Source organism: Erythrolamprus reginae, chromosome 1 (genome assembly GCF_031021105.1).
Source record: "Erythrolamprus reginae isolate rEryReg1 chromosome 1, rEryReg1.hap1, whole genome shotgun sequence".
Lineage (NCBI taxonomy): Eukaryota > Metazoa > Chordata > Lepidosauria > Squamata > Dipsadidae > Erythrolamprus > Erythrolamprus reginae.
In genome coordinates, this window is record NC_091950.1 from 331101393 (window position 1) to 331173481 (window position 72089).

General features: G+C 37.8%; 2 protein-coding genes across 4 annotated transcripts in view; one reads left to right on the plus strand and one right to left on the minus strand.

Annotated features, from left to right (window-relative positions):
* Positions 1–13549: 13549 nt before the first annotated feature.
* On the minus strand, positions 13550–39742 carry RNASET2 (ribonuclease T2). Of its 2 annotated transcripts, XM_070733840.1 has the most exons (10): positions 39604–39742; positions 33021–33126; positions 28162–28222; positions 22993–23048; positions 22360–22417; positions 21722–21786; positions 17127–17240; positions 15815–15860; positions 15407–15481; positions 13550–14611 (listed from the first exon to the last, which is right to left on the minus strand). In XM_070733840.1, exons 2-10 carry the CDS (start codon positions 33107–33109, stop codon positions 14399–14401), a joined length of 777 nt encoding a protein of 258 aa, XP_070589941.1. In that variant the 5' UTR covers positions 33110–33126; positions 39604–39742; the 3' UTR covers positions 13550–14398. The 2 variants fall into 2 exon arrangements, with proteins under 2 accessions (XP_070589941.1, XP_070589942.1); XM_070733841.1 differs by lacking the exons at positions 33021–33126; positions 39604–39742 and adding an exon at positions 29026–29091.
* A 5491-nt stretch (positions 39743–45233) lies between these two features.
* CEP43 (centrosomal protein 43) overlaps positions 45234–72089 on the plus strand; it is a 31284-nt gene continuing 4428 nt past the window's right edge. Inside the window, exons 1-11 of one of the 2 annotated variants that reach the window (XM_070733853.1) lie at positions 45337–45534; positions 50830–50883; positions 51406–51460; positions 53305–53393; positions 56075–56212; positions 56637–56720; positions 63999–64055; positions 67525–67739; positions 69224–69333; positions 70384–70446; positions 71565–71598. In XM_070733853.1, coding sequence (XP_070589954.1) covers positions 45439–45534; positions 50830–50883; positions 51406–51460; positions 53305–53393; positions 56075–56212; positions 56637–56720; positions 63999–64055; positions 67525–67739; positions 69224–69333; positions 70384–70446; positions 71565–71598 — 995 coding nt within the window. In that variant the 5' untranslated portion in view covers positions 45337–45438. Of the gene's footprint in view, positions 45535–50829; positions 50884–51405; positions 51461–53304; positions 53394–56074; positions 56213–56636; positions 56721–63998; positions 64056–67524; positions 67740–69223; positions 69334–70383; positions 70447–71564; positions 71599–72089 lie in introns of both variants that reach the window. The other variant, XM_070733854.1, reaches the window with a different exon arrangement.

The window sequence follows — 72089 nt, forward strand, 5'->3', positions numbered from 1 at the left end:
GCATTTGCAGATGGTGTTTTTACTTCCGCAGCGCTAGCGAGGAGCCGAAGATTGGGGGCGGTGCGGGTGTTTTTAAAACGTCCCCGCCGACATGGGGGGGCTCGCTAGCACCCCCCCAAACCCAGGTTGGGGGTTCGGGGGGGTGCTAGCGAGCCCCCCATGTTCGGCGGGGACGTTTTAAAACACCCCGCGCGCCTTCCCAACTGAGCCCTCAAGCCAAGCACAGAAGTTCGCCCTGGCGCAGGCAACACGCGCTGCCATCTTCCGGGCCAGCCAGGCTCAGCGGATCAAGCCCGGCTCCTCTCGGCCCAGCATCCCGGGCCAAGCGGCTGCCTTCCGTCACTGAGCCTGGCTCGCCGGAAGATCGTAGCGCGCGTTGGCTGCAGCGGCGGCGACATTGCTGCCGGCTTGGCTTCCCTCGCCGCTGCAGCCAACGCGAGCTACAATCTTCCGGGCGAGCCAGGCTCAGTGACGGAAGGCAGCCGCTTGGCCCGGGATGCTGGGCCGAGAGGAGCCGGGCTTGATCCGCTGAGCCTGGCTGGCCCGGAAGATGGCAGCGCGTGTTGCCTGCGCCTGTGAGGGAAGCCAAGCCGGCCAGGCTCAGCGGATCAAGCCCGGCTCCTCTCGGCCCAGCATCCCGGGGCAAGCGGCTGCCTTCCGTCACTGAGCCTGGCTCGCCCGGAAGATCGTAGCGCACGTTGGCTGCAGCGGCGAGGGAAGCCAAGCCGGCAGCAATGTCGCCGCCGCTGCAGCCAACGCGCGCTACGATCTTCCGGGCGAGCCAGGCTCAGCGGATCAAGCCCGGCTCCTCTCGGCCCAGCATCCCGGGCCAAGCGGCTGCCTTCCGTCACTGAGCCTGGCTCGCCCGGAAGATCGTAGCGCGCGTTGGCTGCAGCGGCGAGGGAAGCCAAGCCGGCAGCAATGTCGCCGCCGCTGCAGCCAACACGCGCTACGATCTTCCAGGCGAGCCAGGCTCAGTGATGGAAGGCAGCCGCTTGGCCCGGGATGCTGGGCCGAGAGGAGCCGGGCTTGATCCTCTGAGCCTGGCTCGCCCGGAAGATCGTAGCGCGCGTTGGCTGCAGCGGCGGCGACATTGCTGCCGGCTTGGCTTCCCTCGCCGCTGCAGCCAACGCGCGCTACGATCTTCCGGGCGAGCCAGGCTCAGTCACGGAAGGCAGCTGCTTGGCCCGGGATGCTGGGCCGAAAGGAGCCAGGCTTGAAGATCGCAGCGCGCGTTGGCTGGGGTGGCGAGGGCTTGCGATGGAGGGTGGAGGAAGCGGCCATGGGAGGGCGAGCTGCCTCAGGGAGGAGGATCGGGCGGGACCAGGTGGGGGCTGGAATTTCTCCGCTGGGAAGAAGCAGCGATGGATCATCCGTCTACCTCTGTCGGCTGCTCCGGGCCAGGGCGAAGGGTGGGCGAGCGGCGAAGGGCGGGCGAGCGGGTGCTGGGGAGGGCTTCTCGCCCTCCCCGCCAGCAAGAGGGGGAGCGAACGGCGTGGGGCGGGCGAAGGGCGGGCGAGCGGCAGCGAGGAGTTTGCGTGGGCGGTGGGGAAACTCCTCGCTGATGCCAGCAAGAGGGGGAAGACCCAGGGAAGCCGCCCAGCAGCTGATCTGCCGGGCGCCATCTACGCATGCGTGCCCATAGAAAAAAGGGCACGCATGCGTAGATGGTGTTTTGACTTCCAGGTTGAAAAATCGCAAATTACCCTGTTCGCAATGGTCGGGGACGCAATAACCGGGGGATCACTGTACTGTACTATCTTGTGGCAATAGACTTCCCCCAGCTTTGCTGAAAAGGGCAATTTTGCCTTACAGTAATAACACAATGTAAACTGATAACGACCTGTCTAGCTTCTTTAAAAACAGCACAAATCAAATATCCAGGATTTCCTGAAGCCCACAACTTTTATAAAAATCTTTGCTGTCTCGTTCTTTTTGGTTCCTCTTTCTTGTGATTGCTTGAATAAATTGTTATTTCTCCTCAGTGCTGTGTAGTGTTCTTCTGAATTCCCGATGAGAATAATGTCTTTACATTTTGAATTTCACATTTTACAGAGAAATTGCTTAATTATTTCCCTTGTAGGATTTTATTCTGTCTCCTACCTAGGCTTTCTAATATGGTAGTTATCTGATGTGTCTCAACATATTTATTGCTTAATAAATAGGTTTATTACATTATCAGCACTTGATAAACATTTTTGTCATTCCTATAATAGTGCAAAATCAATTTACACTTTTCATCAAAAATTCTGATGGTTTCTAAATATACTATCCTGTGGGATAGGAAGGCTTGCATTGTTGCTGCATGTCATTTATTTACAGGATTAGGTTAAGATTTGGTAGGAAAATTAATTTTCTGGTTGCTCTGAATAAACCAGAAAATTAATTCCAGCCCAATTGCCACTTAGAACAGAGTCCTGTCTTTATAATAAGGAATATAATTAGATAAACCTAATTGTTTATAATAAGGAATATCACCCGCCCTAAGGAAAACTAATCTACTCTTTGAGGAAAGGTAATGAAGTTTATACTCCTTTGTCTCTTTCCTTCTAACAACTCAATGCAATTTGGAGGTATATTAACTGCACCATAAATGTTTCTGCAGATTGTTGTAGCTAGCACTTGCACTTGCTCTACAACCTTGTTTTTTCCCCCTTACAAAAGATGTCAACATAGATTGAAGTACAGTGGTACCTCTACTTATGGACTTAATTCATTCTGTGACCAGGTTCTTAAGTAGAAAGGTTTGTAAGAAGAAGCAATTTTTCCCATAGGAATCAATGTAAAAGCAAATAATGAGTGAGATTGGGGAAACCATAGGGTGGGTGGAGGCTCTGTTTCCTCCCAGGAGATTCCTAGAGAGGCCCCACGGAGGCTTCTCCCCATCTTTTCTGCCCTGTTTCCTCCCAAGAGATTCCTACAGAGGCCCCACAGAGGCTTCTCCCTGCCTTTTCCGGTTACAGTTTCGGAGACTCGGGTTTGTAAGCGGAAAATGGTTCTTGAGAAGAGGCAAAAATAATCTTGAACACCCCGTTCTTTTCTAAAAAAGTTCATAAGTAGAGGCATTCGTAGCTAGAGGTACCACTGTATGACTATATGATCTTTCACTTAATGAAATGTTCATTTGTTTTCTGTGATTTTTAATTGTGAGCAAAATTTAGATTAAAATATTAATAGTATTTTAAAAACTGAAGCTCTGATACAAACTTCCAGTACTAAATCTTGGGATTACAATTTCCAGCCACTAAGAACTTGATAGTCTTGAGGAAATCATTCCTGTAACGAGCAGGCCATTCATATACCATCTGAGGCATCTATGTTCTGAAAGATAAGTGAAGTCTCTTCTCTTAAATTAAAGCCACATACCCATACACAGGTGTTTTGGAAGCACTTCAGGTAGATTGTGCTAGGTAATAATTCAATTCCTATCTACTTGATTCCCTTTTTATGAATTAGGGATAGTGGCAAAAGGCTTTTCTCATAGGAGGTTGGAGCTAGCATTCAGATAGGGTTGTCCTTTGTCCAATCACATTGAGACTGAGTCTATCAATCAATTGATGGCTTATATATAACCCCTATCACCTGGGACATATCCCAGTTTCAGACTCAGTCCTCCATGAGGATTAAATGTGGATTCCTTGAATTTCCCCCCCCCTTTTTTCTAGTAGCTAAGGTAAGTTTAAGAAAAGGAGAAGAAAAGAGAAGGAAAAGAAAGAAGAAGAAGAATGGGGTACCTATGTATGAGCTCAACCTTTTATCATATAAGATTATTATTAAATGAATTGCTGTCATAGTTTCAATCAAATGATTTTGGCAAGTCATAAGCAGTTATAACTGCTGGGAGTCATCATTTACAATTTCTCCAAAACAAGGCAACAATTCTATTTACATTTCATTTGAAATAACTTTTACTGAGGTCAGTGAAATGTCATATAGGATGGCAAAAGTTGTCCTGCCCAGTGAATGTAATCAGGTTTACAGTATTTTTTTTTTAAAGTCAAGATGTATCCTTAATTTGGTCAGAACAAAGAAGCTAACCCGACATTCAGCTTTTCTGAGAGCAAATCTTGTTGCAGCTTTCCACTTGATGTACATACTAGTGGCCTGGCCATTAAGCAGTGCTCTCTGTCCGTATTTATTTGACTCTAAGAGGTCTCTGCTCAATCTGGAGAATTTATTAAATGCGTGGCTGGATCATTACTGCAGTTTCTAAGAAGTTTCAAATAAATAATGAAAAGCCACATGAAATATGCATACTAAATTAATGAACTGGGCAGGAATTAAAGCCGTCCTTCTTGCAGCTTCAACATAAAACTTTCAGCCAAATGCCCTTAGAAACAATTCTGCACAAACTGGTTGAAGCAATCCTGTAGCCAGCCCTAAAGGTAAGCAAGCATAGAGAGCAGAAGGCAGAGGGGGAGAAACAGAGATAAAAAGCAGGCAGAAAATGATCTGCGTTTACATGCAAGTTCAGAAAAACAGACCAACGAAAAGTAAGTGTAGGAGCTGACACCAGTCAACAAAGCTTTCAAGCTTCATGACAGAAGATCACAAAGAAAGGGAGAGAATGAGAGAAACATCCAGAGAGAGGCTTCATATTCCATTCCTTTTGCAGATTGTCACCCAATGTCACACTGTAAGTTTAAATGGTAACACTCCTTTGCAAGCCTACATGACACTTTCTTTTAAAGTGATGGCTTTATTTCAACTGATGATATGCAGTATGTTATACAAACCAAAACTATGCCCTTAGAAGTAAATGTAATTGGGTGGAATAGAAGTTACTATAGATTAGATTTACAGTGGAACCCCGACATAAGAGCTGCTCTACTTAAGAGCAACTCGAGATAAGAGCTGGGAGGGGAGAGATATTTTTGTTCTACTTACAAGCCCAAATTCGAGATACAAGCGCCAAGGAGCTGTCTCCTGAAGCCAAACGCTAACTTCCGCGTTCGGCTTCAGGAGACAGCTGCGAAGCGGCGCGCGTGTTTTAAAAGGTTGCAGCCGGCCTGGGGGGCTCGGGGTGGTGGTGCTTGCAGCTTTCTTTCTTGCTCTTTTTCTTTCTCTCTTTTACCTTCCCTTCTATTTCTTCTTTTCTTTCTCCTTCCCACCTTCTTCCCTCCCTCCCTCCCTTCACTCATTCCTCTCTTACTCTCCCCTTTCATAAGTTTCCTTGCTTCCTTCCTCTGTTCCTGTCCCTTCCCCCTTTCTTTCTTTCTTTCTTTCTTTCTTGCTCTTTTTCTTTCTCTCTTTTACCTTCCCTTCCTCTATTTCTTCTTTTCTTTCTCCTTCCCACCTTCTTCCCTCCCTCCCTTCACTCATTCCTCTCTTACTCTCCCCTTTCATAAGTTTCCTTGCTTCCTTCCTCTGTTCCTGTCCCTTCCCCCTTTCTTTCTTTCTTTCTTTCTTGCTTGCTTGCTTGCTTGCTTGCTTTCTTGCTCTTTTTCTTTCTCTCTTTTACCTTCCCTTCCTCTATTTCTTCTTTTCTTTCTCCTTCCCACCTTCTTCCCTCCCTCCCTCCCTTCACTCATTCCTCTCTTACTCTCCCCTTTCATAAGTTTCCTTGCTTCCTTCCTCTGTTCCTGTCCCTTCCCTCTTTCCTTCCTTCCCACCCTCCGTCCATTCATTCACCCATTCCTCTCTTGATCGCTTAAAGCCGGTCCCTGGTGCAAAAAGGGTTGGGGACCTCTGTCCTACAGGATTGGGTCGCAGAGAAGTTGAACATATGTAAATTTAAAAGTTTAAGAAAGTTTACAAGTTAAGTGAAATAAACTTCATTATTCATTTATATGTACATGTACATTTCTTCATTAAAAACATGTCTTTCTGCATAATTTAGACTAACTTTGTGAGTTTTTTGAGGGCTGGAACCAATTAAAATTATTTACATTAATTCCTATGGGGAAAAGTCGTTCGAGATAAGAGCTGCTCGACTTAAGAGCCCAGGTCCGGAACGAATTAAACTCGTATCTCGAGGTACCACTGTATTAGATTTATATGCCGCCCCTCTCCGCAAACTCGGGGCGGCTATCCAGGAAATAATGAGAGTATTGCCTTGTTTCTGTTCATGCCAATTAAATAACACGGTCTGTACTGCTGCCCTTAATTAAGATATAAGTAAGTCTCAATTTTAGTGAGTTTTGCCCCATTTTAGTACCTTTCTTGCCAAAGTTGTTAAGTGAATCACTGCAGTTTTTAAGTTAGTAACATGGTTGTTAAGTGAATCTGGCTTCCCCCATTGACTTTGCTTGGCAGAAAGTTGCAAAAGCTGATCATGTGACACCGGGACACTGCAACCGTCATAAATATGAGCCAGTTGCCAAGCATCTGAATTTTGATAATGTGACCATGAGGGTGCTGCACTGATCGTAAATGTGAAAATTGGTAATAAGTCACTTTTTTCAGCACTGTCACTAAACACACTGTTGTAAGTTGGGGATTACCTGTATGCCTATTTAAATAACCCCATTCCATAATCCAACTTTAGACACACTGAGTATGAAACTTATGAACCAAAAGGAAAGGGGCATTTTTCTCCATCTTTTTTATGTTGGTTCTGACCAACTATTTTATTTATTTTTATTTATTTGTTTTGTCAAGTACATATTGATGGTATACAAAGATATAATATATATATATAATATTTATATTTGTGTGTGTGTGTACAGTAATGGGCAGCCAATTTTTTTACTGCACACTGTGGGTGTGTCTTATTTTGTGGGTGTGGCTTGATGGTCATGTGCCTGGATAGGAGTGGCTTGAATGATTGCCATCGTTCAAATGAACTGTTAAATCCTCAATTTGCAACCTCACCAGTGTCGCTTGCTGGGGTGACAATTTGCTTTGCGTTTCCTGCTTTTTTTTTTTTTCCTCCTTCCTGGCCTCGTGAGGTGGCCATGTGAGGCTGGAGGGGAGCCAGGCAGGAGAGAGGGAAGCTCATCCGAAGCCAGGAAGGAGGAAAGAGAAAAAAAGCAAGGAGCGCGCAGCAGCAGGAAAAAAAGGAGAGCCAAGCCAAAATCAGTAATCCAGGAAGTAGCTGCCACCGGTCAGCTGGAGCTGTGCATGCAGCTTCATTTCTGCCGGTGGAACTATGTTCCACCCCGTCCTGCCTGCTGCCCACCCGCATGTGTGTGTGTGTGTGTGTAAAAAGGGATAATCAACTACTATGAGCCCTGGTGGCACAGTGGTTAGAATGCAGTATTGCAAGCTAACTCTGCCCATAGCCAGGAGTTCAAACCTGAAGGAATCAAAGTTGACTCCTCCTTCCAAAACCAGTAAAATAAGGACCCAGATTGTTGTGGGCAATAGACTGACTGTAAACTGCTCAGAAAGTGTTTTAAAGCATTATGGAGCTGTATATAAGTCTTAAGTGCTATTAGTATTGCTATAAAGATGGGATGTTGTTCAAGATCATTGTTGCCTAAAAACCAAGGTTCTCCTTAGTCTGCTGGGCCACTCAGAGTGCAGTCACTAATGAGTAGTATTGCACTGCCCAAGATCCTGCTAGCCTTGTTACATTCCTGTCACGAGACAGAATCACTTGTATCTACAGGTTTACACTGAGTCTCCAGCAATTCAAACAGAATGTTTCATTTAGCAACATAAATTTTGAGCTCTATTGAATTGAAGACTAGTTGTAGTGAGCTAATACAGTAGTCCCTCACTTATCGCTGGTGTTACGTTCCAGACCCGACCGCGATAGGTGAAATCCGCGATGGGGAATTTATCGACTGATAGTACTTATTTAAGTATTTATATTGTAATTGTTTGGTAAGTTTTCATTGTTTTAAGTGTTTATAAACCCTTCCCACACAGTATTTATTTTAGATACAGTATTTAAATACAGTATTTACAATTTTAGATATATTTTTTTTGAAAAACCTGCCGATCAAGTTCGGCGGGCTGTTTAAATCTGCCGATCGACTTCCTCAGAAACCCGCGAACCAGCCAAGATCCGCAAATGATTTTTCTCATTAATATTTCTTGAAAACCCGCGATGAAGTGAAGCCGCAGTAGGTGAAGCGCGGTATAGCGAGGGACTACTGTACAGCCAACATCTAAACCAGAGGTGGGTTCCTATTGGTGGGATCCAATGCGCTGCTCCGGTAGTGGCCTGATTGTGCAATTTGTATGCAATGGCTCCGGTGTTGTCTTTGCTCGTCCACACACAGTGCTCCCCCTAATTTTCAGTGACTTATTTTTTTCTTTCTGAGCATGCACAGAAGGAAAACCGTCCCTCTGCACATGCGCGGAAGCAAAATTGTGAGGGGGACACGTGTGTGAGCGCGAGTGTGCAATGTCACATTGCGCACCTGTAGGGTGATAAGAGCCAGGGTGGCGCAGCAGGTGGAGTGCAGTATTGCAGGCCACTGAAGCTGACTGTAGATCTGTAGGTCAATGGTTCAAATCTCATCACCGGCTCAAGGTTGACTTAGCCTACCATCCTTCCGAGGTGGGTAAAATGAGGACCTGGATTGTGGGGGCAATATGCTGGCTCTGTTAAAAAATGCTATTGCTAACATGTTGTAAGCCACCCTGAGTCTAAGGAGAAGGATGGCATAAAAATCAAATCAATCAATCAACAAACAAACAAACAAACAAATAAATAAATGTGTCCCTGATCTAAACCTTGGGTTTTCAATTTTGGATTACTTGAAATGTCATTGACATGTATGTGATGCCAATGCAGCCATTAGCCTGAAAGATTGCTTTCAAGTGCTGTATGTAATCAAGCCATCTTGGTCTTCCACTGATGCCAGCCTTGCTAATCATTTACTCAGGTTTTTAAATGTTACAAGTCAGGTTTGGTAAACTCATACACCTATATAAAGGAGGAAAATAAAAGCTGTGGGATGGTTATTTTAAGATATTTTAATTTTCCAATCATGTCACTGCATTTCACTATAAATGAAAAACGACTAACGGACTAAGGCCTTCCAGACATGATATATGAGAATTCTCCTGTATATAGACTCCAAGAAAAAGCAACTTGTTTGGAAAAATCCTATCAAACAGACCCTTATATCACCAGTTCCTTTTGAAAATGTTTAGGAATCTGATAATAGGCCAGATTTCAACAATAATATGTTTCCACTGGAATCTTAACACTTAACATTATTTGAATCTCAAGTACTTGCTTGTGTGGAAAAAAATGGGGTAACAAACAATTGATCGATTATTTAAATTATAGCATTTAAGAAATGCCACCTATATAAGGTAGTAAAACATCCAGACCCTGTAATTTTCCCAAGATCTCTGAGAAATAGAGTAAGAACTGGAAGCATATTATATTCACTATATGATGATTCACCATGCGCTGAGCGGCTGCTTTTTAAGAAACACAAAAGTAGAAATTCATATTGTGTCTATGTATTTATGTTTGTAAAGCCCCAATATAAGTCCTTCTGTATGTGAATAGGTATGCAAGCAGGAAAAAGTACTAATCATAGAGATAAGTGATTACTAGGCCAGACAGGAATCTTTAAAAAAAAATAAGGTAGTAGAAATCTGTAGATAAATCTTGATATGTATTGTAAGTGACAAGGACCTCATTTATGTAATGAATCTTGTATGCTTAAATACACTCTTTACTGGGCAAGCAAAAGTCTAAGCTAACCAGATGGAGCTCCTGTCGTCTGCTTCATTCGATGTGGCATTAAACCGGAAACTAATATATATTTTTGACATCTATATTATATAAATGCAAAAATCATTCACACATTAATCATGAAAACTCCAGAACCGTAAAGCCTACAAACTTGAAATTTGCCATGTATGTTCTTCTTCCCTTCTAAGTGCTCACTCAGAAAGGATTTTTCAAAATGACCATCAGAGCATGAGTATTTCTTATATTATTATTAACAAGCTCTGATGCCAAGGAGTTCTACTCCCCCTCCCCACCTGAAAAGAAATCTGGTTCAAATGCAAAACACAAGCAGAGGAGTTTCACTTTCATTTTTCCTTTCACAACAGCAAGCAGCTTTACTACAGAACAGTTGAGCTTAGCCCCACAGACTCCTTCCTGTCTCCTTGCTCACACAGCATATTTTATTTATTTATTTGTTGGTTGGTTGATTTGACTTCTATGCCACCCAACCCTGTGGCGCTCAGGACAGCTTACAACAATATAAAACACAATATAATACAATAGTAGAAGTCAATATTAATACTAAAACTAAACATTAAAATAATAAAACAATAAAATCCTATTAAAAACCCACAATCCAATCAATCAACAAACATACACACCTAACATATTGACACAATTTGTCCGTGACAGATGGTAGTATTCATGGTCCCCAGGCCTCACTGTTTTAGTTCCCAAACACCCCTCAACTCTCTCATGCACTAACAGGTTGCTAGCCACATAAATACCAATGGATACTGGTAGGCAGAGACATTGTTTTTTCCTAATTTTCCTCCTCAGTTCAAATGAATCTGTCCCTTCTACTCTAACCTGAGTCTGTTCACCTGACAGCCTAGTCATCTTCCAGCCAGAGAGCAAATCCAGGAGTGTTATTTACAGGGAGGTCATGAGCAATTCATCTGAAAGATGAATTACAAGTCTATGTTATGTAAATAATATCTTCATCTGTAACCGAAACTCAGTTTACCATCTCTAGCAAAATAATAGTCCCTTTTTAATCTGCTCATTACTTTTCAACCTTTAAGTATCAATTTATCAAGCCCCATCATATAGTTTCGTAGCGAAGCACGAGTATTTTGATAATTCCACATATTTTTGGAAGAGCGCAGATGAATGTGTATGAAGTGAGCAAGTTAGGAACCAGAAATTCTTAGGCTAAAGAGCACCATTAGATCAACAGAGATTTGATATTGCCCAAGACTTACAAAAAATGGCCAAATATTTTTGACTCAGGATGGAAAGACAAAGCCTAAAAAATGTAGTCATATCTTAGGCTCTGAATTATCTATTTGTTATTATTAGAATGTTTTGTGAACATTTTTTGAGAGTAAGGTTTATCTTATGTTGATTACCGATACATAGGAATGGCATGTTTTAATGACTTCTCATACTAATCTACCGTACTAAATTGACTAAATGTAAAGTGAGATCATACTGTATATTTTCTCCTGGATTCCTCCAAATAATAAGATATAACAAATACAGATAGTCTTTGACTTATGACCACAATTTGGACCAAAATTTCTATTGCTAAACAAGGTGGTTAAGTGAGATGTATTCGATTTCATGAGCTTTTTTGCCACAGCTGTTAAGTGAATCATTGTAGTAGTTAACTAAATCCAGCTATCCCCATTGACTTTGCATGTTGGAAGCCAGTTGAGAAAGTTGCAAATTATAGTCACATGACCTCGGACACTGAAACCATTTTAACAAGGGCCCAAATTTTGATCCCATGACTGGGGATGCTGCAATAGAGGACCCAGATTGTGGGGGCAATATGCTGGCTCTGTTAAAAAGTGCTATTGCTAACACGTTATAAGCCATCCTGAGTCTAAGGAGAAGGGTGGCATTAAAAAAAATTCGAATAAATAAATAAAATAAATAGTTGTAAGTGCGAGTATAGGTCACAAGATACTTTTCCCCCCAATGTCATTGTAATTTTGAGTAGTAAACAAATGATTTGTTGTGAGTAAACAAATGGTTGTAAGTCGAGTTTACCTGTAACTGTAAATAATAAACTTTTATCAGTTTGTTTTATTGATCAGTCAGAGTGGATAAAACCAGGAACGAACTCTTCCTCAAGAGTGCCATATCAAACTGAGAAATAAATGGGTCTACTTTAAAATTTTTCTATTTCAGAGAAGCTTGACATTTAGGAAAATTATTGTTAAAATTAAGCAATAACGCATCCAAAGTCCATAAAAGACAAGAAAATAACTTATAGATATAAAGAATTACTAAATGACCAGATGAAGCTAAAATCTAGGATTAAATTACAAGAAGAAGGGATAATAATAGACTGGTGGCATTATGCTCAGATTCAATCTAGATACCAGAAGGATAAAACTCTTTATATTTTTAATAAAAGTAAGAATCTTTTAAGCAATCTAATTACTACCAATCCAATAAAAATGATAGGGAAAATATATAAATTTCTCATCGCTCATAAAAATATAGAGTTGACTTTAAAAGATACTATGATAAGATGGTGTAGAAATATTGGCAAGGAAATAGACATAGATACATGGGAGAAAGTTTGGATTAATAACTGGAAAATGACCAAATCAGTTTCATTAAAAGAAAATCAAATCAAAATGTTCTACAGATGGCATCTCCCACCAAATAGGATAGCAAAAATGTTTCCCAAAACATCCCCATTATGCTGGAAATGTAAGAAGGATATAGGAACCTATTACCATCAATGGTGGACATGTGGTAAAGCTAAAATATATTGGAAGATGATTGAGAAAATATTAAAAGAAATAATAAAGCAAGATATAGATAATACCCCGGAATTTTACTTATTAGGAGTTACCAATCAGACCTACAAGAAAGAAATTCTTTACTTAATTATACACATATTAACTGCGGCTAGAATAATATATGCGCAAAATTGGAAAGGGGAGGAAATCCCCAAGGAAGAAGAAGTTATAGCTAAAATACTAGATTGCGCTGAAATGGACATGATGACAAGAAGATTAAATGATCAAGAAGATACTAAATTTTATGAAACATGGAACAATGTTTATAAATGGATAGATAAGAAAAAATAAGATATACACATTTATTTCTAGTTAACTTTTTGTATTTGTTCTTACCTATGTGATAACAATATTAATACTAGTTTAAATGCATTTTTTGATGATTATGACATAGTAGTTTATGTATAAGTATAAGCAACATATTAAGAACTTTGGTCTATATATGTATAATAGTTGAAATTAGTTTAAATGTTTTGTTTGATGAATATGGTATTTTACTATAGTAATTAAGATTACATTAAAGGTATTTTTTTTTATGACTATGTTATACTAATTTTACCTAATATTCATATTGTATTCAAGATTTGTAAAACTTTAACTCAAATTTACTAAACCTTTTAACATTTAACATATATTCAATTATGTATTCTTTTTCTATACTTGAATGTACACTTTCAAAAGAAGCGGGGGAAATACACCCCCACTTTATGTTTAGTGTTTGTATGTGTGTCTGTTTATTTTATGAAAAATTAATAAAAAAATTAAAATAAAAAAAAGGAAAATTATTGTTATAGGGACCAGATTTTTTTTTATCTCTCTCAAAAATGACATGGTCTTGGGTTCAATTACGTAATGCCAAATAATTTAATATGAACAGAAAGAAAACTGAATAGTATGTGGCTGATTTAATTATCAACTCGATAGTAAAGTACAAAGACTGAATCACATTGCATCAATGATTATTTCTTAATGCTATATAATCATGAGCAATTTTCAGGAAAGGTACTTCTAGAAAAAAATGAAATGATAAGGTTCCACCACCCTGTTCTTTCTAGAGTATTTTACTCTTACATACATATTATAACATAGCAGTTATTTTGATGCTGAATGTTGATGTTGAATAGAAATACTGTAATAGAACTAGGAAAAGAAGAGGACTTTATTAGCTAAGCATGATTGGACACATAAGGAATTTGCCTGATTATACAGTACATACAAAGTAATATAATCATAAGATGTCAATAGGAAAAAAATCGTAGAAAAGATGAGAAGCATAATAATAATATAAGCATACCCATAGCCATGGAGAAATATCCGTAGACATAAGGCAGTATTGTGGTTACGTTTAGTAGAGTGATGGCACAAGGGAAAAACTGTCTTTGTGTATAGTTGTTTTGGCTTGCAATGCTCTAGCAGCATGCCAAGGGGAGGTGTTGAAACAGTTTATATCCAGGATGTGAGGAGTCTGTAGATATTTTCTCAGTCCTTTTTCTGGCTCATGCAGGATACAGGTCTTCAATGGAAGGCAGGCTGGTTGTAATTGTTTTTTCTGTAATCCTAACTGTCCTGTTTGATTGCTGTACCAAGCCAAACAGTTATATGCTTACAATTTGGGGGGGGGGGGTGTTAAATGTATAATATACTGTTTCTAAGGATGGCCATTTACTGTTCTTATTTTTTGACCAATATATGGCCAAAAAAAAAATTAGGCAGATAAATAAATTTGACAAGAACACTGCAGATTACTAACAGATTGCAATTATTTTGAAATTGATATTTATTTAGAAAAATCACGTAATAAAATTGAGAAAAGTAAAAAATAAACCAATTTTATTGAAGAAAGAGTATATTATAAAATATGGACAGCAATTTTAACAAAGCAATCATCAATCAAAACACAAAGCTCTTAATACTAGCTTCACAGATGGCCCTGCTATATAAATCCAAAGCATAATTGTTCCCCACCAGAACTTTAAAATGTTCAACTTTCCTAAATTACAATAACATTTGGAGCAAAATGTTTGTAAGTTTTCATATGTGAAGGATAATAAATCAGAGTATCATTACAAACTGACAGATCCTCTGTTCTGAAAAAGTTGTCTTCAAGTGCAGAAGATAAATCAGATTTCTCCTCTGTACAATTTCTCAGAGTAAACTCCTTGGTAAAACAGAATTTAATCTGCCCTATTACTTGTAGCCGTCCCTGAAGAAGGAAAATAAAATAACACTATAGAAAAAGTATTATAGGAAAGTTTATAAAGGAATTATTGATATCTCAGTGGTTGACAGTTCAGCAGAATGAATTTAATCTTCAGGAGCCAACAGTTGCAGCTGCATGATATACTATATTTATAATTACCAAAGAACAAAATAAACTTAATATATACTACTTGGAATAATGCTGAGCAAGATTTTTTTTCAGATCAGAAATTAGATGGCCAAGATATAAATAAAGTCTGTATTAAGCACTATACTTTATTAACCATTTTGCTCAAAACAAAACTTCCAGCAATAGAGAAAAATGAGCACAATTGAAGTCAGCAGCCCTTTACAGAAATAAACTGTACTTGGAAATGCATATTGAATTGTTAGATTGTATTCTATTGCTGTTAAATGGCATTAAAAAAATTCAGAATGAAGCTGTTCCTTGAAAATATTTTAAAAACCATACACCTAAAATAGATCTCATAAAAATAATAACTTCGGTCAACAGAGGCAAAAGGCTATGCATTTTCTATTTAGGTAGAACTCAATGTTTTCTCAAGTAGGGCTTCTTCATCAAATATACCACCAATGAGAACTGATAGAATCAGTTTTCCAAATGGCATTGGAAAATTCATCATTGAGGGCAGACTGATGAGTCTGTATTGAATCTGAATCTGAAAGAATGATTAAATAACTAGATGTATTTAATCTTCAGTCTTCCAAATATTAAAACAATGTTTTTAGAAAAGAATGATTAAATATTTACTAGACAGACATTAAGAGAAATATGTACCTCTTCAGGAGGAATACACTGAATTTTTGGCAGTATATTGTAAAAGCTTTCAAGAGCATCTTTGATGGCTGTCAGCTGAAGATTTAAACATGAAATAAATAACATAAAAAGAATCAAGCATCTGTTTAACTAAAGATGTGTTTTTATAGTCTAGAATTATGAAAAGTCTGTACGAAAAGAAAAACACACAAGTTATGAGATGAACGTCTGCATTTATAATAGAATTGTCTCTTTCCAAAGTTAACCCTTAAATTTTCTGAAATGAATCTTGATTAGATATGTTTGTACTTCTAATAGAATTATTCAGTGGAAAGACTTAATTAGATTCTACTCATCACTAAGTATTACACAACGACAATTAAGGCTACAGTTTTGCAAAATGCAATGTAGAGTGAGCTTTTCTCTCACCTGATAGTAGATAGAGCCTGGCTTTATCCCAACTTTCGAGAGAAAACTGAAAAAGAAAGAACTGTTATCCAGCATTAAAAAAACAGAAATCATTGCATACAATTACACAACAGATGGATTCATCATTATTTTCTCACTTATAAAAGATTAGACCAAAAAGACATATAAGACTTCAATAAGTCAAACATGCTTCAGCTATACAGTATATCCAACACTGTCTGACTAGTATTATATTTTTGTTGCTCTTTTTCCCCTTAAAATTGTTACAAGGCCTATTATATATAACTGAAACTTTGGGGTATTAATGCTGGATTGATAATCCATAGAATAAATGAGACCATACAATGTTCACAAAGTAACCCACTCATTTTAGGGTTCCTTATGCATTGTACACTGACAAATATTACCTGACATCAATTGTATCAATTTTCTAAAAACAGATTGAAAATTGCTGCTGTATCTTTCAGGGAATGTTTGGACCCCAGAAAGCTCTCTTAATGATTCCTCATTAGGAACATGTGTTATGGCAGACAAAGCTTCTAGCTTATGTAGTTTGATCAAATGCTGCCATTAGTAAAATAATTGTACATATTTCACAATGTCCTGCCAGAGAGGAAATTGAAAAGGAATAGCTAGCAACCTACAAGAACTGAGCATTTACAAAATATTTCAAATTATGCCAACTGAGACTATTTTTCCAAAATACTATGTTTCTTATCTCAGTTCTTCATTAACTGTCTCAAAGATACTGTATGTGCACACATATAATGGTTCTTTGTTCAATTTTTATGACTAATTTGAGGAACTTCATATATTGATCCATGGTATCTAATTTTTTTGTGTTAATTTAATATTTATATTTGATAATCACATACAGAACAAATGCTTTCAGCCAGAATTGTCTTGGACTGGCACTTAGTGATGTCTTTTTTTATCCTTTCCTGGTTCTAAACTTCATGGATGCTTGAAGTTCAAACTTACATTAAAAAGAGCAGAGACACATGATATAGTATAATTTCCCTAGAGCCGGGATCTTCCATCCAACACTAAGACTCATGAGAGATCTCAGCAATACCAATAGATTCAATACTAAGTGATGCTATAATGTTTTTGTTATGTATCAGCAAGTTCCCTGAAGAAACCTGAACTTCTAACCTTTAAGAAAGCATTATGTCAGGCCCTCCATAACTGGAAAACTCAGGATATAAGAACCACTTTTATTTCTGTAAATAAATGAAATACTGAATACTCATTAGCAGAAATTTTGCATTTAGTAAGAGTAGTAGTACTCTGAGAAAATAATTTCCCCCACCTGTTAAGGTCAATTTTCCTATAGAGCTCCAGTGCCTTCTGAAAATACTTTTTTTGTGAGTTAAGAGCCTCTAACTCAGCTGCACATGTCCCATGTTTTTCCCATTCATGTTTCCTGTGTAAAGAAAAAAGAGGTAGAAAAAGTAAACCCTAGTATCTTCCAAATTGTATAGTTGGAAAACTATACAAAAATTCTGTAATCTTCTAATATTTATTTGAAAAGAAAATCTTAGTTGTGAGTCCAGTCAAGATTCTATCAGTTTGCCCAATGCATAGGAAATCTAGAAACTTCAAGCAGCTTTAGTAACTGCTCTTTGTAAGAGATACTATTAGATAAAACAGGTCTAATAATAGACAAAACTTTACATTTCTGTATGAAATTGCATGTTTTGCAACTATAACATCTTTTATTTAAATGTATTGACTGCCCAACTCCAATAAACTCAGTGGAATTCAAATTATGATTTCTTAGGGATACTCTAAATCAGGGGGGCTTAATTCTGACCAGTGGGGTAGCTGTGGAAATGGCAGGCTGGATCACAGTGCCTCTGCCCAGGCTGTTTTGGCTGGCAGAGGGCTTCAGGAGGCCATCCAAGGCCAAAAATGGGGACCAAACAAAACAAAAGGAGAAAAGAAAGATGGGAAGAGAGCAAGGAAAGAAAAAGGAAAGAGGGGGAAAAGGAGGAGGGGGGAGGGAGGGAGGGAAGGAGTGGAGGAGGCAATGAAGGAAGTCCTGCCTTAGTCCTTGGCCATCAACAGATGGCAAGCTCCTCTAGAGCAGTGTTTCCCAACCTTGGCAAGTTGAAGATATTTGGACTTCAACTCCCAGAAGTCCCCAGCCAGCGACTTCTGGGAGTTGAAGTCCAAATATCTTCAACTTGCCAAGGTTGGGAAACACTGCTCTAGAGGACAAGAGTTTGGCACTTTCTCTGGTCTCGCCTTCCTTCACTGGAGACAATGGACACCCGCCCCCAGCCCTGTCTGGACCACCACAGATGCCCCCAACATGAATGATGCCAAAAGTTGGCCATCCTGGTCATGCCTCCCCCCCCGGGAGGTCAAACACAACCCTGATGTGGCCCTCAATATAAATTGATTTTGACACCATTGCTCTAATGTGTGTTTCACGAACTCCTATGAAATGTATATATAAAATTATCTCCTTAGTATATATGAAGTATACACTAAGCTCTCTTGGGTAGAGGGTCTTTTTATTCTGAGAAAAGGATTTCTTTTTATGAATAAATTAAATGACAAGAGAAGTGAAGGTGTGATGGTTAAGACACCTGAAATAATTTGGAATCTTTTGAATTTGCTTTTCAAAAGCAAGAAAGCATTTGAGAGAAGACATTCTGCAGTAATGTTTTATGTCGAACTGGAAACTATGGAAACCACAAAGTGTAAAGAAAACCTATCTTTGTTTTTATTTTGTCAAATGAAAAGAAAATAATCTTGTCCTTGTGCCTAACAAAGGTTCATTTTGTGGCATATCAAGGACGTTGCTACCAACTTGACGGAAACACAGAAAAACAAAGGTTAATTGCTGAATATATTTTTTCACTGAAAAAGTGTCAGTACTGAAACTTCACTTCCCATCAAGGTTACCAATTGGAAAAACAGCAGTTCTAGTATAAAGCAGAACACAAATCAGTTTATATAACAAACTATTTAAACAAGTCAGTTTAAAGCATTCATTTTTATTTATTCATTCATATATCGATCTTATAATGTGGTCTGCATTTTTCATTCATCATTCCTCAATTTTAATGCTGTGTTCATATATTTCTGTGTTATGGTATTGTGGTTACTGCCAATGTGGAATTGCATGTGCTCTACATTGCTGCAATGTTGTTACTTGCAATCTGTTTAGAATCCACTCAAACTAAGGTAGTGTGCATGTTCCATACATAAATATTAAAATAATTACTTAGTTGCAATTGAAAGACATGCAGCTGTATAAATGAGGATAATAAATAGTCATTTCTCAAAAATTCTTAGCTTAATTGTTATTTCACGTGAGGATTATATATATAATAAATTAAATTATGTAGTAGTTCAGAAACAATTTGGAAAACGAGCTTTGTGGTTTACAGGCGTATGAATATAGTACCTGTCTGCAGAGTTTAAAGCAGCGTCAGTAAATTGGAAATACAGTGATCCCCCGCTCGTTGCGAGGGTTCCGTTCCAGGACCCCCCGCAACGAGCGGGTTTTCGCGAAGTAGCGCTGCGGAAGTAAAAACACCATCTGCGCATGCGCAGATGGTGTTTTTACTCCCGCAGCGCTAGCGAGGAGCCGAAGATTGGGGGCGGCGCGGCTGTTTTAAAACGTCGCCGCCGGCATGGGGGGCTTCCTAGCAGCCCCCCAAACCCGGGTTGGGGGTACGGGGGGTGCTGGCAAGCCCCCCATGCCGGCGGCGATGTTTTAAAACAGCCGCGCGGCTTTCCAATGAGTTCCGCGTTTGTCTTCGGGACTCATTGGAAAGCCGCGCCGCTGTTTTAAAACGTCGCTGCCGGCATGGGCGGCTTGCCAGCAACCCCCCCGAACCCGGGTGAGCAGCGAGCGAACGGCGGGTGGCCGGGCGAAGGGCGGGCGAGCAGCGAAGGGCGGGCGAGTGGGTGCTGGGGAGGGCTTCTCGCTCTCCCGCCAGCAAGAGGGGGAGCGAACGGCGTGGGCAGGCTGCGGACAAGCCGTTCGCTCGGGCCGCTTCCCAGCTGAGTACTCAGCTGGGAAGCGGCCCGAGCGAACGGCGTGGGCGGGAGAAGGGTGCGCGAGCCGCGGGCGCGCGGGCAGGCAGGCTGCGGACAAGCCGTTCGCTCGGGCCGCTTCCCAGCTGAGTACTCAGCTGGGAAGCGGCCCGAGCGAAGCGGCAGCAGCGAGGAGTTTGCGTGGGCGGTGGGGAAACTCCTCGCTGATGCCCGCCAAGAGGGGGAAGACCTAGGGAAGCCGCCCAGCAGCTGATCTGCCCGGCGCCATCTACGCATGCGTGCCCATAGAAAAAAAGGGCACGCATGCGCAGATGGTGTTCTGACTTCCGGGTTCAAAAATCGCAAATTAGCCTGTTCGCAATGGTCGGGGACGCAATAACCGGGGGATCACTGTAGGTGTTAAGTTTACACTCCTGTTTCAGCAAAACATATGCTCCAGGGACTGCGTGACTGTACTTTATAGTGACTCTGATTCTGGGAAAGTTGCGGTTCTTTAAAGAGCTACATACTAATAGACTATATCAGTATACATGTACCACTGAAGCCATATCTGAAGGCACAAAATGTGTTGCCCTGTGTCAGCTCCAACACGCATGGCCAGCTTATTGTTGGCCTTTTTGGCCATTTTTGATCTCCCCAGGCTTCAGGAAAGCCCCCTGAACCCTGGGGATAGTGAAAAATGGCCCAATGGGCCAACCAGAAGTTTTGAAATGTTAGGCTATTTTTCACTGTCCCCAGAGTTCAGGAAAGTCTCCTGAAGCCTGGGGAAGGTGAAAAAAAGCCCAAAAAGCCCAATGGCCCCACCCTTTGCATTAAACAGTAATTCTATAATGTTTCTCAGCTGGAACTACATGTGATATCCTGCCAGTTTCTAGAGTACAGTAATACTGTAGAAGAATTTTATGAATTTTTAATGGATTTAAGCCCCCTTTGAAAACCCGTGAAATAACAAATCCGCGAAAGATGAACAGTGAAGTAGCAATGGACTACTGTACTTCTATTTTAAACAGAAAAGCTAAAGGCAGTCAAAATGATGCAGCAAATTGGGGTTAATGATCTGAATGGTAATGCAGTCAGATTACTTCTTCATTGAAGATCCTCAAGTGTTTAAAAATCACAGCTACTAGTATCTGTTGATCTTTTAAAAATAAGCAAAAAAAGATGCAGTCAAAACTGTACTTAGAAAACATCTTACATAGATACTGTAAGTTCATGTAAGTCTCCTAAAATCAGGTTTGACTTAGGGAAGCTTTTATCTTTCTTTACTGGGAATCAATGGATATTGTACAATAGAGCTCTGAAATGATTAAGATTTTATTGCAAAAAGTTGCTTTGAAAAGTACAGGAATATGAGCATAGCACCTTTCTCTGAAACACATGAGTTGTATCTTTTTCTGGAATTGTGCAGTAGCTACAAAGGGCAGTTTATAATCCTAGTTAAAGATACAGCTATGTTAATGTGCCAAGATAGCATTTGTCATGCTGCAAAGTAGCTTTATGGAATTGAAGCCAAAGTACTCACACTAGAGTTTATTGTACATGATACAAGCATAATGGATTTCTTTTAACAATCAACATACTGGATACTTTACAAAATAATGTAACGGGACATAATTAGGCCCAAAACCTTTAACGGAATGTTCTTCAAGATGAGTTTGACTGAAAACATTAAAATTGAGGTGAGGGTCAAAAATACCATCTATATGCCTAAATACAATATATTATTTGAGAAAGCATTAATGCTGAAACAAAGTAATTGTCTGAAATCCATAGTTTGTATCACCTGCATATCTGAATCCTATTGTTACCTATGGTGTTTCATTTAGAAAGACAACTAAAATTAAGCATTTTTGCAAAGCTATCAATAAGGTTAAATGTGACACAACTCACCAGAAATGTGTATGGTTTATATGTAGTATATCTGGCCAATATTCTTTCATGTCTCCCATGAAATCCTAGCAATATAAAAAATCCTATAAAATTAAAAAGCAAGGATATGATGCAAACTCCACCTAGATTTCTTCACTGAGTATTTTATTTTATTTTGATTCCTTTATTGCTTTATAAATAATTGAAGATGGTGAACATAACCTTTTCTACACAACAGCCCTGTGAGGTGAGCTGAAATGAGAGTGAGTGACCCCCCTTTTCATGTATAAAGCAGAACTAGAACTCATAATCTCTTTGATTTTTAGACCAGCACTTTAACCACTACACCCAACTGGCTGTAAAATAGACTTGTAACATAACATACTTAACATAACAGCTTTAGATAACATATGATTATGATAATATTGGAATTTAAAGGCACCCCTGCAAATTATTTAAAAAGGGATTCAAGAATAAATGAGTAATCCTCTTTCTCTAGTGCCTGATTTGGTAATAAACGTTAAATGGTTGAAGTGTATTAATAAATAATACTGCTTTGGCAGAATACCCTAAAGCTTTTCTGAGTTCAAATTCTTGACTTAATTCTTATTATAGTTTTTCTTCAAGTACTCAGTACGTACAATTTATTTGATTCATACCTGAAGCTCAGATATATTGAAGTGCCAACTTCTATTACATTCTGCACTTTTATCAGGCCTGGGGAAGAAGCAGAACAAAATAGTGCAAAGGATAAAAACCAAGTATTCTGAATAGTAGTGGAATGCATTCTCCCTCTCTAACATATATCTTGTGAAATGGGAGACATCACAGGGTTGTCTTCAATTAAGGACAGATAATATTGTACATACTTCCGTATTCGATATTATAAAGATTTTAAAAATTGAGAACATGAAAAAAAAGTTATATAAGATAATATCATGGTAAATTAGCATAGAGATGTATGATTGGTAATTCCAGAACTTCCTTTCTTGGGAGACAAACCAATGAACCAAACTTTGGTTTATTTACTGGGCTTTGTAAATATTGACTGAGATTTGTGAATATTAAAATTTAATTTACTTAGAAATCCTGGTATTTTCATATAAGTGCTTTGATTAATGGATTACCATGATTATTTATAATTTATAATCATTTATAACAAATCATTTATCATATAATAAAAACTTTCACCTTCTGTGGCCATCATACCAAAATATTTCAAATATAAAATACTATGAGCTTATAAAGATTAGCCATATAAGATTTTTTTTCCTCCCAAATTTGTATCTTACCAGAGTCCATGGATTGTCCAGTACATTGGTGGATCTTTGCATTCATTTTCATTCATCTAGAGCAAATAATGGGTTATTAAAGGAAAATCATTTTTATGCAGAATGGGAAAAATAGGGTCCGATTCAGCTGTGATTCAAATTATTAATTCTCATTGTTGTTTCAAATTGTCAAATTATTAATTCTCATTGTTGTCAATTTGATTGAGGCATCTTACCGGTAATAATTCAGCATGATTTTAATCTATTTGTTTTGATTTAAACCTTGGAGTCAAACTTGTACAACCCTAGAATGTGAGTGTTTTAAGGAAAGAAGCAGAAATCATCAATACCTAATTGGGCTGATAGACAACCTCCCACCATCTGCATAATATAGCAGAGGTTCCTGTTCACAAGATAAATATGATGGTGGGCATCACCAAACCGGGGATTCCACAATGTTGCCACATTGTCCAGAAGAAAGAAACAGAAAGTAATTTAAGCTAATTGTTTCCTGATGAATTAGAAAGAATGGTTTCTTCCTGGAATGTTCTTATCCATCATGATATATTTTTATCTACAATAATACCTACAGAATTTTGATGTAATTCAAGAGTGCTCAAGTAAATTAAAAAAATGACGTGGAAGAATAATGTTTTATTTTGGAAAACAGCGGTCCCTTTTTACTTATTACTTTAAAAGACTTTTAATAAACTTCAGTGAGACACTGAAAATGACAGTCAACCAAGGAGGTATCTCAAAGATGATAAATTCCCTGACTCTTAAATAAATTGGACTTAAGATGTGCAGGACTTTGTGGATTATTTTTGACAATAGCTTCCCATAAATGGATGCAATTGGCCTAGTAGTTGAAGCTGATAAACAGTACTTGTTTCATTTATAATTATTCGTGGACCATATTGTAACTGGGAGAAAGAACCAACAATGCAGCTTGATGCAATTTCTCCAGCTATCATTCTTTGTGGAATGTTATGGAAATATTTTGGTTTACTACTAAAATATTACTATTAGGAAGCTTTATTTCATCAAGAGGTGCTAATACTGGAAACCCCACAGGATTGGTCCCATTTTCATAAAAATGAAAACACTGGTGAACTATTTGAAAATAGCCTCTTCAGAATACCTAGAATCAAGGCGGGAAAGTTGATAAAACCAGAATAATTTGAAATTTATCTAAAATTTATTAATAAACAATTTATCTTAAATGTTCATATTTTGAATTAATTCTTTGTCATATGAAGCTTTCCATTTAATGATAAAATGAGCTGATAAACCATGGGTGTTTGAAACCATTTATATATTTTTGGTTTTAAGAACACAATTCTGGCATGCTCCTTATTTGTCAAGGTTTTTATTTCTTTCTTCAGCATCTTTTAGAAGCATTTGGCTTACTACTTAGAGAAGTAAAATATTCTGCTTACTTCTTATATTAAAAATGAATTTGCACATCATCTTTTTTCTCTCGTTCACCTTTTAGCTTTGCAAACTTTTTCTGACCACATTCATTGTAACTGTCACCATCCATGTAAGATGGCATGGGTGACTAAATGAAAAAAACCCACCTTTGCAATGTTTGTTCTGAATGAAGGTTGAAATTGGACAGGTGTATATCTCTGAACATTTTCACATTATTTTGAACTTGTCAATTTTGTTGATAATATTGGAAAGGTAAGTATTAGTTTTTAAATGGTTGCTAGCTACGCAAAACTTTCTGATATAACAGATTCAGCAAATAAATTATTTGAAATTGTATCCTTTTTTCCTATGGAATTATTACATTTCTTTTAACAAGTTCTTTCCTAAATCTAAATGCTTTCCTATTATTTTTAAAAACGGCTCTATCTGGCTCTTATGTGTGAGACTATCACATAAGATGAATTAATTGGATTTCAGAAATGGAGAACATACAAGTCCAAACTATTTTGGTGGGGAGGAGTGTATTACAATCCCATCTAGGTCAAGGATATAAAAACTATAATTTCATTTTTAACACACACTCCCACTCCCCAAACAGAAAATTCTGACCTTTCTCCTCTTCCAGAATGTGGCATCCCTTACTTAGTATCTTCCACTCCATCTCTCATTGAAGCTCCTACTTTTCAGAACATGCAGTGCACCTTCTAGCTATCAAAAGCCTACTTTTGCATTATAATTTCAGTTGGTCACAATATGGCAATATTTAAGTAAAAACTATGGTTTAAAAGTAAACAATTCCATTACCTGATTGTAGGGAAGGCAATACGCCCATGTTAGAATTGTACAGTGCTATAAAAATTAGTAACTGCTTACCCAAATCCTCTGGCAGGTAATTTTTCATATGATAAAAAGAAAGTTTAAAGTTGTAAATGCTAACACAACTGTTTCCCCCCTAAAACATTTTGTCAGGCGACTTTAAATGAGCCATAAAAATGCTTGCCAACTTTCGTATTCACCAATATTTCATTGAACTAGCAGAATACCCTTCATTAAAAACAAACTCAAATCCATTTGCAATCAACAGCGAGTGTTACATTCATCTTGGCAAGAGACGAGCAGGAATTCAGCCAATTTTGCAGTAGAAATAAGTGGGAAAATTCACTACTTTCAAGAGCTCAGTCCTTGACTATGGTATCAGAGACACTTAAAAGCAACAAATCTTCATGCTATTTCCAAGTATTTCTGATCAACAGTACAGTTCAGAGAAGCGGCTATGAAGCAAGGGCATTTAGCTTAACAAATAGTCTAATGGAAAAGATTTGCTCAGTGAATGGAGTCAGCCTGGCTTTTCTACAAAGCAACCAATATTATCACGTGGTGTCTTGTTGGGGATCTCAACGTCTATCAGCACTGAACAATATAGCAGGGCAAATGTCAAAGCAAAGCAGGGGTTCTATTCCAAAAGAATATGAAGATTATTTTTATTTCAGATTTTGTATTAGGTTAGTTGGCATATGTATTTTTATAATGGAGATTCTGGCAAATTCCCCATTGAAATACTCAATAAGCGTTCCAGCTCTTAATATTAGCAATCCCCAAGATTATTTTCTGCTCACCTGAAATTTACTTATATTTTTTTAATTGCTTCAAATCTTATAGCAAGAACAAAAAAAAAAAGCACAAGGTGTCTGAATCTTAACTTCCTTATCTATGACAGGATTTTCCCTGTGCAGTATAGACTTCTCCTTTTATGACGTAAAGAAACCAAAAAGTTTCTAACAGTCCTTGGTTTTTTTTTAAATTTCACCCACCAATAAAATAAATAGGAGCATGGTTTCACTGTATGCTATCAAAGCTGTTTATAGTTGGATTTGTTTGAGCCTGAAAACTACTGTTCAGGTCAAAAGCTACAGTGCTCTCTGCACAGACAATAAATTTATTCAGTGAAAGAAACTATTTGGGCTGCATCAATACACTTTCCACAAGATGGTGCCCCATTATTTCCAGTAGATGTATCTTCGGGCCAGTACCCATATATTGTCAACAAATAACTGAAGAAGTCAAAAAAATGCCTTAAATCCTGAATCTCAGTTCAAGAACTTCAATCCAGATAACCCAAGCAGGTAGCATGAAGTGATGCAGTAAATAGTGGCAATCTGCTCAGCCCCAATTTATCTGGTAGGTCTGTTGTAAGGCTACTTTCTTCCAATGAATGGCTGTGTTCAGTGCTTATTCTGGAGCATGAATTTATCTGAAAGGGTGACTGGAGTTCCAACTTCTGAGTCTCCTTTTTCCTTTTCCTACATGTTATAAAACCCTGAAATGGATGAATCTATCCTGGGCATAACACATGTAATTGAAACATAACTAAAAGGACTCAGCTGAAAATTTCCTACCCAGCGGAAATCCAGAAAACCACTACGGATCAAACATTTAACTGGGTTTACCCAAAGTTATAAGGAATAAAAAGAATTCAATTGGTCAACACTGAGACAGCAGTGAAAAGGGGAGAAAAGGTTCACTGCACAGAGATTGTTTGTATGCACACATCAAATGCACAGTTTTGATGCACACATCAAAACTGACTCAATTGAGTCCTGGAAATTGTGGTTCTCTTGGCAAGATTTCAGAAGTGGTTTGTTACAGCCTCCTTCCTAGGACTGAGAGAAAATGATTGGCCCAAGGTCACCTAGCTCGATTTGTACCTAAGGCAGGATTAGAACTCATAGCCTTCCAATTTCTAGTCTGGTTTCTACCACAACAGGAAACGGCATATTGTGCACTAACTAAGGAAGCTGTCGTGTAGTAGATGATATTTGCAGCCAAGGGAATCACAAATCACAGTCTTTAAAATATGTGCATTACAGCTGTATGGACAGCAGTGCATTATGGACCTTTCTGAGATAGCAGTAAGAATGGTCTTGCAATTAGCAAGATTTAGGCTATTTCCTGCTGGCTATGGGATGGGAGCATAGTAAAGGAGTTGTATGGATTTATTATTACTTTTGTTTTGATTATGTCTGTGAACAATCTGATTTCCCAGATATCACTAAAAGATCAGGTTTGAAGGAATAATAATGGCTGGGCTCTGCTGTTTCCAGCTTTATAAGTTTTTAGCAGGTTTATTATGTTGATACAAGGGTAATTTTATTAGGGTTTTTTTATAACATCCAAAGAATCTGATATGCTATAAAATATTAATATGACTATTATTAATATTATGTGATCCCTTCCTATAAACACATTAGCATTATTATTTTCATAATAATAAAATGTAATATTGTTTGTGCTACAGTATTAGGACATTACTTTTTCTTATGTCTGAAACAACTGAAATAAAAAATGAAAATGTGAGACATTTTTTCCAACTTCAGTTGATGATATTCTGAGATCCTCCTCACATCGCTTCACTGTGGATAATCTTATTTTAATTTGTATAAGTCAGTGACAGGAAGCTATTGTTTAAAAGTCCACAGGTCACTTTGAGATTGAGAAAAAGTGGCATCTAGTTTTAATATATACCTTAATTCTTTTAAACATTGCCTTCTTTACAAGGTCTGGTTTTTAAATTATTTGAAAATTCAGAACAATTCCTCATAGTTGAACATAGATTTTATAATCGTGTGTGTGGCCAAATGTTTAAAATCTCAGTAATACTTTCTATCTCTTTCACCCTTTTCACGATACAGCATAATAAATATTTTAATACAGGCATACAGAGAGCAAAATAACTACATCCATTTAAGAAGATCTTACCATACATACTGTCACTGGCCAATGATGAACTAAGTATAATTTTTCCCACTTATGATGTATACTGAAACATAAAATATTTAGACTTAGAATAACTTTATTGTCACTTCAAATGTACGCTGACATATATTAAAATTATTTTTTAAGAAATACTTAACATTCTAAAGACATTACATTTCATTAGTAGCATTTTTCTGCTATGATTCACACATAATGCTTTAGCAAGGATTGGCTTCAAATTAAAGTGATATTTCAAATTGGTTTACAATGACTGGCTTATTTAAATAATGGCTTTTGTTTGAACCAAAATACTGATATACACTCCTTTTTGTTTCTATATCCTGCCCTAACCTCTGAGGTGCAACATATATACAGAATATACAGAAACTCAACAATTTATCTCCAAACCTCTAAACTCTTTCTGCCAATAGTACTTTAAACTCTATTCATCTCAGGGTACTAGACAATAGTGAGGCTGTGACTTTTAAAAGCCAAATCACATACAGTACTATAATATAACAGTACTAGTTTCCATACAAAAAGTTAGTTGTGCTCAAACGAAATGCAGATAAACTTTATTCCCATGGAAAATCCTCCCCCCCCCCCATCGTAAGACAACTTAAACATACATTTTACACTAAAATCATAAATTTCCCTCACATGGTAGTACCATCCCTAAAAACCTGCTAGGCAGGTTAGTTGGATACTGACAGGTGGAAGAAAACAATCAGAATTTGATTACTTTGTTTCACTACAAGCCTTACTCTGGTTTATTAAACAAATTCTAGTTAAAGCAAAACTTGGAATAACAGAAAGTATAAATAGATCTTAGTAAATATTCTATTAGAATAGTACATGTAACCTTACAGTGCATTGTGGGGATTTTTTTGCTTCTCAATAATGTAGTAATATCTGTTCCATGTCAAAAATCATGACTAAAATTGAAGTTCATTCTGATTATAACTGCTTACACTGCTGAAAAATATATAAGAGATGATTTACAGCCAGTCTTTGATTTATGAGCACAGTTGGGACCAGAATTTGTCGTCCATCCATCCATCCATCTATCTGATTTGATTTATATGCTGCCCCTCTCTGAGGACTTGGGGTGGCTTACAACATATAAAAAAGAGAACAATACAATATAGTAGCTTAAATCCAATTAATTTAAAACTAAATATTCTAAACTATAATCCCCAATTTTATTTAAAAAAAACCAATCATACCCATTCAGACAACAACCATACGTGACATTCTTCGGCCATGAGGATAGAGTCTAATCACCTCAAGCCTGGCGGCATGGATGAGTCTTAAGACTCTTGCAGAAGGCGAGGAGGATGTTTTGCTGTGTTCATAAGTAAATCAACATGGCCATTAAGTGAATCACTTGGTCATTAAGTGAATCCAGCTTCCCCCATTGACTTTGCTTGTCAAAAGCCACTTGGGAACAGTATAAATCATGATCACGTGACCCAGGACACTGCAATTGTTGTAAATATGTGCCAGTGGCTAAGTAGCTAATGTTGATCACATGCCACAGGGATCTTATAACAGTTATACTTTTGAGAACTAGGTGTAAGTCTAAGTTTAAGTTTAATTGGATTTGTATGCCATCCCCCTCTTAGAACTCCGTCATCCCGGCGCAGGAAAGCGGCGTGTTTGAAAAGCGTGCCGCTTTCCTGGCAGCCGGCTTTGCTAGGACTTTTCTCTCCTGGGGCTGCCTGTGCCTGTGCCTGCCCTGCATCCCCCATTCGGCATCAGCGCCCCCCCACCATGGACGGCAAGAAGCTTGGCGGCGGGCCGCATTGCTAAGCCGCTTGCCTTTCGGCGGCCCCTGGTCGTGGACGGACATCAGGCTGTCAGGGCCGGCAGATCCGCCCCCCAGCCCCCACCCACGTGGACGGACATCGGGCTGGCGGGGCCAGTGGATCCGCCCCCCCAGCCCCCACCCCCGGACAGCTGGCTTCCTCCCCCCTCCATGGTCCCAGCGCAGGAAAGCAGCACGTTTGAAAAGTGCACCGCTTTCCCGGCAGCCGGCTTTGCTAGACGGCACGCCTTCCCCTTGGCTCCGCGGTCTCCCCTTGGCTCTGCCTCCCGCTGCCGCCCCACAGCTCACCTTGTTAGCGGTCACCACGGTGCCGTTGCTGTTGCGGCGGCTGCCCTTCGCCGGCCAGCAAAGCCAGCTCCCCAGGAAAGTGGCGCAGGAAAGCGGTGCCTTGTAAAAGCGCACCGCTTTCCCGGGCAGCCGACGCAGGACTTGACATCAGCGGATGTTGGCTGTCCCGACAGCAACCTCCGGACAGACGTGCTCGCCTGGTGTCACGGGGGGGGGAGGCGGCTGCCCCCCCAGGAAAGCAGTGCAGGAAAGCAGCGCAGGAAAGCCCCCGGCTCCAGGGGACAGCCCTCAGCACGGTGACAGGGGAGGAGGCCAACGCCTCCTCCGACACAGCACAGGTGGATATCAGAGCCGGGGCAGCCAAAGTGGTGAGGCGAGAGGATGGTCTGACCAATAAAAACCAGTGCGCTATAGTGCGCTGCACACCTTAAAGGGAACACTGACCCCAGGCCTGGCGACAAAGATGAGTTTTTAAACTCTTTCAGAAGGCAAGGTGGGGGCAGTTCGAATCTCTGGGGAACTGATTCCAGAGGGCCGGTGGCTACACAGAGAAATCTCTTCCCCTAGGTCCCGCCAACTGGCATTGTTTGGTTGATGGGACCCTAAGGAGACCAACTCTGTGGGACGTCACCAGACGCTGGGATTCGTGCGGCAGAAGGCGGTCTTGGAGATAATTTTTTTCAGTGCAGGCATAATTTTGAACAGTTGTTAAAGAAACAGTTTGTAAATCAAGGACTACTTATATATCTCTTCATGTTCAGTTTCCAACAATGTCAACATTTACAGCGGAAACTAGAAAGATACAGATGAAGGTATAGTTAACTATATATGGATTGATAAAATTGAATTTACGCAACAGGCTAAGCCAGAATGATACGATATATTTACCTTTGGCTTAGCTTGTAGGTAACCCTAGTGTCTTATGAACCATGTTTAATTGCTTTTGTGTTGTATGAATGATCTTACTGTAGTTTGTTAATAAAACTGAGATTAAGAAAACTACAAAGTGAACTATCATGTTGTATGATCACAGACTAATATTGTCAGATCATGTCACAAGCATTTATTGTCATATTCATATTTTTAAAAACCTGAAATATTTCATTTTTACGATGGAAAAAACAGTGCAATTCAATAAACACTTTTTTTTCTCCCAATTCTAATGAGCCTTATTCATAAAACAATAATCATGGGATCTTCTGTGTTGATAATTTTTGTGAAACTAATACTGTACTTCTAAACAAAGTATAATTATATTTGTTCTATAGTGTTAAACAACTTTAATAATAATCCATTATAAAATTGCAAATACCCTTACTGCAGAACCCATGAGCAATGTACAGGCAAATGTAAACTGGATACATACTGTACATATATAATCAGTTGTTTTAACCATAAAGAGCAATTATTCCCTCCTTCAAGGACTCTTGAAAAAGAGGAATACAAAACATATAGCCTTTAGATATTGTGGAACTCTAGCATCTAACTAGCATACCTAAGAACATATTAATTTAGTCCTATAATGTCTGATCAGTCAATGTGTAGATACAGTCCCAGGCTCATGTGATGAGCCTGATAGAAGAGTGAACTGTTTTACTGACTTCAGGGTCTTTAGATGGTGCCTTTTAACATTTTATTATTTTTCTTTTGTCAATAAATCTTGCTTACTGATCCTGAAGTATAGGAGCTAACTTTAATATTTTCCCAAGCTTGCGATGCAGACATACTTAGTTGAAATAGCAAGCAGAAGCACAGAACTGCTACCAGTTAATTCCTGTCAAAATAATCCCTTCCATTAGTCGAACAGGAAGTTGTTGACTCCTTGTCTCAAAATTACAATGGAAAATTGATAAATCCCCAAATTATATTTAAGAAAAAGGCGGAAGGAGCTACCATATTTTTCAGAGTATAAGATGCACCTCCCCCCTCCCAAAAAAGAGGGTGGAAATGTCGGTGCGTCTTATACACCAAATACAGTCGTTTTTGCTGTCCCAAAGCCCTGCCCCTGCATCCCATTTTTGGACAGAGGGTCTGGGAAGCCTGCAGAGAGCTCTTGGGTGCTGGGGGATGGCAAAAATAACCCTATTGTTGCAAAACATGAGGCTATTTTTTCACAAAAGTGGAGGCATTTTGCCTTCCCCCAGTTCCCATGAGCTCTCTGCAGACCCTTTGCCTACCCAATTTTTGTGAAAAAACAGGTGAAAAACGGTGTTATTGCCTTCTAATTATCCCATCTAGCATGACTGAAGGAGGAATTCTGGGAGTTGAAGTCCACTAGTCCTAAAGTTGTCATGTTTGAAGACCTCTTGATTAGGGATTGGGGTGGAAAGGTCTTCAAACTTGGCAAGTTTAAGACTGGTGGACTCTCAATTCCCTTACCTTAGCTGGCATGACTGGAGGAGGAATGCTGGGAGTTGAAGTCCACAAGTCTTAAAAGTGTCAAGTTTCAAATTTTAAAAAGTGTACATGGTTGTAAAAGGTATTCTGCTACACTGGTATTTTGTTAAATAATATATTACTATACCACTTTGTTCAGAATACTTTTTACCTTATTTTTCACCTCTAAAATCTAGATGCGTCTTACACTGGTGCGTCTTATACTCTGAAAAAGATGGAATTTCCACAAATGGGAAAACTATCTGGAGGTTAAGTTTTAGGGATCTGTTGGGTTACTGGGTAAACATTTTCAGGACTTCTTGTAAAATTAAATGCCATTGTCTTTAGAGTTTCAGTTCAGATTACTTACCTATCAGCCAATAAATGTGTAGCAGATCCACAAAATAAAGCAAGCCAAAAGCACTCAACAAGCAAACCATAAGTAGTCACTGGTTTCATTTTTATTCACAATATATCTATGAAGAAAGGAAAAAGAAAAAAATGTTATACTGATTATTATTTTCTCATTCTTCAAGAACAGGGAAATCAAGTAGCTTGTTTTCCATCAACAAAATCTGTATTATTATCTTTTTAATAAAATATCTAAGAGGTAAAAAGTTATATAAGGTAAAGCTACATGTTTTCAGTTTCTAATTAGAAATAATGATTAGGAATATAACCTTAGAAATCTGAAGGAGTCTGGTAACATGTTTTCCAACCAACGTATTTTATTAAAAAGTACTGATAGCAACTGGACTATAATCTTTATAGTTAAGTCATGTGGTCATAAAGTAATGTCATAAAGTGTGATGTGATTGTCCTACTCAATGATAGCAATTCCTGGTTATCATCATTAAGTGAAGGACGCTCAAATAATCACAACTTCTAATTTCCTGAAAGTTTCTCCATTGATTTTGCCTGTGGGAATCCAACAGGGAAGTTTGCAAATGGTGATCATGTGACAATGGGACAGAGAATCAATTACAATAATGTGGCTGACTGCAGAAGTGCTGTGGTTGTTCAGGAATTGGTCATAACCATCATTCCTTCAGCGTTGTTACAAGTTTGAAGAGTTAGATGGATGGGTTATTAAACAAATTCAAATTCAAATACAAATCTGATTAATAATAAATTCAGGAGCAGCATTTTATCAGATGCAAATTTAAATTGGAGTGAGGTGGAGGTGAAGATACCTTGGTTATGTGGATACAGATTACATAATGATAAGGGTCTGTAACAGTGCTGTGGAGGTAGATATTAGGGCAAAGTAGGTATCTGATGTAGTAAGCTGTAACTCATGAAAGATTAGACCTTTTAATAAGGTATGGTATTCGGAAAGGTGTAGTCAGCTGAATTCTGATTTTTTTGCTGCCATAGATTAACATAACTGTACTCCTACAATGACTAATCTCTGCTAACTAAGAATTAGAATGTCAATTTATGAAAGAACATTTTAACACTTTACCATAGTTATCTGAGTACATGAGTATTTAAAAGAACACCGATAAATGAGGAAAATAATCATTTACATGACTACTTCTTACAACTTATCATAAAAGGTCTTCTGGACAGTAGATTCAACAGCAATTTTTTTCCTCTTAAAATGCAATAGTAATATCTACTTAAGAATGTTTGTTAAAAATATATTATATGCAATTTTTAATTTTTACAAGTTTCCTTGGCTATTTAGATACTCAAAAATGTTATTTCAGCATCACTGTATTGGTACACATTCCAATTCTACAAATCTACATGCAGAGTGACATCATGGAATATAATAGACTTCTAATTTTCCTTCATTTTGCAGGTTATGAAGGACTACATGAAAAGAAAAACTGCAGGCATCTCTGATTCCTTTACTCAGAAATGCCCTGAAAATGCCATCAGAGTTCCAAATAGCATCGAAAAGTAAATCAGATTCTGAAGCAAAGTATTCTTCAAAGTTCCAATTTATTAGCAAAGCCATGTTGGCACATATGGGAGAAACCTGAATCAAGTCCCAAGGATTTCTCCACCCAGTTGAAAGTTGAAGCTCTTATTCTGACACCCCTAAATCCATCATGCTGACCAATCTTCATCTAACAACTTGGCAGGAACTCCCATCTCCTTCCATGCAGGTGCAGGAGTGCAAAGACAAAAGATGACCTTGGCAATCTAGAAGGAATTTGTTATGGCTACATGCAGACATCCCTCATGCAATTACCCCTCCAAAGTTCCCACAGCAAAGAATACCTTTTAAAATAGCATAAAGTGTGGCAGGCCAAAGACTCCAAAGTAAAATGGCTTCGGCCTGACATTTGCAATGTTTGACTAGGCATTGATGATGTGATCGGCAGGGTTGGATTATGCTATAAGGGCTCTGATCATTTAACATATTTTGGAAGATATCCCAAACCAATAGAGAGACAATAATCTGGTTTGTATAGAATACAGTGGTACCTCATGATACGAACCCCTCGTCTTACGAACAACCCGAGATACGAACCCGGGGTTCAGAAATGTTTTGCCTCTTCTTACAAACTTTTTTCTTCTTACGAACCCGCTGCAGCTGCCGCCGAGAAGCCCCGCCGCCCGGCTGTCGCTTTTTGAAACAGCCGGGGGGCTTCTCAGCATCCTCCTGAACCCGAACGCCAAACCCGAACTTCTGGGTTCGGCGTTCAGGAGGCCGCCGAGAAGCCCCCCGGCTGTTTCAAAAGGTGACAGCCGGGAGGCGGCATTTTTTTGCGGGGGGGGGGGGGGTTTCGTGGCACAGATTAATTGACTTTACATTGTTTCCTATGGGAAACAATGTTTCGTCTTACGAATTTTTCGTCTTACGAACCTCCCCCGGGAACCAATTAGGTTCGTAAGACAAGGTATTACTGTACTTGTAACTATATAGCTTTCAGACAAATTTCAGAGAACTGATTAGAGTTCCAGTGCTACTATGGATAGCAGACTGCTCAAAAAACAGGAACTTTTATCCATGCATGGTATACATGGAACAGATTGTAACATGTCTGTAATCAGGCTTCTGGATTAGAATAAATATTTAATTGAAAGGATGTAGAGAAAATGTTAAGTTTTCTGGGTATTGGCAGACTTCACTTAAATAGCACTGTAAGCATGCAAACACAGATACCAATTATAACAGATGTTCTGTTTGTTTTGTCTAGCAGTCAACCTCTGATCAGAACATATGCTACAACAGAATTATTTTCAAACGGAATGAAACATATCAAGGCAGAAATGATCCTTCTTATTCGTCACTTATTTCTGTGCTGTTTGCATAGATTTTTTAAAATATTCTTCTGTTCTCTATTATTAGTCTGACCACACTAATTGGACAGACCTTTAGTGCCTTGATTATAATAAAAGTAGTTTCCTCAAAATATTAACATTACTGACTTGATATTTCAAATAGCCTTTCACACATAGAAAAGCATGAGCTACATTTTTATGGGTTGAAGAGAGGAGGACTTTCTTCTTAATTGGTGTTTTTAGTACTGCTTCTATAAGTAGCACTAAAGTGCTGAGGCATGCATTCAATATTGTTTTGCTCATTCCTTAAAAAATCGGAAAGTTTCAACTTCCCCTTTCTTGTGCCAAGAAGTTCACCCTGATACTTTTAGCATTCATTTCATTTCCTCATTTTCCTTGAGCTGCATGTAACAATATAGTTTATGTCTTATGGAAAAAAGACAAACATTAATAACTGTGTAATTATTAATGCACTGTTTTGAATAGGTCCATTGAATAAATGCTATAGACTTAATATATTTCAAGGATGTTCAATCATTTCTTAATTTGTCAAGAAGCTCAATAATGATTTAAGGTCACTCATCTGTTCATTTTGTTCTATATGACACCCGTTCAGCTTTATTATTTAAAAAATTTGTCTGCATTGTTTCTTTTTCACCTTTTATATTCTTATTGTTCTAAATTATTTACTGTTTTGATTTCAGTGTTTGCCACTGCATTTTAACTCTACAGTATTTTTTCGTAGTTTGCTTTAAACCACTAGGAATCCTTTGATTCAGCAATAGGGGCGTACATAAGTGGCGTACATAAGTGCACTGGTTTGCCTTTCGTCCCCTGTCCAATTGTCTTTCCTTTCTCTCACTTATCATATATATTTTCTTTCTTTCATATATCCTCTCCTCTAAGTTCACTTTACCCTCATATATTTTACTACATGTCTATTTTTCTTCCTATGTATTTGTGTATTGGACAAATGAATAAATAAATAAATAAAATAAAAATATATAAACAGAACAAAATACTTTAAATAAATATTTACAAAATTCAGCAGACTGAAAGGAACAAGTACCCTACCCAATAATTAAGAAAATTAATTAAGAAAAACTGAAAAAGCTCATTATATAGAATGCTGACTGCCTATTGGAAGAAGCTGGGATAGAGCCAGAAAACTAGGAACAAAAGTAAATAGAATGAGGTGGCCTGTAAAATTACAGAACTGATACAGAGTGGTCTAGTCGCGTACCTTTTAGTATTTTATTTTTTTAAGATCTTAGTTGTGTTGGTTAAAAGGACAAAGGAGTTGTTTAAAAGATGATATGCTTTATAACATAAAATAGCTTGGTTAATTAACTGTAAGCATAACATATAAATAATGTTATGTTTGAACCAAATCATTACTTTTCAGCTCCAGCTTTAGAGTTAATCAAGAGGAGGCTACAATTGTATTGCTACTTGTTGCCCAAGGTGTTCTGATAAATAGAAAAGACAATCTCATAATTCTATTGCACAAAGGAAGGAAATCTCTGGGCTTTATTCTACTCCTGAGTAGCTCAAATACTCCATATAGAAATATTACACACTGTGGCAGTGAGTCAGCATCAGCAAGCTACTATCAAATGTCCATTGTTGCAACGTTCAATTCTAATCTGCCTTTCCGAAATACTGTACATTTTGTTTTCTGCCAATCAATAGGCAAGACAGCCCTCCAGTCAGTCCATGAGCCACTAAGCCATGATAAAGTGGATTACAGATCCCTCAGAATCCACCAGTGCTGATAGTCTATTAGGTTCATTGGATGGCCTTGGTTGTACAGGTAGTCCTCAATTAAAACCACAATTGAGATCAGAATTTCTGTTTAAGGCAGTTGTTTATGCCTAATTTTAGGACTTTTTGTCATGATTGTTAAGCAATCCCTGCAGCTGTGAAATGAATTGTGTGGATATTAAGCAAATCTAGCTCCTCCTCCCCTGCACTTATTGGAAACCAGCCAGGAAGGTTGCAAATGGATATTACATGATCCCAGAACACTGTAACCATTGTAAATACATGCCTATTGCCAAGATCCCAAATTTTGATCACATGACTATAAGGATACTATGATGGTTTTAAGTGTGAGGATTGGTTGTAAGTCATTTTTCCAGCATTGTTGTAATTTTTAACAATCCGTAAATTGAGGAATACCTGTACCTGCAGGTCACACACATAAATTAACTAGCTAGCCAAATTTTAAATCAGTGCATCATACAAACCCACTTGATATGATTACTTTATGGTTCAGTCCTTTGAATAACCCCTAATATTAGGTTAAGTAAATCATGCTACTTTAGCTATGGGCAAGTGTTATGATTTAATCTTTGATATGGTTGCCTTTCAAGATTCTGAAGTTAATGTAGTTAGACCAAGTTAGTTTTGAAAGGCTATTGCTTCATGTACACAAATAGTAAAATAATCTTTCAAAGCTAACTTGGTGTAGCTCTACTCAGTGTCTAGATGAAGGCAGCCAGATCTCCTAGAGTGTACCATATGTTTTATGGAAGTACATCTATCATTGCTATATATCTCTAATAATTTAAAGTTAAATGCAAGAATTACGCACTAGCTCTTATCCACGTTTCAGCTAAATCAAACAATACCGAAGAGGTCTATTAAATTATACAAAATAAAAATTCAAAGGCATATATACTGCTCAAAAAAATAAAGGGAACACTCAAATAACACATCCTAGATCTGAATGAATGAAATATTCTCACTGAATACTTTGTTCCGTACAAAATTGAATGTGCACAACAGCATGTGAAATTGATTGTTAATCAGTGCTGCTTCCTAAGTGAAGTTTGATTTCACAGAAGTTCTATTTACTTTGAGTGCACAACAGCATGTGAAATTGATTGTTAATCAGTGCTGCTTCTTAAGTGAAGTTTGATTTCACAGAAGTTCTATTTACTTTGAGTTATATTGTGTTGTTTAAGTGTTCCCTTTATTTTTTTTGAGCAGTGTTTATTGAAAAGAACATCCTGCATATTTTAAAATCGTGGAAATTAATTTCCTAAAAATATTAAAACAGAGCAAAAGTAGCAAATTCTCAAATATTATCCAAAGGTTTAATTTCTTATTTTCCATAGTTTATTTTTTAGTTTTGTTTCAAATAAAGAAATAAGTCATACCGGCCTTATTTACTAAACAAAGGCAACTTCATATATAAACAACCCTGAGAAATCCTGTTTCTTTTTACCGAGACTTATCGAAGGTTATTCAGAAGTCATCTCTGATAAATAAAACCTTGACTACTCTTCCGTCCGAAATGAGTTGGGGGGGGAACCCCCCCCCCCCCCAACAAAATACAAATCTTCAAGAATCCATTTCTTAAAACCTCTTCCGGATTGTTCATATTTCTCGACGGGTTATATTCTAGGGCAGTGTTTCCCAACCTTGGCCACTTGAAGTTATCTGGACTTCAACTCCCAGAATTCCCCAGCCAGCGTTTGCTGACTGGGGAATTCTGCGAGTTGAAGTCCAAATATCTTCAAGTGGCCAAGGTTAGGAAACATTGTTCTAGGGCAATGTACCATTACAAAATGTTTCGCTACAAAGCCGGTTTTAGGTGCTTTGTAATTTAACCAGTACGAATTCCGATTTGTTTTGAAACAAAGCCGCACGCTAATCAAAGAACTTAAATTATCCCTAAGTAAAAATCCCATTCAAAATAGACTTACCGTTTTGCACACTTCGGGAGCAGAAGTTTTTAATGGAAGTGAAAAGTCTCGCGACTTTGTTTTGCTTGGCTTGCGAACACCAATCAGGAAAGCTCGTGCCCGTGTTAAATTTCGCTTCCTTATAGGGGCCAGCATTTCCGCTGCGGAATTAAACCCCGCCCATTTAACTTTCTTTCCGTGCTGGATGGAAGACAAAGCAAAGGGGTTTGGGCTATACGTTGCTGCTCACCTAGTTGCTTAGATTTTAATAGCTCGTCTTCCATTTGATTGATATTAAACATATGTACATACATACATGTAAGACTAAACGTGTGCATTTTTTAAGATGTCCCTTTTAAGATAGACTGAAACACAGCAATGCCATAAGTGATTATACACTGATCGTTTGTAATTTTAAAACTATTGATAACTTAAGTCTATTAAATCAGTATATATTTTTAATTAAATAAGACTAGGAGTATTTTTAACTCTAAAGCGAGTGAATATATCTCCTATACCATTCTTCTTTTCCTAATTTCTTCTACTCTTTCATTGATATATTTTATTCCTATTTCTTCTATTCTTTCTTAGATATATTTTTCTATGAGTATATCCTCTATAACCTTCATTATGTATTTTACTATGTGTATATCCACTAAAACCGTCATTGTGTTATGGACTAACTAACTGATATGCTAGGAAACATCTTTAAAAATTGGTGGAAGTTACAAGCAGGCATACACTGAAACAGTCGGATAACATGTAATTAATTGGCACATATCAACTCTAACCAATGGGCTTTGTCTAGTCTGACATCATAAATGTGCATTTTGGTATTTTTTCTGAAAAAGTTAAAGGCTATATGAAAAGTATTGGAAATGTTCTATACCAGTGATGGTGAACCTATGGCATGGGTGCCACAGATGGCATGCGGAGCCATATCTACTGGCACATGAGCCATTGCCCTAGCTCAGCTGCAACACGTAGGTGTGCGGGCCAGCTGATTTTTAGTTCACAGAAAGGCTGTGGGAATGAATTTTTGGCTTCCAGAGAGCCTCAGGGGAATATGGGCGTTTTTACCCTCCCACAGCTCCAAGGAAGCCTTTGGATTCTGGGGAGAGTGAAAATGAGCCCACTGGGGCCACCAGAAGTTGGTAAACAGGTCATTTCCGATCTCCAGAGTGTCTCAGGGGAGGGGGAAGCCGTTTTCGCCCTCTACAGGCATTGAATTATAGTGTGGGCACTCACGCATGTGTAATAGTGCGCACCCATGCTCTTTTGGTACCCAAGGAAAAAAAGGTTTGCCATCACTGTTCTATACATTCTATAAATATTTTCAAATATTTAAATAACCAAAGGAAGACAAATACCTTTTATTCAATCCTAGCCAGTTTGATTATTGAACAAACCTTGCTTAAACATAAGTATATTGTGTAGATACAAAATGTATCTGATTAGTGCAAGCTCATAAAATCAGAAATAATTGTAAGAAAGGTTAATTCATATTTTATAATGGAGATCCTTTTGACACAGAAATGCTGAATTTGTTGAAAAATGTATTCAACCTTTATTTTTTACAAGATTACTGTTGCATACATGAAACAGGCATGTACCTATAGAACCCACGAATTATGTCTAAGGCAAGAGAATCAAACTCATGTGGTCATGGCAGCGTCACATATTGTATTGGGACTTTTCCCCCTTACGCTAAACTGGCTGTGGGCAGTGTGTGATGCGTCCAGCCCATGGGCTGGAAGTTTAACAGCCCTGCTCTAAGGCATGGCTACAGTCCAATGCCACAGTGTTTCATTATTTTCTTTTATTGCACAATATTAAAGCTGCTTAGGCACATAACAGATCCTGATAAATTTAGTGGAATCTTTGAGGAAATTGGCAGGAAATGCCACCAGGACATACACACAGAATTAGCATAATTACAATTAATCTATTTACAATCTAGTTTGGAAGAATGAAAAATATAAATAATACCTCATTATTACCTCATAGAGTTCAAATAAAAGGTAATAAAAAACAAATTGTCTCAGAAAGTTTCAGCTAGTACGTAACCGTTGCAGTCAGATTTATTTGACAGATTACTTTGAAAACCATTTCTTTTAAAGAGTAGGACATGTATTTTTAGTGCCACCTGCAGCATGAATCTAGAAGTAAAAGATGCCACATATTAGTCTTTACCAGAAAGATTTAAAAAAGCACATTAACAATTTAATTTTCATTACAAAGTATTATGCAGAAAGGTTAGACATATATCCGATTAGTGTAGAGTTAATCTATACTACTAGAGTTAGAGGGAGACATTTCAACATTGTATTGAGAGACACTATTTAACAGAAAATATTTCCGCATTTGTTAAAGACTTGAGAGTTTACAGTGCTAGCAAAAGTTGGTTCTTTTAGAAAAGTTTATTGAAGCTTGTTTGTACTGATGAAAATTCTTAGACTGTACACTGCAGGAGCGGCAAAATCCAAAGGAACCCTAACATTTTGGAAATAAAGGTAATTGATCTAGGTGGTAAATAATATTCATATTCAATTAAGTTTTTAATTAGGCATTTACTTACTGGAACAATTCTGCTCTTTGCAATTAGCAATTTTATTTATAGTCTTTAATTTGAACTATTGTTTTGTGATGCCACATTTTTCTGTTAGGTCTTCAGCTACTTTAAAATTGCAACGCAATAGATATAGGTGCTAGACACACAGCCAATTCTACGGATATTTGAAAATATATTTAAAATGGTTCATGTCACGTCAATTATAGTGGATGTTTTCAACATGAGTCTCTGAATATACTTACTTGAAAGTTCAAATCATTGTGACCTATACTTCTAAGATTATCTTATAAGCAATTATTGTTAAATATTGAATTAGCTGTTCATCTTTGTTAGAAATGAAAATCACAAAAATACAATTAAAAACATATTAGAGCTGGAATTCTACTTGAGAACAAGTCCAATTAAATTATTTGTTGATTACATCAATGTATAATGCTCCTGACAGCAGACAAAAGACGGCTGAAAATATGTGCTGATTTATATTTAATATTTCAGCAATTTACAGTATTTATTTAGGGTAAGCTTTTTAATATAGTACAAATAGTCTTTGCCTTTATTTAGTAATGCTTCAAAGTTGTCACAGCATTGAAAAAATGACTTAAATCAGTCCTTGCATTTAAAACTATAGCAACATCTCCATGATCACATGATTAGCAACTGGCAAGTATTTAAGATGGTTGTAGTGTCCTGAAATTACACGATTACCATTTGGTTCCAACAATCAAAATCAAGGGGAAAGCATGATTCATTTAACAGCCATAGCAATTCGCTTAACAACAGTGACAAAAACGGTCAGAGAAGGTTACAAAGTCATAAAAACAATTGCCTTGCTTTGCAATGGAAATTCTGGTCCTGATTCTGGTTGTAAATCTTGGACTGCTTGTATTGTTATACCATGGACAGCAATTCCAAATAGCAGCTGGTCAAAGCACTCTAGAAAAAAATAGTTGATTTCATCCTCTGGGTACTATAATTCTTGCTCCAGCACTGATAGTGACATAAACTTTGAAGAGTTATACAATAAAGAAACAGGGATGGAAAACAACTTACTCATCTGCATTCAGTACTTCTAAGCAAAGTTTAGAAAAGATAAATGTTCTCTGCACATATTGACCACATTGCCATTTCTTTTGAATCATTGCCAAGAAAATTATTTGCTAGTATCTTTTTTCCCTTTGACTCTCACTCTTGGCTATGGAAAAGGTACAAATAAGAGCAACTAAGATGATTAAAGGCCCGGAGACTGAAACATATGAAGAACGGTTGCAGGATTTGGGCTTAGCTAGTCTAGAGAAAAGGACTGGAAGGACACGATAGCAGTATTCCAATATTTGAGAGGCTGCCACAAAGAGGGAGTTGATTTCTTTTCCAAAGCACCAGAGGACAGGACAAAAAATGATGGAAACTAATCAAGGAGAGAAGCAACCTGGGATTAAGGAGAAAGTTCTTAACAGTGAGGACTACAGTAATCCCTCACTACTTCACGGTTCATCTTTCACGGATTCGCTACTTCACAGGTTTTCAAAGGGGGCTTAAATCCATTAAAAATTTTAAATCTATTAAAAATTCATAAAATTCTTCTACAGTACTATTGTACTCTATTAAAGAAACATGTAGTTCCAGCTGAGAAATATTATAGAATGACTGTTTCATGCAAAGGGTGGGTTTTAAAAGTCTAAATAATCGTTAAATACATAAAAAAATATCTTTCCTCTACTTCACAGAAATTCGTTTTTCTTGGAACGCATCCTCAGCAAAAAACGAGGGATGACTGCATTAATGAGTGGAACAGCTTGTCTTCAGACATTGTGGGTGCTTATTGGAGGTTTTTAGGAGGAGACTCTAGTCACTTGTCTGAAATTATACGGGCTCTCCTGCTTGAGTTGGGGGCTGGACTAGATTTCCAAAGTCACGTTCAACTCTATTCTGATGGCTATAGCACGATTTCCCAGGTTCTGTTCCAAAGTACAGATTCAGCCCTGTTTCTCTCTCCCACCCCACATTCATTTTATTTTATTTATTTTTGAGAGGGGGGGGGGAGCGCTCTATGTATGTATATATATGTCTGTCTGCCTATATCTAATCTATCTACCTACCTACCAGTATCTATCTATCTAGCCACCGAGTCCGCTGGAGAAAGGCAGCCTAGAAATTCGAATAAATAAATCTACCAGTACCTATCTCTCTATCAGTGTCTATCTCTTTACCAGTTTCTATCTATCTACCAGTATCTACCTACCTACCTACCTACCTACCAGTATCTATCTCTCTATTGCTGGGGATAATTCGTTTCTTATGAGACAGATATTTGAATGACAATTCCATCTGCAGAACAAACAATTGCTGCCCACCTGCCTTCCACTGAGGACTCTATACTGCACGAGTCCAAGAGGGCTGTGAAAATATTTACTGACCCCTCATATCCTGGACATAAACTGTTTCAACTCCTACCCTCAAAACATGCTACAGAGCACTGCACACCAAGACAGCTAGACACAAGAACAGCTTTTTCCTGAACGCCATCATTCTGCTAAACAAATAATTCCCTCAATATTGTCAAACTATTTACTGAGTCTGCACTACTATTACTACTAGTTTTTTCTCATCATTCCTATCACCCATTTCCTTCCAGTTATGACTGTATGACTGTAACCTGCTTGTATCCTTAAGATTTGTATTGTGTATCTTTTTATTTTATGTACACTGAGAGCATATGCACCAAGACAAATTCCTTGTGTGTCCAATCACACTTGGCCAATAAAGAATCCTAATTCTAATTCTAATCTGAAGGAGGCCATTCAGAACAAAATTGGGTGTGTGTGTTAAATGTAACCCATCTCTTTTTTTCTAGGGAAGGAATTGTTGTTTTGCCACCCTAGGCAGAACATCAATATTCCACTTCATCCAGTCGGCGTGACCTCTCATTCCATGTGGAAAGGCTGCCTTCACTCGCGCAAATCCAAACCGAACTCCCATCAAAATTCGCCGCTTTGCAAAAAAGAACTCCCGCCTCCGCCCTTCTCTCTCCAGCCAATCGCAAAGCCGGCTTTCCCCAAGTTGCCCGCCGGCCCGCGCGCTCGAGGCGTCAAAAGAAAAAAAACGCGGCGGCTGCCCGCCACGCTTCGCGCGGGTGACGCTTCCCCACGGCTCCTATAAGAGGGGACAGGAGGCCGGTTGGTCACGTGCTTCAACGAAGCCCCTCCCCTTTCTAGGAGAAGAACGAATCTGCGAGGCTGGGCAGGTCGCGGCTTTACAGTTTAAGACGGTTGTCAGGGAGAAACAAGATGGCGGCGGCGGTGGCGACGACGGAGGAAGATACGGAGCTGAGAGACCTCCTCGTGCAGACGTTGGAGACGAGCGGGGTGCTCAACAAAATCAAGGTGAAAAGGGGGCGAAGGGCGGGGCTAAGCCTTGGGTTCGAAGGGGCGCGTGGAGGGGGAGAAAGAGACGGGGCAAAGCGCTGGAGAGAACCGGCGCGCTTTTTAAGAGCGCAGCTGCCGGTAGAGCGGGCCGCAGCGGAGGCCGAGGAGCCGTCAATCGTACCAACCCAGCTTGCCGCCACCGTTCCCGCTTTCCCAAGGCAGGCGAGCGGGGCCGCGACGCTTTGCGCCGCCCTCGATTAAAAGGCGCATGCGTCGAACTTTTTTACTAGGTGGTCGAGAGGTGGAAGGTGGTGAACGGGTTGTTAAGAAAGATGTACTGGAATAGATTATAAAGGCCTCTGAAGCCCCCAACGTTCTGTTTCCATGGTTTCCGGTCATTTGGCAGCACTTAGGCCGCTACTTCTGCTCCTGCAAATCCGCCTGACGGCCTACCATTAATAGTCGTCTCTTCAGGAGGCTTTAAAACCGTATTTTAAAGTTGGTGGCCGTAAGACTCATTCCTGTGGGTTACACGGGAAAGAGCTTCCCCTTTGTCTGCCTCTTGCCATTTTGGCTGCCCAGTTTCATTATCTGATAGGGGGTTAGTCTTGTCTATCCTGGCCCTTACATCTGGTGGACAATACTAGGCTGGTTAGAATTAGCAATAGCATTTGTTTATTTATTTATCTATTGATTGGTTGGATTTATTTGCCACCCCTCTCCAAAGATTCGGGACAGCTTACAACCTATAATAAAAGCAATAAAATACAATGGCAAATCCAATTAAGTAGATTAGAATAGAATTTTATTGGCCAAGTGTGATTGGACACACAAGGAATTTGTCTTGGTGCATATGCTCTCAGCGTACATAAAAGAAAAAGATACATTTGTCAAGAATCATGTGGTACAACACTTAACGATTGTCATAGGGGTCAATTAAGCAATGAAGAAACAATCAATATTAATAAAAATCTTAGGATACAAGCAACAAGTTACAGTTAAATTAAACTAAATAACTAGTCTAAAATCCCCAATATTTTAAAAATCATTCATACACATTCAGACTCAGCCATACATAGCATTCATGGGCAAGGGGGCCAAGATCTAATTGCTCCAGACCTGGCGACATAAGTGAGTCTTAAGACTCTTGCGGAAGGCAAGGAAGATGGGGCCAATGCGAATCTCTGGGGGGAGCTGATTCCAGAGGGCCGGGGCCCCCACAGAGAAGGCTCTTCCCCATGGCCTCTTGTCTGGTTGATGGGACTTGGAGAAGGCCAACTCTGTGGGACCTAACCGGTCGCTGAGACTCATACAGCAGAAGGCGGTCCCGCAAGTAATCTGGCCGGATGTCATGTAGGGCTTTATAGGTCATTACCAACACTTTGACTTGTGTCTGGAAACCAGTCGGCAACCAATGCAGTCAGTGGAGTGTTGGAGAAACATGGGCATATCTTGGAAGGCCCATGACTGCTTGTGCAGCTGCATTTTGCACGATTTGAATCAGCATATTGCCCCCAACAATCTGGGTCCTCATTTTACCTTCCTCGGAAGGATGGAAGGTTGGGTCAACCTTGAGCTGGTGGTGAGATTTGAAGCGCTGAACTACAACTAGCAGTTAGCTGAAGTAACCTGCAGTGCTGAACTCTAACCACTGCGGCACCCCAGCTCTTACTAGGCTCTAACCACTGCCCCACCCCTGGCTCTGTAATTTACTAATACTAGATTGGTTAGAATTATATGGGAGCTGGAGTGGCCCCCCCACACACATATTTTTGAAGCATTGGGATAAGAAAGTCTCCCTCAGGGTTCAGAGAAATATCCTACATCTCACATGTATAACCAGTTATTTTTCTAAGGAAACGAAAATAATGAACTTGATTATGCCTTTCCCCATGCTACCTCTGTTCTCACGGCAATCTTGTGTCAATTAAGCTGAAAAATAGTGACTGACAACAGGTTTATTATTTTATTATTTATTTATTAATGAAATTTGTATGCCGCCCAATCCTGAAGGACTCTGGGCGGCTTACAACAGTACAAATACTATAAGAAAGAGTTTAAAATCCTATTTATACAGTCCTATCATGTCATGCAATCTTACTGTGGCCGGAGTTATGAATGTCAATTGTTCACCGACCCCAGACCTGCTGCCAAAGCCAGGTTTTCAAGGCTTTCCAGGAAGCCAGTAGGGTGGGGGTAATATGGATCTCTGGGGGGGGGTAGTTGGTTCCAGAGAGCCGGTGTTGCCACAGAGAAGGCCCTCCCCTGTGGCTCCGCCAGCCAACATTGCTTAGTCGATGGGACTCGTAGAAGGCCAACTGTGTGGGTTCAAACTGGTTGCTGGGAGCTGTATGGCAGGAGATGGTCCTGGAGACTGGTCCCAGGTTAACTGCTACACTTTTTGTCACAGGAGATTAAAATACAGGTCTTTTCTTTTCGGTCACTATGTCCCAGCATTATGATTTTATATTCTAGGAAATGTACCACGCCTGCTAGGCAATTAAAAAAAAACCCAAAGAAGAAAATGTTCCATGAGAAGACATGTAGCTTTTGTTACAGTGTTGCATGGATACTAACATAAAGCCATCAGGAATGGAACCTGAATCCAATCTGCTTTTTTATTTTAGCTATCTTTTGTGTTCTTATATTAAAAAGGACTGGATCCTGTATCTTCTTACTCTTGGACAAATCTGCAATACCCTTTATAAAAATTGTGATAATTAGAATGGGAACATTACAAGCTGTTTGCTTGGAAAAGTAGATAAATGTTACTTTCTTTCATAAGAATCTGGTTTGAATAAATTAGATGCAAGAAGAACTAGGATCAATAAAAAGAAATATTTCTTACAGTAGTGCACATGTTTAATAATTTCATTCATGACAGTCAGTTCAAGTAAGGGCCACCTATTAATAAGATGATTTGATACATTCATGATCATGTGTAATGAGTCTTAATAGTTATACTATCATCAGAATTGCAGGCACAATGTGCTGAATAAAATTGTAAAAGACAGCCACAGAAGATATTTATCACCTTCATGAATTGCTTGCTGGCTTCCCGAATGAATCTGAATTACCACTGTGTGATATAATATTGAAATACAGTGGCTTTTGACTTTATCTAGCAAGATTCTTTCTCTGTTTCTCTTCTACATAGAAAATTACTCCTCTTTCATTATGTACCATTTCACATTTAATATGACTTACATTTGTTATATTGTAACTTTGATATAGTTTCTGTAAGTGATCCTATGTATTACATATCTCAAATATAATTCATTTCAATTTAGTTTTATTTTCATTTCATGTTCTCCTTCCCAGTCCTAAACTGACCTGTTTCTCTTGTCTTAAGTTTATTTGTGTCTGGTTGAAGAGCTTTGTCAAAACAAAATGTTTTTGACATGCCAAATCTATATTATGTCAGATCACTTCTACTCCAAAATAAATTCCATAGTGTTCTTGAGTGGAGCCTTCCAATCCGGAATGAGCACTATTTGTGCATAAGATGAACTTGTGCAAAGGCACTCTTAGTCATGGCTACCAACTGCTTTTAAAAGTATGAATTGAGAGTTTAAGGGGGGGGGGGGGTTTGTCCCCAAATTGTGCATACTTTCTGTTTGAGAAAATTGTAGTACCCTAGCCAGTACTAAAGGAGTATACCTTGAATCAGGAAACCTCAAAATCTTTAACCATTTGGTCTTGCTTGGGATGAGCTGAAGGCTGTTGTTCCCCATCCTCAACTTCACAGTCTTCAGACACTAGGTAAGAACCTTGACTGCATCACTTGATTGACCTAGGATAGGCATACAAATCTAAATAATAAATAAATAAATAAATAAATAAATAAATAAATAAATATATAACTAGACATTATTAACATATTGATGATACCTAATTTCTTAATAGACATTCTCATCCAGTGGTTTCATGTAGTTCAGTGCTGAGATTCAACAGTTTTTACTACTGGTTCAGTGGGCATGGATTGGTGGCCATGGTATATCTTGGTGGACATAGCAGGGGAAGAATACTGTAAAATCTCCATTCCCTCCCCACTCTAGGGGAAGGTTGCTGCAAAATCCATTTCCTTACGATCAGCTGGGACTCAGGAGGCAGAGAATAGATGGGGGTGGGGCCAGTCAGAAGTAGTATCTACTCAATATTTCCACTACTGATTCTCCAAAACTGTTCAAAACCTGCTAAATACAACCTCTGATGTAGATGTTAAATACAAGCATATTATGAGTAAAACTTGATGAGTATCACAATGCAGAGTCTTAGGCTGATTTCTCTTCTCCCACCAACATTGATTTGAATTTGCTCCAGGGAATAAATAATTTATTCAGCAAATGTTTCACTTCTAATCCTCGGAGTTGACCTAGAAGGATACCAGGATCAATAGTACTAACGATTTGCACGACGCACCACACATCCCAGCTCTGCCAAAGTTTATCTACAAGTGCAATCAATGCCATCTCAGTACTGTAACCCATTCTGAAACCCAACTGAGAAGTCCAGAGAATCTGTATTGTCTGAGACATTCTGGAGCTCCAAACTGACTACCTTCTCAGCACTTTCCCTAAAATGGGAGATTTTTAGATTAGACAAAGATTGTATAGTATTGTTGGATCAGGGATAATGTCTTAGGGAGGAATGGGTCACTGCCTCTTTAATTGCTGGTAGAACTATTCCATCCCTCAAGGACAGTGGTTCTGAACCTGGGGGTCAGGGCCCCTTTGGTGGTTGAATGATCGTTTCACAGGGATCACCTAAGAACATGGGAAAAGACAAATTTCCCATGGCGTTAGGAACTAAAGCTTCTATTCTGATGCCTTGGAATATATTTTTACAATCTGATCAATCAGGCGTTTACGGTGGGGTGTGTGTGTCCCTCTGACCTTCCTGCCAATCAACCATATCTGAGGGCACATGAGGTGCTGCCCTATGTCAGCTCCAGTGTGCATGTGTGCACTGGCCAGTTGTTTTTCAGTATTCTGGAGGGCAGTCCGGGGTCGTTTTTGTCCTCCCCAAGCGTCAGGAAAGTCTGAAGCCAGGGGAAGGCAAAAAACAGCCCAACCACATGTTCATTCCCAGGCCCATTGGCTCTGTTTTTCGCCATCCACAGGCTCTGGAGGCTTTCCTTAAGCCTGAGGAGGGCGAAAAATGGCCCAATGGGTCTATCAGAAGTCCAGGGTGCTGTGCATGAGGGAGGGCATTGCATTATGGGTATGGACACATGCACCCTTGTTTGTTATCTAATTTTCTTAATATTCTTAATGTACAAATACATAATCTTACACAAAACTTTCATTATAGGCAGAATTGCGGGCAGCTGTATTTTTAGCACTTGAAGAGCAAGAAAAAGTTGAGGTAAGGCACCAAAGTAATAAATGTTTAAATTAGTTGTAATGGTATACATTATCTCCCTTTGTTGACACTTTTAAGTAAAGAGTTTAACTCTAGCTATTTCTGGTCCTCAGGTAATATCCACGGAGATTCTCATCCACATCATGGTTGTCCCAAAGGTGCTTTTTCAAAAGGCAACTGGACTTCCTTTGTTTTTCTTTGGAGACATTTTGCTTCTTGGATGATAAGTAAAATATCTTCAAAGAAAAACAAAGCTCAATTTGTAACATCTAAAAAAGATAAATGATCCAGATGAACACAGAATGGTTTCCCAAAATGTCAGCAATATCAACTTAGTCTGCATTTGCTGTGGTACAATCATTGCAGAAATAAAACTTGTTCTGGTTTTATCTTTAAAGCTGTTCGGGCTGTTATAGTACCTTTCTATAGCAACTGGAATGCCTTTTTATTTCCTTCTATTCTTCAACTGGTTATTTTGCAGTACAGAAAAATCTCTTAAACTGTTTTCTTTCTTTTTTTGAGCAGAATAAAACTCCTCTGGTAAATGAAAGTTTGAAAAAGTTTTTAAGCACAAAAGATGGTAAGCTTCTTTTCTATTCATTAATGTTGCAATATGCGTTTTCACAAATAATGATCATGTGACCATGAAAGGGAGACTCTAGAGAACAGGGAAACAACCTTGACAAAATATTCAAGCAACTATTTTCTAGGCAAAAACAGCTGAAATACTTTTTTTTAAAGTCTAGAATAATTAGATAACAATTGAATAGAGCGCAGGTTCCTCTTCTAATGCACTGGAATATGAGAAGGGGAATTCTATTACAGTATAGCTAATCTCAGGTAAAGATATTTTAGCCTTTCTGCAGAATATATTTCTACATAGTGGAACTGACATCGGTTGAGTGACTGTTTATGAATGAATTACTGTTGTACTGGGCCAGCAGAATTATTTCATTTTTTAATTGCATGAGCGCAAAAAAGAAATCTAACCTTTTATGGCTCCTTAGATATATATATTTATATAAGCCTTTTTTCACTTGCCAAATAATAGACATTGAATTCAGTTGGAATTGTGATGTCATTCTCTTAAATGCAAAGATGCATCAGTTTAAGAATGTACAGGCCAATAATAAAATGTAGTTTTGCAAAGTTATTTATTTATTTAGAACATGTATATGTTCTAAACATAACTTAAGCAATAAATGACTGTGTTGCTTACAAAAATCACTCACGAAAATAAAAATGTAAAATGAAACATGAGCCTAAAACAAAACAGTTAACTGGTGACCAGAAACTAAGATTTGTTGTATCCCATGAAATGGGAAATCAGCTCATCTCAACCCATATGCCAGGGGAAAGAGCTGGGTCTCAATTTCTTTTTTAAAGTCTGCATATAGCAAGAGGTTGTTCCAGCGGTTAGATCGACTTACCTTCCCTAACAGTTTGGAAGAATGCATTTTGTGTGTGCTTTTTCACCCTCTGTGCATGCGCAGAAGGCTTTGCACATACACAGAGGGTTAAAAATGGCGACCTCTGGGCAGGTGAGCGGAGCCTCACGCTGCCGCAGCTACCAGTTCTCCAAACCACCAGCGATGGCCGCTACCAGTATGCCCAGACTGGACCAAACCGGTAGCATTTCACCCCTGGGTTGTTCCAAAGGCCAAAAGCCATCTCCAAGAAGGAACACTTCCTGGGCCTCACAAGGTAGCATTGTTTCAAAAATGGGACCCAGAGCATCATCTCATATTGAAGCTTGTAAGATGGACAGAAAGAGATAATCTGGCAGTGTGCCATGCAGGGCTTTGTAGGTAATAATTTTTGAATTAAATATTTATTACTTAATGCATCTTGGAAATACTTAGATATAGATCAGACTAGGCACCATGGTTCTTATCATGTTTCCCATCCTGACTTTTTAAAATAGATTTAATTAAAAATTAATTAGTAATATGAAGAATGATGACTTGTGGACTTCCAACTCCCAGAATGGCTGGCAGTCATAAAAGGGTCAGTGCTCCCTATGCCTGTTATAAAATTCTAGGCTCTGGCATCATATTTTTAGGAATGCCTAGGAACCCCCCTCCCCCCAATGTCCACTGGAATAATATCATGGAGTTTAAATGGATAATTATGAATGCCCATGTCTCATCATGTCAAGTATTTTGCAAATAGGCAAGCATCCCAAGGTGGTCATTTGATGAACATGCCCACATTTGTATTCTCAAAATTCCAATCCACTTCTATTCATACTATAGAACATTAATGAACTTTGAAATATTTTCCCTATATATTAAAAATCTCAAGTAACTTTTCAATGTTAAAATCTTTTGTTTCTTAATCCAAAATGTATTTGTTAGGTTAAATTATGTGTGCTAACGTTTAACAATTGTAATTAAAAGACATTTAATATGATTTCTTTAAAAGGTCGATTGGTGGCTAGTCTTGTTGCTGAATTTCTTCAGTTCTTCAATCTTGATTTTACTTTAGCTGTGTTTCAACCTGAATCAAGCACAGTAAGCATTTTTAATATTTTTTTATTTCAACATTATACAGTGATACCTTGTCTTACAAACTTAATTGGTTCCGGGACGAGGTTCTTAAGATGAAAAGTTTGTAAGACGAAACAATGTTTCCCATGGGAATCAATGGAAAAGCGATTAATGCATGCAAGCCCAAAATTCACCCCTTTTGCCAGCCGAAGCGCCCGTTTTTGCGCTGCTAGGATTCCCCTGAGGCTCCCCTCCATGGGAAACCCCAACTCTGGACTTCTGTTGCCAGCGAAGCGCCCGTTTTTGCATTGCTGGGATTCCCCTGCAGCATCAAAAAAACCCGGAAGTCCGGAGGTGGGGTTTCCCATGGAGGGGAGCCTCAGGAGAATCCCAGCGCAAAAACGGGTGCTTTGCTGGCAATGGAAGTCGCGGGGCATCCCAGCGGTGGCGGTGGGTTTGTAAGGTGAAAATAGTTTGTAAGAAGAGGCAAAAAAAATCTTAAACCCCGGGTTTGTATCTCGAAAAGTTTGTATGACGAGGCGTTTGTAAGACGAGGTATCACTGTACTCTGATATTGTTCTGGTTTAATGGAACCTGAATTCATTCTCAATGTTTCTTCACCATGGATCCCCTTTAAATATCTTTTGTGGCCACAGAATCTCAAGGCTTAACACATGATTTAAATTGTAACATTTCTTTAAACTTGACAACATTTAATAATTTTAAAAAAGCCTTTAGGTTTAGAAAACAATTTCCCTTTTCAGAATCGCAAACTTTAGTTGCTGTAGAAAGACCAACATATTTACTACGGATACCCTTTTGTCATTTGTTATTTTCTAATATGCACGACAGAATTTCAGATTCAGGGGACTGAAGGCTAAAACATATGAAGAATGGTTGTAGGAACTTGGTACGTCTAGTTTAAGAAGGACTAGAGGAGACATGATAGTAGTGTTCCAATATCTCAGGGGTTGCCTCAAAGAAGAGGGAGTCAACCTATTCTCCAAAACACCTGAGGATAGAACAAGAAGCAATGGGTGGAAACTAATCAAGGAGAGAAGCAACTTAGAGCTAAGGAGAAAATTCCTGATAGTTAGAACAATTGATGTGTGGAATGGTTGCCTCCAGAAGTTGTGAATGTTCCAACACTGGAGGTTTTTAAGAAGATGTTGGATAACAATTTGTCTAAAGTAGTTTAGGGTTTCCTGCTCAAGCAGGGCGTTGGACTAGAACAGTGTTTTTCAACCAGTGTGCCGGGGCACACTAGTGTGCTGTGAGACATGGTCAGGTGTGCCGCGAAGCTCAGAGAGAGAAAGAAAGAAAGGAAGAGAGAGAAAGAAAGCAAGATATAAAGAGAACAAGAGAGAGAGAGAAAGAAAGCAAGAGAGAGAGAGAACAAGAAAAAGAAAGCAAGAGAGAGAGAAAGAAAGCAAGAGAGAGAGAGAGAAAGACATAGAGGGAGGGAGGGAGAGAGAGAGAGAGCAAAAAAGAGAAGAAGGAAGGAAGAGAAAGAGGGATGGAGAGAGAGAGAAAGAAAGAGGGAGAAAAAGAAGGAGGGAGAGAGAAATAATGCGAAAGGGAGGAAGAGAGAGATAATTTTTTTGTCCAAACTTTTTTTAGCACCCACCCACCCACCCCGCCCTCTCAATGTGCCCCAGGGTTTTGTAAATGTAAAAAATGTGCCACGGCTCAAAAAAGGTTGAAAGTCACTGGACTAGAAGACTTCCATGGTCCCTTCCAACTCTGTTGTTATTATTATTATTAGATTTGGGATGGCTTACTTGGTTTAATATTTGAATAACAGTACTGATCTTGCTTTCATTTTCTGTACTCATTCAAAACTTAGTTTTATGCTTCTGAAGCAAGGAATAGATTTAGTTTACAAGCAACTTTATATAGGATAAAAATAGGTTTTATCCCTTGATATTGACCAAACTACTTGAATATTTGAGGGCGCAACTATATGAAACACGAAGAACCTCCAGTTCCCTTGAACATTTATATCTATACCTCTGGGTTAGTTTCCCAATTATTTCCTTCCTTAATTTTAATATTGAAATGAATTTTAATCTTAATTATGGAAGTCTCCATACATTAAAACTAAAACCTTTTATTTATATATTTATTTTACAAATTAATATTTAGCCCACTTCTGAATGGTTCTAGGTGACATAATGTGTAGTGTAATATAAAGTAAAATACAATACAATATGTATTACATACTATAACTGGAAGTTATATTACAGTAGCCATAATAAAGTCACAGCATAAATGAACATTTTTTCCAGTCTAAGCCTGTTTGCTATGTTGATATCTCTATATTAGTTCACATAATGAATTTAATTTGTAGTGTTTGGTAGACAGCTCATTTACTTAGCTTAAAATTTAAGCTGGAGAAGAACTTGGAAGGTAAAAGAGTATATTACCTGTCGTGTCTCAAATTCATTTGCATATAAAGTTGTAGAATTAAATAATAATTCTACATTTCTACCAATGAAAAATGGAGAAGTTAAAAGAAAAAGAGGTCATCTGTTGCACAGACATCTGCATATTGTAAAAAGGAATTTAGAGCTATGAATTTTGACATGAAAATGTTTTATATTTAGTTTTCTGTGAAAAATAATGAGGGAACTACTGAATTACCTTTTGGTTTAGAGTTGCATATATGTGTACGTATGTGTGTATCTGTGTTTGTGTTTTTGCAGTCAAATGGACTTGAACCCCGAGAAAGTTTAGCTCAAGACTTGGGCATTTTAGAACCTAAAGCCCCAGTAGATGGGCCCTTGCTACTGGAAGTGGTCAGAAGATGTCAGCAGAAAAAAGGCTTTTCTAACAGTGGAGACGTAAGACTGTTAACATCCTAACCATGTTAATGAATTCTTCATTTTGATGTAGGTACTTTGAAGAGCAAATTACTGTTGAAATAGTGATGTTGATTTAACATGTTTTGTAGTGTTTTCTTTGGAGAGAGTATGTCAGTACCGTTTTTGTGTGCATGTCCAAGTCAATTTTGATTCCTAGTGATTAAGCTAACAAGTTATTTTTAAGTTTTCTTGGCAACATTTTCAGAAATGGTTTGCCTTTGCCTTCTTCCTAGGACTAAGAGAGAATGACTGGCTCCAAATTGCCCATGCCAGGACTCAATTTCCTTGGTCCTGTTCACACATCTTAACCATTAGACTGTACTGGCCTTTATATCTCTACTGCTTAATTGTGTTCTAATAAAATCCTATTTTATATTGATTAGTTTTCTACATTTCTATTTAGGTAGCTCCAGTAATATCTGAAAATGTACATTCATCTCCAAAATCATCAGATGAAAGGTCTAACATAGTTTCAGTGCCAAGTAAGGTAAGCTGGAATGGTAAAAATAAAGCATATCTTTAAAAATGATATGTCTAGAATCTAATATTATACAATCTAATATTAGTCTACACATTTTTTGTAATGGGAAAATATATATTACCACAATAGCAATACCAAAAGTACATACATATAATAAAGCTAGAAGTGTGCTTTTATAGAAATAATTATGGAACTTTATATATGCATATGGGTCGGACACGATTTCGCAACTAACAACAACTATATATGCACATATAGAGGAATTGTTGGTGGATCCTTTACTGTTTTCATAAAATTGCTAACTTGTGGTTGTCAAAACTGGAGATGAGAAGAGCTTTGCGAGGCTTTTTAGCCTAGCAAATCTTCATTTAAAATTATTTGAACTACCCTGCTGTTGAAAGGTTTTGATGCCTAATAACTGGCAGCCTATGGAGATTTTCATAGCTGTAATTGAAGCTCTGCCTTCTCTTGAATACCTCCCACCCAGCTTAACTATCCTGGATGATTCTTCTAGAAAATTAAAAGTATTCTGCCTAAAGCTTTGGGTTCCGTAGGTTTCTTTTAGGGATGAAGTTGTAAAACAGCTTTGCAAGAAATTGTTTAATGGGTTTGATTTGGAAAATATTTCTAGATCAACTTGCTATTTTAAAGCAAAACAAAGTAATGTATACATTATACAATCAAATATAAGAATTGATGATAGAAAGCACCTGTTATGGCTTCCTATTAAATGTGAACCAATCCGGTATGGCTTGTTCTATAGACCATGAATAAAAATACCCTAACTTAGAATTATTTCTGATTCTCAAGTACCATATTATTGGTCTTAGCGAGAATTATTCAGTAATTTTATTGTCTCAATCCAAGTTCACTCAACAGATAGTCCTTGACTTACAACAATTCATACTGTGATTATTCAGAGTTACGATGGTACTGAAAAAAAGTGAATGATTTTCACACTTACAACCATTGCAGTATCCCCACGCTCTCATGATCAAAATTCAAATTTGCAAATATGATATTTGCATTTTTCTCACCTTTTTAAACTTCTGACAAGCAAAGTAAATGGGGAATCCAGTTTCACTTAACAGCCATGTTATTAACTTAACAAGTGCAATGATTCACTTAACAGCTGTGGCAAGAAAGGTAATAAAATGGAGCAAAATTCACTTAACAAATTTCTCATTTAGCAACAGAAGTTTTGGGCTCAATTGTGGCTGTAAGTCAAAGATTACCTATATTTCATTTTTCTCTTCCATTTAATTTTCATCTTGTTAAACCAATCTTGACTTTTTAAAATTTCCAATGCTCATGTTTAAAAACTGTTTAACTTATACAGATAAAATTCTTTTTAGGACATACATTATTTTGTACTATACATAGAAACGTACTGGGACAGATTTTGTCTGAGCATGTGTTCTAAGTTTAGTAGATTTACTAAAAAAATGAGTACAAGATTTTCAAAGGAAAAATATGCCAGTAATGTATAGCATTAAAATAAATATTGAATAAATATTAAATTGGCTATGGATACTTATTTATATGATTAAGAGATAATTAATTCTTCTCTTTAGAAGGGAGTGATACCCATATATTTAAATAAAAAGCAGTGATACTATTAAAGCAAGATAGGGCAAATATGAAGATGTGGTTCTTGGAATTCTTTTGAAGTTTTCTGTTCATTCCATAGGGATGCATAGAAGAGTCTCCCCCCCCCCCCCCAATACTTTTTCCACAACCTCCATCAAAATTGGCCTATTTAAAGCTAGATCTTTCTTTTCACAGTTTTATCCACCAAATTTTTGCCTCATTCTATTTTATTTTCAGAGACCTATAACTGCTAGAGTTTGGATAGACAGACAAGACAGACAAATTCCAATCTTTTTAATGTAATTTAGTTTCATCATTTCTATTGGGTAGGAAAGTTGTTTTGTAAATAACTCTTCATGAAGAGGTTGCTTTCTCAAGTGTACAATTCTAGTTAAAGTGATTAAAAAAGAAAAAGTTACAAGCCTAAATGTATAGTATTTGGAAGGCACTGACTACTGGTATCTGAATTCATTGCAGTCTACCTTTAAGCCAGGATATTTGATTTAATTTGTTTTAGTCGCCTTGGTGGAGGATGCATACCAGAATCTATATGAGAAAAAGTCTGTCTTTTAATTTTCTTCAATATACTCAGTCCTTGTTTATTAACTGCCTTATTCAGCTACCATTTGAGGTTACAAAGGTGCTGGAAAAAATAACTTTATAATCAATGCTTACAGTTGTGACCCTTGCAGCATCTCACCATTGTACTCATTGCTTGTTGCCCTAGGCTTGACCTTTTGTAAGCAGGCACATAATGGGGAATACACTTCGAAAACAATGTGCTGGCAAAAAGCCAAATGATTCTACATTTGTTTTTGCCTGACTGACCAGGTGGCTCAGTGGTTAAGAAAATCCTGAGCTTGTAGTATTTCCTGAAATTTGAGAATATTATCTTGTGCAGTTTTCTAGGTCAGACCATATTCATACAGTAGTGGGTGCTGTGAGCCTGCTGTTTTATATATACATTGTCTTGTCTTTTAGTATCCTACAAGATTTTATTTTATCCTCATACTGAATCTGCTTAAATTGCAAAGTGAAATGATCTAGAATAAAAGATCTTGAGAGCAAGTCATTCTCTATTTATTTTGAAGAAAAAAAACCTAATGGTGATTCAAATATAGATTTAAAAGAATATAGAAAATACAGTTTGTTTAAAAAGTGTATATACTAGTATACAAAGTGTATAACTAACAGTTTTGCAAATATTTACCATTTGGCTCTAAGGATGTAATCAATGTCATATTCAGTGATGATGTGTATAAGGGAAAATAAGTTCAAATGAAATCTAAACAAAACAATTACAAATTGTTACACATGGGATTGCATTCCTCCTGGAAAAGACTAGGAATATTTATCAGTTTCCAGCTATTGACAGTTTTATAAACCTGGTTATATCAGACTAATCCAATGTTCTGTATATAAGAGTACCTTGAAGAGTGTCCAAAAGCTTCAGTTAGTGCAGTGTATGATAGATGAGATGCTTACTAGTAGTCCATAACAGAAATTATGCTTGTATTGAAGAACCAGGTTTAATTGCTGTTCAAGCTGTTGATTTTATTCTGTGCATAAAAATGGTTTAGATCTTATTTATCTGAGGGACTTAATATGAATCTATAGAGAAACTAGGTTCAGCAAGAGCTATCTCCCTGCAGATAACTGAACTTTCATTGTTTGATGCATACACAGAAGCGTTTTTTGGTATGTAAAACAGAAAGAATCTTTTCAGTGTAGTTAACATCTCTGCGGAAGAGAGAAAGGATAACAAATGAGACCTTGTATTTAGCCTGAATATAGTGTTTGGGAATGGAGAACATAGATCCCAATGACTGTTTGGAATCAATACCATACACAGAATTTGCTACTACTATGTTAAGAATGATTGAGCTGTATACAGGTAGTCCTTGACTTATAACTAGTCACTTAATGACTGTTTGAAGTTAGGATGGACTTGAAAAATGCTACTTAACTACCTGTCCTTGAAATTACAAATGCTGCATCAGTGTTTTACCACATATAGTCAGTCATATGATTGCATTTTGGGCACTTGTCAATCAGCTGTTATTTATAACCAGTTGCAGCATCCTCCAGTCATGATCACATCTTGCTACTTTTTTTGATGTTTCAGACAAAAACATCCATTGAGTAAATTGGATTTGTACTTACACGATTCACCTAACAACTATAGTAACTTGCCTTTTATAATCACCATAAAAATAGTCATAAAAGTGAACTTGGCCATGTAGGGATTAAAGTTACCACTGTAAGAACTGCAACTTAAAACTGCAAATTCTGGGCTCAATTGTGATATTGTAGGTCAAAAACTACCTGTAATTGCAAATCCAGCAATAATAGCCCAAAAAAAGCAGAGATGGGGACGGGGACTGAAATACTCTAGGAGAGCCGGAACATGTATTCCCTTTCCTACAACTTATATTCGAAGTAGTTGAGATAGAGCCAATTTTATATTTTTTATATTTTCCTCAGTTCTCAGACTTAACTCATGTTTTTGAGCACTTTTCTGTAATGCAGAAAGGGAAGAGAAATTCATGGGCGACACTTTTTTATTCCTTCAGTCTACATGAAGAATATATTTTCTGCAAAGAAGCCTTGGGCAATCAGAATCTGTTAAAAATGATAATATGTGTTTCCATTTCCCAGTTAGCCAGATGTTGTAGAGAAGAAAGCAAGATGGCACTATACACTATAAAACTGCATCATGAAATTCAAGCGGATTTATTTTAATCAGCTGCTTGTTTCAGTTTTCAAGAAGACCTATAAATTTTAATGCGAAATGTTTAATAATGCAGAAGTCTGTTCTATTGATTGGAGAGTTATGTAGCAACACTTGTGTTGCCTAGCATGGTTGTAATGTTTTTTTATATGTAAAAAGCTTGGTGTTATTGTGACAGCAACATTGTCAGTGTTGGTTGATAGGACGGTTTTTATTTCAGATTTTATGACTTAGTTTTTCCTGCTTTCTTTGGCTGATAACTTATTGGAAGATACTGAACACTTTAAAAATGACATCTACTTGAACTGCTCTAAATAATCTGTGATGATCAGGGATGTTTGTATTTAAGAAGTATAATTATGATACATCTAAACTAACCTTACCTATGCTGCCTTAAGTAGATAAATAGTGCTTTTAATGTATGTATAATAGCATTACATAATGAATTATGAATAGGTTTTATTCAAATCATGTTTGATTAGCCTGGATATTCTGTCTGAATCTTCAACTCAAGTTGTAAATAGTAATAGCCATATAATCAAAGACATTTAATATACTGCAACATGAAGCAGTATGTTTTTTGTGGCAGAAAAATAAACAAATTACCGTATATACTCGAGTATAAGCCGACCCGAGTATAAGCCGAGGCACCAATTTTTGCCACAAAAACTGGGAAAACGTATTGACCCGAGTATAAGCCGAGGTTAGAAAATGCAGTGGCTACTGGTAACTTATAAAAATGGAAAACAATAAAATTACATTAATTGAGACATGTTTTAGAATATTTATTTTAAAGAAAACCAGTAAACTAGCTCTGTAAATTTAAAAGAGGGTAAACAAATTAACAATATTAACAATAAATTAAAAAGTAAAAAAAGTAGCTCGATCAGGAACAAAGCTAAAACCTAACAGTTAAAATCCTTCAAAACTGGATTCCTTCTCATCATTAATTGGATTTACATTATTGTTCTGTTTTTATATATGCTGTGAGCCACCCTGAGTCCTTGGAGAGGGATTGCATACAAATCCAATTAAATAAATAAACAAACAAACAAACAAACAAATAAATAAGTGTATCCAAAGAAGAGCTTCAGCATTAGCTGCTGTGAGGTTATCAGCATAGAAAACCAGATAGATAGATAGATAGATAGATAGATAGATAGATAGATAGATAGAAAGATAGAAAGATAGAAAGATAGATAGACAGACAGACAGAAAAATAGATAGATAGATAGATAGATAGATAGATAGAAATAGATACAGATAGATAGATAGATAGATAGATAGATATAGATAGAAAGATAGATAGACAGATAGACAGACACACAGACAGATAGAAAAATAGATAGATAGATAGATAGATAGATAGAAATAGATACAGATAGATAGATAGATAGATAGATAGAAAGAAAAATAGATAGATAGAAAAATAGATAGATAGAAAGATAGAAAAATAGATAGATAGAAATAGATACAGATAGATAGATAGATGATAGATAGATAGATAGATAGACAGACAGATAGATATAGATAGAAAGATAGATAGACAGACAGACAGACAGATAGAAAAATAGATAGATAGATAGATAGAAAAATAGATAGATAGAAAAATAGATAGATAGAAAAATAGACAGATAGAAAAAGAATTCCTGTCTAGCTCTGCCTCATAACACATTATTAGATCCTATCCAAGCAAGGACAGCAACTACCACAAAATACCATTTTTTAAACAGTTTAAATCCTTTCAAAGGAGGGGGAGGAGAATCTGACAGCAGGGGGCCTTTTTAATCCGACTAAGGACAATGCAGACAGAGCAAAGAATAGTTACTCACCATTGCTTTTTCCCTCTCTCGGTTGGAGCAAATGGCTGCCTCATTTGCTTGAGGCAGGGAGAGGAACTACGGCGTGCCAGAGGGGACAAAAGCTGGTGCCTCCTCGCTCTGGCTCAAGCAATGGCGCCCTCGTGTGGTGACTTTGTCAATGACCCGAGTATAAGCCGAGGCTGTGTTTTTCAGCCCATTTTTTGGGCTAAAAAACTCGGCTTATACTCGAGTATATACGGTATCTATTTCAGAGTTGAAACCTTTCACCTTCTTATAGGCTTATAGGATTGCACATTGAAAATTCTATTCAAAAAGGGGTGCAGTCAGGATAGAAAAGTAAAGTCAGATTTTAAAAAGTGGTGGACCCAGGACATTTTAAACAGTTAAAAAAGACCCAGCAAAAACAAAACCAAACCAAAAAAAAGTATAAACTGTACTTAAAACCCTCTCAAACTAGTATTACAGTGTTTTGCCAGAAATGGCAGCAATATTATAAAGGTTTGGATCTTTTATTAAAAGAGTAGAGATCACAGAGTAAATACTTCTACTTTATATAGAAGATAAATTATCAGTATCGGGTTTTTAATATATACTTAGGATTAAATATTAAGATTAAAAGTAAGATCCAGTTTGCATAATAGATTGATTTTATTTTTTTTATTTTATTAAACAAATTTATATGGCCATCCATCCCATGTAAAGTGACTCTGAACAGCATACCATAATGAAATGTTAAAAAAAAGGGAGAATGGTCAATTATTTTTGAATAATATTGGATTTTATTTCATTTTTGTTTAAAGGAAATAGATTATCTCCTAGATCAGCATGACACTGTCTAATAGAAATACTGAAGTGCTCTGGACAGTAAAGTAAATAAATTTGACTAGATAAGAGACTATCATTAGCCCAAGCAGAATGCACTAATTGTGCAACTGAAGAAGTCAATTAGTTTTTCCAAGTGGCATTGTTCATTTACAGTTCTTGTGCTATTCCACAAAATGAACAAATTTTAATAGAATTTTAAAGATTTTTCTTAGTAAACACAACATTATTTTGTTATACTAATATTTAGTATTACACGATATACCCCATCTACAATTTATTTTCATTTTTATGCCATTATTTTATTCTTATGTTCAGATACCAAGGTATAAAGGACATCGTAAACAGAAAAGGTGCTTGAACTCATCTGAGCAGGTAAAATGCATGAGCAGAAGAACCTGGCAAGTGCCTCTGATTCTAAGTTGAATAAAAGAGCAGCTTGCACTAAAAAGTAATGCAACTGGCTCAATTGCATTTTGGTAAACTAACTCCACATATATACAGGTGTAACACGTACTTTGAAACACACAATAATCACAATTATATGAACATTTAATGAAATGTGGATAATTAAATTAGATTGACAAATACTTACAAAGTGCCCCTTTGTCCGGCTCCCTAATTAATAAGTTAATTTTTATTAACATAATAAGTTAAATGTTTCTATATGCTGATGTTTTGTGTCACTTTTGACATCTGAATCCTTAACATACAACTATATTTAAATAATTTAACTGATATTGTTCATAGAAACTATCAGTTCTTGGTTTTGCAAACCAACTCATGTATGACATTTACTATGAACAAATGCAGAAAAGCCTGGAAAAGCTTGAAGTACTTCCCCAATCTTGTTTGCAGGTTGGCCTAGAAATGAGATAGGAAAGCTCCAAGTTGTGGAGGGTCTTAGATGAAGCAGATTAGGTAGAAAGCCTTTCCAGTCAGGATTCAAGATGGGCTATGATAGTGGGACAGCATTGGCTGCCCTTGTCAATAATAATTGGAAAGCTTGGGATAGAGTCTGCCCTATGTCTCGTGGCAGCTTCCGATATTTCTGACCATGGTAACTTTTTGGACTGGCTCTGCAAATTGAGAGGCATTTTGTGGTGATTCTCCTTTCTCTGTGGCTTGTACCAGTCAGTTGTGGTGTGGGAAGTGATATGCACCCCTAGTTTACCAAGGGTACCTCAGAACTCAGGGTTATTTCCCTTCATGTTTAACATCAAAGCTGCTAGGAGAGATCCTCAGTACACTGATTGTACCCAGTTACACATCTTTAATCCATGCTGGATAAGTGGTGCTGTTCAGTTGCTGGCTCTGTGCCCAGAGGCTGTAGGAGCCTGGATGGGGAAAACTGACACTGTCTCAACTCAAGCAAGATGGATTGTGGGTTTTTGGCTCCCCAAGATCAGGAGAGTTGCTGTCTCTGACTCTGGATGGGATAACACTCACCTAGACAGATCTGGTGTGCAAATTTGGTTGTTTTTCTTCTGTTTTTTCTTGTGTTCCTAGAATTCTGTCCAGTTCTGTTGTTTCCATCTTTATACCTGGTTCCCTTTTATCCTTAGTATATTTTGTTTGTACTATACAGTGATCCCCCGTTTATTGCGTCCCCAACCATTGCGAACAGGGTACTTCGCTATTTTTCAACCCGGAAGTCAAAATACCATCTACGCATGCGTGCCCGGGGCACGCATGCGTAGATGGCAACCGGGAGATCAGCTGCTGGGCGGCTTCCCTGAGTCTTCCCCCTCTTGCTGGCGTCAGCGAGGAGTTTCCCCACCACCCACGCAAACTCCTCGCTGCCGCCCGCCCTTCGCCCGCCCACGCCGTTCATTCTCGCCGCTTTTGAGCTGAGTCCGGAAGCGAATTCGCTCCCGGACTCAGCTCGAAAGCGCCGAGACAAGCCGTTCCTTGCCGCTTGCTATCGGCGCTTTTGAGCTGAGTCCGGGAGCGAATTCGCTCCCGGACTCAGCTCGAAAGCGCCGAGACAAGCCGTTCCTTGCCGCTTGCTATCGGCGCTTTTGAGCTGAGTCCGGGAGCGAATTCGCTCCCGGACTCAGCTCGAAAGCGCCGAGACAAGCCGTTCCTTGCCGCTTGCTATCGGCGCTTTTGAGCTGAGTCCGGGAGCGAATTCGCTCCCGGACTCAGCTCGAAAGCGCCGAGAGCCAGCGCCCCCCGGACCCCCAACCCGGGTTTGGGGGGCTGCTAGGAAGCCCTCCATGCCGGCGGCAAACAGCCGCCCCGCCCCCAATCTTCGGCTCCTCGCTAGCGCTGTGGGAGTAAAAACACCATCTGCACATGCGCAGATGGTGTTTTTACTTCCGCAGCGCTACTTCGCGAAAACCCGCTCGTTGCGGGGGGTCCTGGAACGGAACCCTCGCAACGAGCGGGGGATCACTGTATTTGTAAATATGCCCACCATTCTAACGTTATACCTTCTTCACTTAATTCTTTCCTTGTTTTTAAATCTCCTTTTTCATATGTTATTACATTTCCTGACTGCATGAAATTTGGTTACACATATATCTCCAACATGGATAACTAATTTAGAATCTGTATATAATTTTATATTTTTATTTTCTTCCAAACTTAGAGTTCCTAATGTAGTGCCCTTGGAAGTATTGGTGGACTTTATACTTTTCTTCCCATAAAAAGGCATGCCATCCAACTTGTAAATTGTGACTTTCCAATTTCAGTATTCTTTCATTTTTTTAGTTGAATCCAATCTCCAATCCAAATTAACACAGCAGCCTGATAGTACTTTTCCCAGTCTGGAAGGCCAAATCCGCCCCTCTCCTTTGTATCCTGTAATAGTTTCATTTTAATTCTTTCTTTTTTCTTTTGCCATATGAATGTTAATGTAATTTTGTTCAAATTTTGTAATATCAAACCTCTAAATGTTGAGGGGGGTTAATATATTTAGCAGATATATGATTATGGATTTTATGTATAATTTATAATTAATTTACATTTTCCATATTGTAATCATCTCACTCTCACACAATTCTTGATGATTTATAAAATTAACATTTTTGTCCTTGCAACAAATTACATATTTAAGATGCTGAATGTGGTAATTTTACTATGAAGATGTGATAACTTGCACAAATAATTGAACATGGTGACTAGTGGTGCTAAGTCTGACTATAGTCAAGTAATAATTTTGCATTGTTGGTATTCTTGAGCAAAAAATAGGGAATATATTCAAACATTTTTTTTCTAATTTAATAACCTTTGCAAAGAAAAAATAAGGCCATGAATAATTATTTTTTGAAGTTTAGATCTTTTTAAGGTTAATTATGAAACGAATATGCCTTATCTAGAAATAGTTTTTTCTATTCACCAGCACCCAGACACTCTAGTATTCAAAGCAGAATTGTACATTTTACATTGTAACGTGATTACAATGGTAACCAGGTTTACCATTGAAGTTATTATAGTGGGAAAAAATTAACAAGGGAGTGGAAAAGAATGCTTAATATCTTCAACTTTTTATTCTTTTTATTATTAATTTATTCTTTTATTCTACATGCCATTGTTTAGTACTACAGATTGTTGTTTTTATTCATTGTGGGAGTATTGGATACCTTAATAATAGGAATAAATAGAAAACTATTTTTAAGACTCTGGAATTAGGATAATTTCTTACACCTGCAATGTATGAAGAGCTTGTGTATGTATGTACAGTATGTATGTATATGAAAATACATGTTACACAGTAGTCGCAACAACCATATAATTGATCTATTGTTAAATCTGTGTTCTTTTATTTTCAAAAATTGTAAACAATTCAAAGGAAATGGATTATGTGGCATTATTTAAGAGAATGTGTAATTTCTTTAAGGTTATTGAAACCAGTCATGGTGATACACGCATCTTGTCTGGAGAAGCAAAGAGCAAAGGCAGCATTCACTTCTTACCAAATGAAATAAAAATAATTTCTGAACCAAACAAAGAAATAGATACCAAAGAAAAAAATAATTTAGCAATAGAAGAAGATGCAGAGGGTGATTCTTTCTTTGATGATCCATTACCAAAACCAGAACAGTCATATGGTTGGTAAGTTAAATATATTGATCTAATGTATTTATTAGAATATTTTTATTTGAAACATGTGGAATGTACTTTTATAGTAAATAAAGGATAGGCTTTTTAGAAGCTTTTCTTTTGCAGAAAACAAATGATGAGTAGCCTGTTCTACTGCCTATTTTGGACTGCAAAGTTTTTCTCTTAAATTCTCCAATACTGCTAAAAACCTTATAGTGTTTTCCTACCTGATTAAAGTACCGAACACATTTTTAAAACATATATTCTATTGGCAGTAGAATCTTTTAACTTGGAAATATTTACATTCTATATAGAAATGCATTTGACCACAGTGAAGCTATGATTTCTTCATACATATGGCTACGAAAAATGCCACAACGTTAATGTTCCAGCTTGGAGGATCCTGTAAATAACCTCTGTACTTGCAAGGCAACTTGAGAATATGTTATGCAGGTTATCCTTGATTTAGGACACTTTCTTTAGTGACTGTACAAAGTTGTGACAGTACTGAAAAAAGCAATTTATGATGAGTTCTCAGAGTTAATACTATCGAACATCCATAGTCACATGCTCCTGATCCAGGCACTTGGCAACTGGGTCACACTTAAAACCTTTGCAGCAACCTGAAACCACATGCAAATTTCCTAACTGGCTTCTGGCAAGTAAAAAGGAAAGCTGGCAGGAAAGGTCATAAATCGAGGCCACATGATTTCTTGCTTAATGACCACACTGCTTAACAGTGAATTTGCCAGGCCAAATTGTGGTTGTAAGTGAAGGACTACCTGTATATAAACCTGACTATTTAAACTTTTCTAGAAATTTAGTTTGGCACTAGGAACAGCTGTTTACACAGTGTAAAATATATTTTCAGAATGATAAGCCACGAAACATGCTTGAGTTTTTCATACACTAAATTGCCCTCTCATTTTGCAGCTTTATTGTGGTGATTGCTTTTGAATATGCAGTTTTTTCAATTTCATCTAAAAATTGAAACAATCAAAAGTCTATTAATGAAAACTATTTTTTACAAGTTCATAGAATTAATCTGTCTATAAACCATGTTCCTTCAGTATTGCCTTCTGTGTTAAGAATTTTTTTAACTAATCCAGCTTTCTAGTTTAGTTGTATATAGATTATATTACAATGTGATCTCTTTTTTTATGGAATTTGTATGTGAGCTGCCCTAAGTCCTCAGAGATTGGGTGGCATAATAAACACACACACACACACACACACACACACACCTATACATGCATACATACATGCATGCATACATGCATGCATACATAAATATAATAACATAAAAGTTTTAAAGAATCTTCCTATAAGTGAAAGCAGCAAATGTCTGTTCTTAAGTAAGAAATCAATACAGAACTTTGCATTCCTCACTTTGTAGCAGAAGGAATTATTCATTTTGCTAGTTGTTGCACTTTATTAATAAGTGAATGGTAAAGTAGTTGCAAAATGACTGCATTTCCCACTCTTTTTTATTAAAGGAAAAATGATTACAACAAAGCATCAAAGGTTGCATCTCTTTCTGATTCATTACCCATAAAGAGTGGCCTGAATTCTTTGAGCGGAGTACCTCCATTAAAGGAGTCTGAAAGTAAGTATTTACATAGATATCTTGACTGTACTAAACACAATATAATGGGAATTGGCACTCCCACATCATAAATGTCATAGTTAACTTGTTTTACATGATCAGACATTTAATCCATTTGTCATTCCTATTTTATAAGAAAAGTGAGAGAATGGGATACACGTGATAGCTAATGCATTGCAAAAATACAAAACTGATATCCCGCAAAAGTGTATTGTTTCACTGTTGAACTGAAATAGCTTCCTTCCAAGGTTAAGGGTTAAAAATGGGATAGCAAAAATGTACTATTTGTCATTTAGATGTCCCCAAAGACACAAGAGTGGATTTTGACTTACACATTAGGATTCCTTCTTCTTTCGCATTTCCATTGCAGGCTTCCCTTCCAAAAGCAGGAATGGATAGTTTGAACTCATTAGTCCTAAGCAAGCAGGTTTGAGGCCTTGTACCACAAGTCGAATGAGACATTCCACTGGGCGAAAGTTGATCCAATATAATATCCTTTCTGTTTCCCTGGTGCTAATTCTCCAATTTCCATTCATGTTATGTGCATTCACATGTGTCTTTGTACATATAAAATGTCCCTTTTCTAGTCCAGGTTTTTCAGATTGCATTCTCATGGAACCTTAGGGTTCCATGAGAACTTGGTGGAATTCTATGAGAAATTTGAGAGGAAAAAAGTGCTTTGCCTTGATTAAAGGTTCCAGGATTTTTTCCCTTTAGATTTAACAGGTTCTGTAGCCTGAAATGTTTGAAAAATCCTCTTTTCGACCATTCCAGCTCTCTGCACCCAAGCAGTACAGGTGATAAACAGCGAGCAAAGCTCACTGTGTCCAATTTGGACAATTCCCATTGTTTAAAAAGATTTGGAATAGATTTTAACAAATGTAGAGAAAGGGAAAGTAAAAGATAGATTTGTGCACCCATTACTAGTCATGAAAGTAATATATTAACCTAAAATAGGATTGGATATTAATAATGTTTTCATTCTTAACTTTGATTAAAAGAGTTTATGTAAAGTGCAAGCACAATTTTATTCTAATTTTTATGTTACAGATGCAAATTTAATTTTGAAAGATCTAAAGATGGTGAATTCTAAACTGGGATCACTTGAACTGGGCAAGTAGTTTATCTGCAGAAGCACAGTTAAAATTTGTATATGTAGTTGTAGAATGTTTTCTATAGGAATTAATATGGTTTGCCCTTACAGGTAGTACTTGAGTTAGAACTGTAATGAAACTTGCTTATTATGGTTGTTAAATAATGATGTTCATAAAATGGGTCGTCATGTGACTGACTTGATTTTTTTACCTTTTTTGAGGTGGCTATTAAGCAAATGGCCATAGCTGTTAAGTGAATCCGTAGTTGTTAAGGGAATGCTGCAGTTGTTAAACAAATCCATTATTTTCTGTGGAACATTTTTGTCAAAAAACGGAAGTAAATTCAAGTTTTTGGCAAAAATATCATAAATTATAGTCATGGGATACTGCAAAGGGTTGTAAATGCGGGCCAATGCAATCACATGGGGACAGCCATCAGAATTTTAGAATTGGGTCATAAGTACCTTTTGGGAGTCCATCGGAACTTTGAATGGTTGCTAAGCACTGGTTATAAGTCAAGGATTACCTGTAAATGGTACACATTAAGTTATTCTCAAATATATTTTTCCCCTCAAAAATACTTGAGTTTTATAATAACATATAGGTATTAAAATCTTCTGTTGATGTTTATTTATTAATTTATTAATTGGACTTATATGCCACCCTTCTCCGTGGAGTCGGGGCGGCTCACAACAAATAGAAAAATACAATATAAAACATTTCTAAGCCAATTAATAGAATAATTACTTTAAAAATTGTCTTAAAACTAATCATTTAAAAGAAACAATCGCATCTATATTGTCACATTCAATACATTTACTAGGCAGAGGCTGGGGTTTAGGGACCAAAGCCTGCTGACATAGGTGTGTTTTCAAGTTCTTACGAAAGGCAAGGAGGGCGAGGGCAGTGCGAATCTCTGGGGGGGAGTTGATTCCAGAGGGCTGGGCCCCCCACAGAGAAGGCTCTTCCCCTAGGATCCGCCAAACAACATTGTTTAGTTGATGGGTCCTGGAGAAGGCCAACTCTGTGGGACCTAACCGGGCGCTGGGATTTGTGCATATTGGTGTCAAATATACCTATAGAATGAAAGGTTCAATTTCAAGTCTTCTAATTCTTCATTTAATTGCTTACAAACAGTAGAGGAAGATGGATATGCTGATGATTTCAACAGGTAAGAGAAAAAATATTAAAATTCCTAGGCTATTAATTTTCAGGAAAATGATTATAAATGCATAGCATCATTCAAGGATGATTACATTGACTATATTGAAGTCACTCCTTATGAGGACTTTCCCAGCTTGTACTCTAGTAAAAGTACAGTGGTACCTCGGTTCTCGAATGCCTTGGTTGTCGTACATTTTGGATATCGAACAAAATTTTCAGCAAAAATTTCCTTCGGCATCCGAACAAAAATTCGGATATCGAACAGCCACAGAAAATTTTGTTAGTTATCCAAAATGTTACCGGCGGGGGCGGCTGCAATACTGCTGAGATGGCTCCAGCGGCTTCCCTTCATCACGTGATGTTCCCGGCGCTGTTGCTCTTGAAGGGAAGCCACCGCCGTTGCCGCCGCCATGAAGAGAAAGTTGGTGCAGCTGCCTACAGGTAGAAGACGAAGCACTAAGGAAAGGAGCCCACCGAAGCTGCCAGTATTGCAGCCGC

Coding starts and splice junctions, on each gene's coding strand:
- RNASET2 (XM_070733840.1), bottom strand. CDS start 33,109: ATGAAACCAGTGACTACTTATGGTTTGCTTGTTGAGTGCTTTTGGCTT. Junction 23,049..28,161: donor GGCCAGTGACAGTATGTATG/GTAAGATCTTCT, acceptor TATTTGCTCTAG/ATGAATGAAAATGAATGCAA. Junction 22,418..22,992: donor TGGACAATCCATGGACTCTG/GTAAGATACAAA, acceptor CTTCTTCCCCAG/GCCTGATAAAAGTGCAGAAT.